This window comes from Dermacentor variabilis, chromosome 8 (genome assembly GCF_050947875.1).
Source record: "Dermacentor variabilis isolate Ectoservices chromosome 8, ASM5094787v1, whole genome shotgun sequence".
In the NCBI taxonomy this organism is placed as follows: Eukaryota; Metazoa; Arthropoda; class Arachnida; order Ixodida; family Ixodidae; genus Dermacentor; species Dermacentor variabilis.
The window spans coordinates 161,297,940-161,370,028 of NC_134575.1; the positions used below are offsets into that span (position 1 = coordinate 161,297,940).

The 72,089-nt window shown below is 46.1% G+C and overlaps 1 long non-coding RNA gene, 2 other non-coding genes and 1 pseudogene across 3 annotated transcripts; 3 read left to right on the top strand and 1 right to left on the bottom strand.

Annotated features, from left to right (window-relative positions):
- Nucleotides 1-3,885: 3,885 nt before the first annotated feature.
- LOC142590699 (uncharacterized) lies at nucleotides 3,886-11,272 on the bottom strand. Its single transcript, XR_012830225.1, has 3 exons — nucleotides 11,217-11,272; nucleotides 9,983-10,173; nucleotides 3,886-8,891 (listed from the first exon to the last, which is right to left on the bottom strand). It is a non-coding gene; the product is annotated as an uncharacterized LOC142590699 (long non-coding RNA).
- Nucleotides 11,273-26,585: 15,313 nt separating this feature from the next.
- On the top strand, nucleotides 26,586-28,747 carry LOC142591618 (uncharacterized; annotated as a pseudogene).
- A 1,450-nt stretch (nucleotides 28,748-30,197) lies between these two features.
- Nucleotides 30,198-30,270, top strand: TRNAW-CCA (transfer RNA tryptophan (anticodon CCA)). Its single transcript has one exon. It is a non-coding gene; the product is annotated as a tRNA-Trp (tRNA).
- A 390-nt stretch (nucleotides 30,271-30,660) lies between these two features.
- TRNAS-UGA (transfer RNA serine (anticodon UGA)) lies at nucleotides 30,661-30,733 on the top strand. Its single transcript has one exon. It is a non-coding gene; the product is annotated as a tRNA-Ser (tRNA).
- Nucleotides 30,734-72,089: the final 41,356 nt, after the last annotated feature.

Sequence of the window (72,089 nt, forward strand, 5' to 3'; positions counted from 1 at the left end):
CTTTCCGGATACACTCTTCGGCTACCGCCCTAACCTCTCTGCGCAAGACATTTTGCTGCAGCTTAAGGAGGACGTTGTGGATGGCCCCACTACGGCACAAACCAGAGCTATTCTGGCCCTGGACCCCAAAGGGGCTTTCGACAGCGTCTCCCACTATCTAATTCTCGACAATCTGGCTTCTTCCCAATGCGGCACACGTACCTATAACTATGTCAGAGCTGTCCTGTCGGACCGCACAGCCATTATTGGCATAGGAGAGCTCCGGTCCGACATCATCGCATTTACAGGTAGAGGAACATCACAGGGCTCGATCTTATCGCCCACCCTCTTCAAGGTGGCTATGGCTAAGCTGCCCCCCTTACTAGACCAGATACCCACCATCCGGCACGCTCTCTATGCCGACGACGTTAAGATCTGGGCAACCCAGGGATCCAACGGGGCCATCCAGGATGCTCTCCAGAAAGCTGTACGTGTCGTGCAGAACTATGCAGCCACGGGAGGCCTTTCCTGTGCAGCCGAAAAGTCCGAATTGCTCCTCGTGCACAGGCGGCGCCGCAGAACCGACGAATCCCCTAATATCTCCCTGTTCTTACACGGCAGCCCCATCCCTCAGGTAGCTAGACTCCGCATCTTGGGCCTCCACATTCAGTCGGATGGCAAAGCCTCACACACTACGCACCTTTTGGGTCAGCAGATAGCTCACATATCACCTTCCCTATCACAATCTCACCCTCACTCAAACTCAGAAGATGGACGCCCTTCTGCGGAAGGCAGTGAAAGCGGCTCTTGGGCTGCCTCCACATGCTTCCACAAAACGGCTGCTTCAGCTTGGAATCCACAACACCGTAGGCGAGCTTTTGGAGGCTCATCGCAATGGTCAGCTCAAACGTCTCAGACGCCGCCGTCAGGGCTGCGCTATACATTCTCGCCTTGGCTACCCTGTCCCTGAGATACCCACACACGTCCCACGATATCGCCTCGCTCCTGCTCTACGCGCTAGCATACAAGCAGCTCCAATTCCCCGCAATATGCATCCCGAGCTACACGCCGGCCGTAGACGCGCCCGAACTCAGGCCCTGGCACGCATTCTTGGAGACCACACCACAATTACACCGGTTTTGTACACGGACGCGGCCCGCTACCCAGAGAGGCGGGCCATTTGTTTAGCTGCAACTGACAATACAGACGCGCTTAGGGTGTGTGCCACAGTTCTAACAACGCACAGCTGCTCAGCAGAGGAAGGGGCAATAGCCCTGTCATTGTCCATGCCTCGACCCTCTCCGCACAAGACACCCCCATCACCATAGTGACAGACTCGCAGGCTGCCTGCCGGGCCTTCGCGCAAGGACTCGTGACTGCACACACACATCGAATTCTCTCCTCTGTCCCCCCTCCCACGTTACACAGGGTGCGTATCGTCTGGACTCCTGGACACGCCTCTCTCCATGGTAATGAACGCGTTAATTCGGTAGCCCGAGGTCTGACTGGCCGGGCACCATCGGAAGAGCTGTCCAACCCAGACGACGCACCGCCAGAGCCCCTACTGGGACGCCACTGAGACGCTCGAGTACTACCGACAAAGTCGCCATAACTATCCCCATCCTCCTCCTTCGCTTAATAGCGCAGATGCCGCTGTCTGGCGGCAACTGCAGACCAATTCATTTCCTTGTCTCCACATGCTACATATCTTTCATCCCACCCTGTACCCTTCCTATTGTCCCCACTGTGGTGCCAAACCCACGGTGTATCACTCCATATGGGAATGCCCTAACCCTTCAGGTGTTCCTCCTATACCCAACCCCAGTCTTTCCTCTTGGGAGTCTGCGCTGCTCAGCACAAGCCAGCAGGAACAGCAACGGCTGATCCAGCGGGCTCGCGAAGTCGCGCATGGCAATGGAGCCCTGGACTGAGGGCCCCACTCATCGAGGAAATTTTCTAGTCGCTTTACGAAATAAATGTTTATTCTCTCTCTCTCTCTCTTTTTAATAATAATCTCCTTCGGAACGCTAGCCCATGCCGGAGCGTGCCAGCCGCTCGAGCCTCGTGTAGACGCGAGCGTCTACGTCATCTCTCGTGCGACGCCGATGCTGCTGCCGGTACACCCTGCACCCTGTTCCTCCGCTTTCCGCCTCGCGCTCTATTTTCTATTGCCGTTTTTCATGTCCCACTGCGCTCCGTGTTCGCTTTTTCATCCTTCGCTGTGCTTGTTTACTCGGTTACGCCAATGGAGGAAGCGGATGCGATTGGCAAGAATGGGTGCTTAAGACCAGCGCTCTAATATGCCCGGCACCACCGGCCCCTAGAAGTATGATATACATAATGGAAGCGCCTTGCTGTTAAACTAAGTCGGCACTCGCGGTAGGTGGCGCTTGTTGCCTGAACAACAAATTTAACTTTTAAGAACGGCTCAGGAACATGTAGGAAAATATATGGGCAGCTAAGGTGCACGAGAGTCTGTACATGAAAAGCGTGGACACAGAATGGAGGAAGAGGTCAAGTAAGTTGGCAACCAAGTATAGGGTAATTCAAATTGTAAATACACAGCCAAGGATAAAATCTTATAAGGATTCGCAAAACGAACCGTTGACTTCACCGCTTACGTCACTAAATGTGCCACTCCCAAGCCGGAGGTGGAAGAAGGCGAGGACGTGACATATGGACGAGAAAGTGCTACACACTAAGAAAAAGAAGAGTATCTCTTACTCTTTTCGGAGAGTCTGGACTCACCACGTATACGACACACTTTGTGGGAGACACCCGAACTCTCTTTCGGCAGAGAGTCAAGAGCCTATCTGTGCTCGATACAAGGTGGTTACGTGACTCCACACACAATAGTCATGCACACTCTCTTGTAGTAGTCTCCTAACGCTCTCAAAAGGGTTACAGGACTAGTGCTGAGGGAGTCCGTTAACTGTTCTACATGAGTCAGACGACTCAAGATAAAGGGTCACATAACCACTGCTGAAGGGTTCGGGTAACTATTCGTGATGAGTCTGATGACTCCAGCAGTGTGTGTCAAGTTACCCTTAGTGCGTGGTGCAAGGCTCTTGCAAATAGAGTAAATTAACTAATCCATGCAAATTGTTTGACTCTCGGATGGCAGTGTCGAGCCGCTTTTCAACATGTGTCACCAACTTCTGCTGTAAGTACACACGACTACGGCTAGTTCTCAAGATGACTTCTGTGAAAAGACAACATATACGAAAGAATCCATAGCGAACTTGCCAAAAAGGACATGGCAGGTTAGCAACAAAAAGTTATTTCATCACCCTTTGTTATTGTCTTCTCAAAAATTCAAGTGTATCAGTCAGCCCAGAATCACTTTGAAAGCAAGACAGTTCTCATTACTATTAAACTGGAATAAATAGCCAACCAAGCAAAAGTCTTAAATAAACATCCCATATGTAGCCTGCAGGTGCATATGCATGACACTGCAATGCCACTCAGAACCATAATGAGACCCCAAAATATTACGTAACTCATGTCGAAGTTCAATTCACCACTGCAGAAGTCTCTTATAATATGTCAAAAGATTTAAAAGTTAAACCTATTTGACTGTTCTCCAAGACGTGTTTTTATTTAGAACTTACGATTTAATATCCTAAGCAAGTAAGCTACACATAACAAATAAAAAAGGCTGTACTTATGTAGAAAGGAGACCCAGATAATGATGTGCAATAAAAACAATATTCCAACTTAGATTATATAATCTATGCGTTATACTATGCTTGCTGAAAACAACTGGTTGGCAATTGATAATCCAATCTAACAGTAAAAACAGCTGTCTTACCTCATGGTACTCTTGTTGGCACTTTTCCCACACAACTTGTGCGTGTTAGCGTCAGTTGAAAATTGATCTGAAAAATACCACATTAAAAAGTTGTGCATCAATTTTATTCTGTCATACAACATGCAACAGTGCATAAAAACTTCATAACTGACAATATTGCAAAAATAAATACAACAACATTTATACTAATTGTTTATTTATGTTGACAAACATACTTTTCCAGGACGAAGTATAATAGCTGACACAGACAATTTCACAGATTGCAATAACCACTAATACAAAACTTGCCATAATGCAAATACGCTGACAAAATATGTAGCACAGGAAGCTGTATTTTGTTACAGCAAAGATAGCACATGAATGATGCGGACAAGGGAAGAAGCAGAACACATAAACAACCTATACCTAGCTGCATGCACGCAGCTGTAACAATACACATGGTGCACCAAGATCCAAAAGAAACTAAGAGGAAGATGTGAGGAAGGCTTCTTTTACTGATCACAAGTCCTCCTGTAAGAGCAGATTATGCACTGGCTGTAATCTATTCTCTGCACATACATAACTAAGTTACATTAGGTGTCACATTTACAAATCACTCATACAATGTTCTTGTGATTGTCCTTATTCCGATTTTTAACTTGGAAAGCATGACTGAGTTACGGAAAGCCTCCCTATAGCTTGGCACATATCCAGAAAGAAGTGTTTCTATAAACACTGGAGGTCACGGACGGATGACTGACACATACCTCTTTTAATTCTTTTGTCTTTGTCTTTATGATTATCTACCACAATAGCCTTTTGTAGGGTCAAACATATACAGATAATACACTGTGGGCAATACCTGTTCAATACCAAGTGTGAATACCTGTTCTTGATTTCTACCTTTCTCTGGTGTTCCCGCTAAGGTAAGATTGGTCCAAAAAATTGTTTTTCCAATGTATGCGTTCCCACAAAACAAAACAGGAGCTGATGATAAGCCACATTAGTGGTGCGTGAAATAAAACATCTGTTCTTAACTTACCACTGCCATTCCAATCTGGTGTGATTTTCTGCTTTGTTGTGTACTCTAGCACAGGTGCCACGCAGTTCACTTGGTGCCCAAAGCAACTCTCACACCATAGCAGGATGTCAATTTTTTTTTCAAATTCTAAGCGAAGCTATGGTTATGGGGAACAATTGAAAACATATAGTTTTGCTTTGTATCTTCATTATGTTGTAGAGCAAGGTAGAAAGCAAGAACAGATATTTATAATTTGGGTTCTCACTGTGCATTGCATGGATATGTTTCAATGAATGATATAACTTTTCGTAGAAAAACATATGAAAGATAAGAGAATTAAGCTCGAAGCCTGCCATATCAGGAACTGGGAATTTTATGTGTAAATGAAATTTTGCGATTCCCAGTGACGAAGAAACAGATTTGACAATATGTGGCAAGGCAACCAAGTCACTCATGCTCACAAAACAAACAAAATAAAAACAAGCAAGATTACAAGAAGTTCGAACTTGCAAACTAAAGTGAGACACCTCACATGACTGATTTATGGATTCACTGAGCATAAATTACATCTGGCCCATAATCTGCTTGTACAAGATGACGAACAATGAGTTACTGTTGCTTTCTCTCTGGAGCATTTGGCTCTTCTGACATGCACATAGTGTGGCACAGCTGTCATTCAGCGTCAATCTGTTTTTATGGTCCTGTACTATTATCGTTGTAATTTATAATTAGCAAATAGCCTAACTATTGGGTTGATCAGCTGCATTTTAAACAAAACATACTGACAGATTTCCCTGTTTATCGCTAACAAAGAGTTGGGTACATCATTTCAGATTTCAAGAAACAGCTGTGGAACAGAACAAATGCTGAAGACAGAAAATCGACAATAACCAGTACCTTTTTTATTAAAGGCCATGTACTAGCTCTTTCTGCAATGAATACCATTATTACCAAAAATTGTAGCCTGAAAAAATAATTGGAAAATATTTACAAAAGTGACAGAGGTTAGAACTGCATGATAATTGCAAATGTCTTCTTAAACAAGATCACAATAATTGATGTTTCATTAATTTCACCAAAATGCTGACATCCCATTATTGAAGCTAGTCAGTGTTGAAGGTATTGTTAGTTTGTAGGAGTCCTCAGACTGGCATCTCTGAAATATTTGTCACCATACTTGGTGGAACATGCTTTGCTCTTTCAGATATTACTTTGCCAAAAAGCCTTCTGTAAGCATTGTTGGACAATTCTGTGTGGCAGAGAAATCTATTTGATCGTTACTTTTTTGGGTATGTGCATCTCAGAACTGGTGCTAGTCTGAGTTCTTACAAAGTAGATGTTACTGAGTACTGTAATTTTAATGCCTGCAACTGCTACAAATTTGTTAGTGAAAATTGTCGCACTGTCATGAAGCAGTTATGTTCAATAATTAGTGGCAGTCACCGCTGAAACACTTACTACAAAACACAAAATAAATATAAGGAGCCAAAATGTAAATGTCAACCAAAGTTATAATCAAGTCTACATTTCACAGAACTGTCTTTTTTCCTGTTAGTGTGCCAATACCAATTCCACATTCACAAACATTTTAGTATTGCACTTCTGGCAAATGCAGGAAAATACACGGTCTCTAACAGAAGCCCCTGGGAAAACAGCCCAGATTCGCTTCGACAAAAGGACTTGCCTTAAACTTTGCGTCGCTATGTTGGAGGTCACTGTAGCAAGGGGAACATTTTGCTGATTCAATATTGCTCTAAATATTTTTATTTGTACTAGAGGTTTGAAAAGAGAGCCAATTGTATAGTTCTTCATGCAGTTTTCATATATTCCATTAGTTTTTGTTTAGCTGCTTATTGAGTTATGTCCTACACAACGACAAAATACATAGTGATATTTGCGGGCACTTTCTTGTGTATTAAATTGTCACAAAAAGCAGTGTGCTGTAGCTAACTAGCTCCCTGTAGACTGCAAGGTGCCGATATCTATTCAAACAGCATGTAAAGTTACTATAAGTACGCAAGATTAGTAGGCAGGCAGGCAGGCCTGCCTACTAATCTTGTATACTTCTCATGTACTGTGAAAAAAAAATTATTGAGAATACTTCAATAATTTTTTCTCATAATAGCATGAGAATGACCTTGTGCACTTCTAATTGTCCTATACAAATGAAATTTGGCATACATACTCTTCAAGATAAGCAGAATACTGATATCTAATTGAAATTGCAATCTGTAAAAATTATTTAAAGTGGCCTAATATTTCTTGCATAGTTCCAGTAATTGTACAAGCTGTTTGGATAGGTATCGCCACTTTGCGGTATGCAACTAGCTAAATAAGATACGGCATGAAACTATTTGCGAAACTTTTATAGACAAAAAGTGCCCATCAAAATATTTTGTCACTATGTAGGATATAACTAAAAAGACACCAGCTACACAAAAACCTATGACAATTCAAATCTACATAAACTCCCTATGAATGATAGTATATTCAAATCTCGAGTACAAATAATTAAAAAAAGTTGTTTTGAGGAGCATTTCCCCTTAATAAGTGGGTGTCAGTGTTTCTACAAAAGAGTTAGAAAATGCCTTCAGGCATACCATAGGGAGTTTTATAGATAGCACACGCACGCATCTGCCTAAAAAGCCCCACGCCCTGCTTGTATTCCTTAGTCATTTTTCTGCATTCTGTTGTATGTCACCGTTTCGATCCCTTAACGCTGAGTGCGCAAAAAAAACAGCCTATTAGTACACTGAATTTTTAGCCTGTAAAGGGGTTGTATACGAATGGGGGTAGCCAACTCTAGTGTGAGAATAAACAAATATTTGTTCTCGCTTTAGTGAAACCAGCCAAAATATAATCTCACAAATTTGGAAATGAATGCACAAAGAACCTCGCTGATTGTCGCATTAGTGTGCCGAACAAGATCTTTTGATGTTTATATTTCCTAGTTTAATTAACTTTCCTCTAGTAAATGGGCTCTGACCTAGAATACTCAGTGTTGGAGACTAACCCAGACCTGGAAGCCAATATTTAAATCTGAAATAAAGACATTCATCCCCCGACCACATGGCACATCAGAAGCATGCATCCATGGACATATAGTCTGTAAAATTATTTTACATGATCTGTAGTGTTAATCTTGCATTAACAAATTCTGAAAATTAGGAAATACATCTGCTATTTAAAGTACTGCTGTAAACCTGTGTGTTTGAGAAATGTAATACTCAAAAGGTGTAACACAACCAATGTGTGCATGAAACCTATGCTGCCTTTGACATTCGTCAGTGTGTTAAATAAGCACTGAGAGAAGCCAAGGGTATCATAGCTTTTATGTCTCAAACCTTGTATGTGAGTACCACTGGTATCTTTGCAGTGAAAGGAAGTCACATTATTACCAGACTTATGAGGGGAACCCATGTCTCTCTAGTTTAATGTTTTCTTTGTGCTCCTATATCCTGGAGTTCTTCAAAAATAATGGGTGCTTGAAATAAGTACTCTACATTGCTCTTAAATTTATCCTGCACCGGAGCCTGTGCGATGTTACATTTCTTGAACACATGGCAGTGCTGTAGGTTATCAAAGGAAGAAAAAATACCGTAAGTTTGCATTTTAGCCTTCTGTAAAACAAGAATTAAGAACCTATCAATTACATCCACAAGTACAAAAGAACTATGAGAAACGGGGCATAAAGACAGGTATACATTATAATAGCAGGAGTTGATGGTGAGAACTGTAAGAGAAAGGAACTATCAAAAACTAGGTAGCAAAGAAACATATGAATTATAATAACAGAAGTATTTGCAAAGAATTTGAAGAGACAAATAGCATGTCTGTTCAAATCACTCCACCCCAACATTCATCCATGGTTCGATAAGTGACCACAGCTGGTAATGCTGCTTGGATAGATGGAAGCTGAGGTGTAGCTGTGAAATAGATGGAACACGTAGAGGGGTCACCAAGTGTTGCACGCTGGTTGCACAGCAGGTTTCCTTGATCTCCGGACTCACTCGGCACTGATGCGTTGAGCCTGGTTATACATTGTTCGCAAGAGGCCTGGAATGAGTGTGTGGCCTGGCTTGGGTAAAATTTCGAGGCAACCTGAAAAACAGAGATCCAAATAAATAAGCACCAAAATATTCTGCACCATAAGGCAACTCTGAAGTTTGCCATCTGCACATAGCAGATGATGAAAACAGACACAAGTCGCCAGACTCAAGTTATATAAATGTGCAAAAGTGTAAATGAATGTGAAGAGCTGATTATAGGATGGAATCCTTCATATTGTCTTTTGTGGATCAATAATAGTATCTTAACATAAAGTCAAGTGTAAATGACCCTCCCTATTTGTGTAAGTAGGCTATTCCATGCCAGCTGTTCCAACCTGGCACATGACTACTTGGAATTTCTTTTTGAAAACTGGGGGCCCTTCAATATAGAACAAATCTCAATTTCACGCAATACTTAAAGCAAAAGAAAAATTTTACTGGCCTAAACACTACATCAAATTTTGTTTAACACGCCAAACTATGCATCATAAAATGGCATATCCAAAGAATTGGTTCCTCCATTAAGAGGGCCAAATTTTTAATGACAATGAAGAGAGGCCTTACACCAAAAACTTAACTGCTTATTAGCCACCGCTCAGTTTATTACGGCTGATTAAAAGTGGACAAAATGGCTTATTAACTTTATTTTCACGCAAGTGACCAACAGCGAAAGCTGCAAATTTATGTAATCGACGTGTTTAGGACTTGTGCTGTGTGCAAGAACTGGTTTCAGAAAGATACATGATGCAGCAGTGCAGAAAGAGGAGGATGAACTTGGAAAAGGAGTCAGTTTTGGTGTATGTTTATCAGCCTAGTTACCACTGAGGCAGCCGTAGCGAATTTATGTCGAATATCATGTATGAGAGTACATTGTATTGTTTTTAAATTGGTAAAGCTTTATCAAAGTAGTTTTTGTGTTAAGCAAGGAAAAAAATTGTACAAGTGGTCTCTTGTAGTTTCAAAATTTGCATCGCGTTTTGTCTAATACACATAGGCTCTTGGCAGCTAAGATAAAATGCATGGACTTGAGCATCCCTGCATACATAGCAGGGAGTCTAAACTGCTTCGAAGTTACTTCTTTCATTGCTGAGTGGCTACAAGCCACTTCACTCAAAAAGACGCCGCTTAATTACAGGTATTTACCTGAATCTTTGTGTCGGCTGTCAGCCTGCTTGGCATTATCACTTAGGCTGCCAACTCCCTAGTGGACGTAGTTGGGACATTGTCGTAGCAGGATGCAGTGGCAGAAGCCGCCAAAGGCTCCCAACTCCGCAGTGGACGAAGTCAGGACAGGGTGGTGGCAGGACGCAGGGGCAGGAGCCACCAGGGTGTAACTGCAACAAATTTTCACAAATGTTCTGTCACGATTTACAATAAAAATTGAGCTGTCTGTGTAACTTGGCTACCAATACAAATAAAGGCAAACAGTTAGGTCCTACGACACAACTAGAACCCCAACAAAAAAGAAACGGTACTTATGTTTATGAAAATCCAAGCAATGAAAAAAAGAATGTGCAACCAATTTGTGCATGGAAGCACGGTTGAAACCTGAGCACATACCATCAAGTGATGTGCTAGTCAAGCGCAAGCCTGCGACCTTAAAATGTCATTGTAAATGTCCTTACATGCATTATTTAAGCTGGATTAATACAAGTTAAAATTCTCTTAACATAAGTAAATCACCAAGCTAATTCAATTAACGAATTCCAGTGGCTGTTAATGCAACAAAGTGCAAGCGCGGAATGACGCTGGCCAAACTGGGCAGTGAAATATAACAATGTGGTTGTCTACATCTTGTTTTTCTGGCTTTCGCTCTAGCACTGGAATATACAAGAATTTTCACATTCCTGATATTTCACCCTGCTAATTTTTATTCCATAATGCATAATACTTGAACAAGAGCAATACTGCTTTCTTTTAACCGTAAATATTGATACAACAAGAAAATTCACTGGAGCCAACGTTTTGAGAAAAATCTTTTTCTCGAAACATTCGCTCCAGCGATGCTCCTTGTTCTACGGCTCTTCATCATGTCAAGTCTCTGTCTTCCTGTGTACCTCTGTACTTTCAATGTTGTGTCAATGAAACTGTAATAACGGATCATTAGTAAACGTAGCTGATGAGGAACTTGGGCTTGTTGGTAGATAACGGCAGAGTAACTGCGCAACATAGAGATACGGACAAAGGAGGCTTGTGTGTGTTGTCTCCTCCAGCCATGTCTCCCTTTTGGGTGATTACTCTGTCTCAATGTAAAACTATTACCCATTGCACAATAATACTAAAATGCATAAACACAGGAAAGTGGACACCAAAATTACAACAGATAGTATCATATGCTAATGAGATATGCAAAAGTGCCTGCTACAATTTGCCTCACCCATAACGTGCTGGATAAGATGGCGACTTCTGGCTGTTGCCCTTTCTTGAATACCTAAAATAAAACACATTTCAAAATTAGAAAAATACACACACTCGCGCTGTCATCACACAAGCATGCTGAAAAAACCACAGCCGCACTGTCAGTACGCGCACCGCAGGCCGCCATTCTGCCTTCTGCTCCCTGCCGCTACAGTGCGCAGTGCATTCTGGTCTAGCGGCAGCCGCGTGAAATAGAACACGCTCTATGTCCGCGCCGGCGGCGTTGTGTTCTCCAAGCGCACAAGCGCACCTGGGCACGCCGGCTACGCCGTGAGGCCGGACTGTAGACTGCGCGCTTTTCACCGACGTCGCTTAACCGCGCGCGCGTTACGTCGGAGTATATCTTGCGCTTTAAGAAACGTCTGTGAACTGCCAAGAGAAACGTGGCGCAAAATGTAGCCATACCGGAAGGGCCGAGTACGCGCCGTTTGTAAACGCGGAACAAAAGCTTATATGCTTACCTGAGACGTTAAGAGAAATATGGCACAGGTCATTCCCCGCTGGCAGTCGTTCGTATGCATCTGGTCGTCTCTGTCCGTTGAGATCTCCCATATCACAATGAAAGATGCAGTGCAAACCGCAACACTTCGGGCGCTTGTGACGGGCCGGCGAGCTGCACTTGCTCGATGTCGGCAAAGACGAAATCGGCGACACGCTGCTGCTGGCGGCGGTCCCCTTCGTCGCAATCACACAGCACGGACAGAAGTTCCCACCGTAACTTGCCGCATCGCCTGGTTGCAGCCGCCCCTAACGCAGCGATTTCAGAACCACTCAACGACAACGTACTCACGCGTGATGCAGCGCAACCAATCGACCTTTGCGCAACTACCAAAGGGCGTCATGCTATTGACGGCTTCGGCTTTGGATCATTTTGGATCTGCACAACTGAGCAAAACAGTTGCGCTAGTTTCGGTTTTGTTTCCTCGCGTTGAAGTAAAAACTGTTTTGCTCACTGATAATTTTACGTCACTTAAGTAATGTTCACGAATGAAACCGCCATGAATTTTACACGCGTCTTGAAATACCCGCTACGTTTACTTGGCAGAAGCAAAATTTGCTCGTTCGAGTGTGGTTGCGTCTGAAATATCTATCGTTGGGCTGTCGGAGCGTGCTCTAAGTGTGAAGAAGCGGCCCAATTGTCCTTAATTTGTTTAGCTATAACGGTGCTGCTGCCCTTGATTTCTGTCGAGTGCAGTTTGCTCTGATGTAAGGTAGAACTACAAAGCCACCCGTGTTACTGAATGATCTGGTGCACCTGAAGCTGCCAGAACTCCGGTATTTCCTCCACAAGTTCTTGCGACTGTGTGCCTCTGTCACCAAATGCGGGCGTAGTCATTTGGCGGAGATTTAGCAACACATTTTCTAGAACTATCGTTCACCGCTCAATCACGACATGGAGAAGCAGCGTGGTTGGTCCTTAGCAAAATTTTCTATTTATTGCGAATTTTGCGATAGCAATTCTATGGACCCAATCGCCGAAATATATCTGTCGGTGTTGCCGTGAGCTTACGTATAAAGTCAAGTGCGATAAGATCCTATCCTGCGCCGTTGGCTGTGCGCGTTAGAGGAAGTGTACGAGGGTGAGCCGAGATGTATAGTGCCTGGATGGGTGCCCCAATTATCTATAGGTGGTCACGGGATAAAACGCGCGCAGGCCGGGGAAAGGAGACGCTGGTTTAGCACGCTTCTCCTCTGGCCGTTGCGACAGCCCGGTCTGGCGCCACTCTCGCTCTGTCTTTCAGATAATTTCCGATGGGTGCAAAGCCGAGGGGGGAGGGGGGAGGGGGGCATTCTTATAGCGCCATTTCAAGTTTCGGAGACGCTTTAAAGGACGAGGCCGCAGAAGCGTTCTGTCCGCTCTGTTCGCGCCCTTCATCACGCCGACGCTGTGACAGCGAGTGTTCGCGGTCATTGAGTGAGATCTGGTTATGCTTGCACCTGCGCGCGTGACCCCCTGCTTGCTAATTTACGGAGTAAGCGATTGTTTACTACAGTTTATTCAGGCGATGAAACTACGAACCTTGGTTCATGCAGTTGTTCGTGCAGTGGTTCATGCAGCATTGCGGGGAAACTGCTACATTTTTGTTTTTACATATCTAGGGGCTTCAAAAGCAGTGCTGCGTACGCTAATATTTGTTTCTGGTCGCGGAACGCAACGCACTGCGGTAGCCCAGCGGCTTTGGTGTTGCGCTGCTGAGCTCGAGGTCACGGGTCCAATCACAACCGCAGCAGTCGCATTCCAATGGAGGCAGAATGCGAAAACGCGCGTATACTGTGCATTCCGTGCACGTTAAATAACTCGAGCTGCTGAAAATAAATCTGCAGTTTTCCATTACCGTGCTCCTCATAACAAGATCTTGATTTTGGAACCTGAATCCTCAACATTTAATTTTACGCAGCGCAATTACACTTACAATGGACCCTGTTGAGTGCGCCTACTGAACTCATCTCGTTGCTGTGCTCTCTTTAGCAGCCAATGCTTTTTTTTTTTAAGATTTACTTATGGTCAGAATCCAGTGTGACAAATCCGGGTCTTCCTTAGCATAGGAAGCCAGCTATCGCTTAAGCGTGTGAGGTATTAACAAACATGTTCAAGGAAAATCGATATTTAGAGTTCGATGTAATTGCAGAACATGACAAGGACGAAAGAATGATACACCGCATTACAACCAGGACAGGAACCCGACGGCCTGCCTAAAACAGAAGACGTTATCTGGTATTTCTTCTCCAGCATTTTAATCTTTCTCTCGCCAGACTCATCTCGAATATCAGAGGAGTCGCGATCTTCCACGATGACTCTTCGCCTGCTATTAAGAGTCAAACGACCCATACACAAATGTTGACTCTTGTTTTGTAACTCTACCCGCGCGAAAATGGGTCTTCGTAAGAAAAAAGAGAGTCAAGTTGCCGTGACTCACTTTTTACTCTTTTTTCTTAGAGTGTACCTCTCCAATGTAGGTAATATTAGGACGAGCTAATCGAAAAACTGCAGAATGTTTCCGCTCGCTACCTAAATATAAATTGAATATTATACGGCAATTTCTGAAGAATAAAAGCGTGTTGCCGAACGTTTCATCAACGCAGAAGTAATTTATTAATTGTTTCATTCTCAGCCTACAGGTGGCATCGCAAGCGTAAATGAGTTAACAGAGCGCAGCGCTACGTCGTCTGCTACCAGGAGCTTGCATGATGCACGCAACAGGAATGTGCTGCCAGCACTTCCTAACTAGCGAGCGGGAAAAAAACCGTGAACCGGTTTTACGGCCACCATTACTAGCCGGCTATATGAATTTTCCTTCTTATTTCGCCTTTGGTCATCAGCTCCCAGTGCCGCTATCACTGCGATCTGCCCCACGGCGCGTCGCGCGATAGTCGTAATGGAACTTGACATTGAACATCACAATATACAAGCGCTGCATTGCATGCGCGAAGTAAAACCGATGAGCATGGTGCTGGTGGTGCGCGCTGCGCCGTGAAATTGAGGATTAAAGTGCGGCACTACCGAACTAGAGAAGAAAGGGCAGCGAAAGAAGGGCAGCTCCACAATATCATCCCGTCCTGACTGTACAATTTTATCAGCCGAACGAAGGTAGCGCTGGACCAGCCTAGGTTAAACCTGTCTAATTGCTGAATGGTAATCTGAGAGCTGTTCACGCTGGAGACAGCAGTGGGAATTTGATCTCGGCATGCAAATATCTCCTTGACACTGGCTTTGAAGAGGATATCACGGGAAAGCTGACCCAGCCCTTCTACCGGCCAACACAGTAACATCGTGAGCAACTTTGCAGACAGTGTCTGCAGCAGAGATCTAGGCTTTTGTCATAAATTCTTCGCTTCTGACCAACCTCTGGGAACTGCAGGCGGCTGGCGACGAACCGTAGCGCGTAATTCCTTGCACCAGGGTCTCTTCGAGTTGATAGCGTATCCTGCAAAGGGTCTACTTAGAAAGCCGACAGGTGTGGCGCAAATCATTATCCCTCATTTCTTCGAACGCGTATCGCACTTCCAGCCGCGGTCGGCACTGAAAGAGCAACCACAAGCAGACGACATAGTAATAGCCTCCGAAACAACCAACGCCTACGCGCGCGACGCCCGCGTGTCTGTCGGGTCCCGCGACCGGCGCGCGCGGCCAGGGTCGCAAACCAACAGCCAAGCCACAGCAACGGGACGAAAAGCGGGCTACCCTTTCGCTGGTTACGCTCTTAGCCAAAGATGAGTTCGCTTTGGAAATGATTGACAGATGCGTGACGTGATCATTACTTGTGGTGCCGCCCCGCTGCCTTTGATGACCTCTGACGCAAGAAAAATTTTGACCAATCAGATGAGGCCAAGTGAACCGCTCCCCTTCCCAACAGTTATAAGATTCGGCCCGAGGAGTCATAAGAAAGAACGTGAGTGAAAGAGACAGGTAATTGGATACAAAGAATGGAAACAAAAAGGACCATGGAGATTTACAAGAATTAGAAAAAATTATAAGGGAAAATCTGTACGACAACACAAATGACAGTGCTTTGCTTTTTGAGGCGCGAGGCAGTTTTCTAAGGACAAAAACATATTGGAGCAAATATGCAGAAGTAGATGAGACATGTGTTTGCTGCATCGAAAATTTCGGAGACCACTCAGCACATCCTAATGGAGTGCTAAAGGATTCGCCCTATCAGAGCAGTAGGTAACGTCGTACACCATCAAGAAGCGCTGGGGTCTAAACTGGACGAAAGCGTAAATCGGTCAGCAGCCCAGATGAGAAGAGACCTTTAGAGTATTGGTGGGAACAAAAGCAGAGAAGAGATTAATACGACCGGACCAGCATTACAAGGTAGACATTGAAGGAAAATGAAAAGATTAAGGGGATGTGTACAAAAATGCTAGATAAAAACATCTATAGCATACCTGAATAAATCAAACAGGCTAGACGACTATTTGTCACTGGCCCTTACAAAAGGGGCACCACTAAATCAACAATTTTATTTATTGATTTATTTTCTAATATAAATACAGCACATGAGCAGCAGGCAGCGTGTCTCGACCAGAGCACCTCAGGCTATCTCGAGCTCGCGCCTCCCGGGCGACTGGCAATGTGGCTGCGGCGCCGGGCATTCCTCTCCTCTACAATCACCCCCCACAGGAAAAAGAGCCATCCTGGCGACTGATGGTTAACATAGAATTTTGGGGTCGTAATACGGCTTCAGGCGTTGCACGTGGACGGTTTCACGACCACAACAGCGTTGGTCCGTAGGTGGCGTTACAATATAGTTCACCGGCGATGTCCGCGCGACAACACTGTAGGGTCCTTGATATTTCGCCAGAAGCTTGGAAGAGAGTCCAGCAGGAACGGCGGGAACCCAAAGCCACACAAGCAAGTCCGGAAGAAAGTGACAACGCACGTGATCGGCGTCAAGTCTAGATTTTTGTTTGCATTGGTCGACGGCTCTAAAGGAACGGGTGAGCTGACGGCATTCCTCTGCGTGGCGGGCAGCTTCAGAGATGGATGTACATTCGGATGAGTCGGGTCTGTAGGGAAGAATGGTATCGAGGGTAGTCGAAGGTTCGCAGCCACACAAGAGGAAGAATGGCGAGAAGGTTGTGATTACCTGTGGTGCAGTGTTGTAGGCGAACGTGAAAAATGGGGAAATGAGGTCCCAATCAGTGTGATCCGACGAGGCAACGTATTTGGAGAGCATTTTGCCAAGGGTGCGGTTATATCTTTGCGTCAGACCATTAGTTTGAGGATGGTAGGCGGTGGTGGTGCGATGAACGATGCTACATTCAGCAAGGAGCGCGTTTACAACTTCCGCGAGGTCCTCTATCACATAAAGTTCGCGAGGTGCACCGTGACGGAGAATAAATTTTTCAGGAGGAAGAATGCTATATCGCGAGCGGTGGCAGCAGGCAGAGCGGCTGTTTCTACGTATCGCGTCAAATGGTCGATGGTGACGACTATCCAGTGGTTCCCGGAGGCCGTGCTCGGAAGGGATCCATACAGGCCAATGCCAATGCGACCGAAGGGCCTGGCAGGCCACGGGATTGGTTGGAGTGGCCCAGACCTTGCGGCGTTGGCACCGAGGGCTCGACCGTATGTACTTGCACACAAAGGTGCACATGCCACGCCAATAAAACGTGTAGTGAAGCCGGGTGTGCGTCTTGAAGACACCGACATGTGCACACTGCGGGTCAGTGTGGAAGGCAGAACATATTTCACCACGAAGATGTCGAGGTATGACCAGCAGCCACTTGCGGACGTCAGAGACGTAATTCCGGCCATAGAGAAGTCCATCCCGAATTTCGAAGTGAGATGCTTGACGGCGCAAACCTCGCGAAGGTGAAGGAACAGTCGACTGGTTTGAAAGGAAGCGCATAAAAGCACTAATCCAGGCATCCTTGCGTTGCTCCGCAGCCATGTCGCAGCCTGCTGGGAACGAAAGTACAGCAGAGAGGCATGCATTGCTTTCAGTTGACACCGGCGAACGGGAGAGCGCGTCGCCATTGGTCTGGCGGCAGCCAGACCTGTACACAACGCGCACGTTGAAATCTTGCAACCGCAAAGCCCAGCGAGCTAATCGACCTGAGGGGTCCTTCAACGTGGACAGCCAACAAAGTGCATGGTGTTCGGTAATCACGTCGAAGGGGCGGCCATAGAAGTAGGGCCGAAATTTACCAAGTGCCCAGATTATGGCCAAACATTCCTTCTCGGTAAAGGAATAATTATCGGCTTTGGTGAGGGTGCGGCTTGCGTATGCAAAGACGTACTCATCGAATCTAGATTTGCGCTGCGCGAGCACAGCACCGAGTCCAACACCACTGGCGTCTGTGTGTACTTCGGTCGGAGCTGTTGGGTCGAAGTGACGAAGAATGGGAGGCGAGGTCAGTAGACGACAGAACTCTTGGAAGGCATCGTCACAAGCGGACGACCAGGCGTAGTCATTCAAGTCGCTCCGTAGAAGCTGATTCAAAGGAGCTGTGATGGACGCAAAATTCCGAATGAAGTGGCGAAAATAAGAACACAGGCCAAGGAAGCTGCGCAGTTCTCTTACGGAGGAAGGTTTGGGAAAATCAGCAACTGCACGGAGCTTGGCATCGTCAGGAAGAATACCGTGTTTAGATACTACATGGCCAAGGATGATGAGCTGACTTGCGGCAGTCGCATTTCTTCAGGTTGACCTGAAGGCCGGCGGCAGTTTGGCACTGAAACACTTCCTCCAGCCTACAGAGATGGGTGGGAAAATCGGGCGAGAAAATGACATCATCTAAGTTGCACAGGCACGTTTTCCACTTGAGACCACGCAATAGGTTGTCCATCATACGCTCAAATCTTGCAGGTGCGTTGCAAAGCCTGAAAGGCATGACACGAAATTTATATATGCCATCTGGAGTCACAAAGGCTGTTTTAGGTTGGTCTTCGGGTGCTATGGGGACTTGCCAATAGCCGCTGCGTAAGTCGATAGAAAAGAAGAACTCCGCGCTTTGGAGACAGTCAAGGGCGTCGTCAACTCTCGGAAGAGGGTAAAGATCTTTACAGGTTATTTTGTTAAGGCGACGGTAATCGACACAGAATCGAATCATGGATCCATCCTTCTTCTTAACAAGAACAACGGGAGATGCCCAGGGGCTGTCCGAAGGCTGAATGACGCCGCGCTTGAGCATGTCAGCTACTTGGTCGTTGATAACACCGCGCTCTGTTGCGGATACACGATATGGTGTTTGTCGCAGTGGCGGACTGGTACCCGTGTCGATTCGATGACAAACAGTTGACTTGCGGCCCAAGGGAACATGCTGGCAGTCGAAAGACGAACGGAACTTGACGAGAAGGCGTAGAAGCTTGGCGTGTTGAGAAACAGTCAACGTGTCGGCGATGGAGCTATGTAAAAGATCGGGCGATGTCGGCGCCTGCGCGGGGTTACAGGTCACTCCGGCGACCTCATGAGAGGCGATGGGACCAGTTGGCATGTCAATGACGGTAGCAGGCTCGATACACTGGGCACGGCCAACGGACTCGCTACAAAGAAAAGTGAGAAGACAGGATAATAGGTTGGCAACGAGCAGTCTGCTGACGCCAGCATGATTGTCCAAAATAGAGAAAGGCAGCGGGGAACGTTTGCGACGAGCGAAAATTGCAGATGGCATAAAAAGTGCGCTGGCATCAGCAACAAGGTTGCGTAACACTGTGGCAAGGGCAGATGAGTGCGGTGGAATCGTAACGCCTTCGACAAAAAATACTTTATCTTGAAGTTCACGAGCGTCAAGGAGTGGGGCATTACACAGCATTTGAAATTCCACTTCAGCACGAGAACAGTCGATGACGGCCTTATTAGCGGAAAGGAAGTCCCAGCCCAACATAAGATTGTGGGAACAAGAACACAACACCGAAAATTCGACGATGTAGAGGAGGCCATTGATCACAACGCGAGCGGTACACGTAGCTGCAGGAGTGATGCGGTCTGCGCTGGCAGTACGAAGTGACACGTTGGACAGTGGCGTCATGACCTTTCTGAGCGAACGGCAAAGTTTGGCACTAATAACGGAAACTGCGGCACGAGTGTCAACGAGGGCGAGTGCAGTGACGCCGTCGACATATACACCGATAACATTAGTCGGAGAAGGGAGAGGCCTTGGTCTGTTCGTGGGTGACGCAGTTCTTGCCTCTGGAACTGCGACAATTAGTTTTCCCGTTCCGGCGAAGAAGGACGATGGTGTATCGGCGAAAGCGAGCGGCGTCGAGGCCATGGCGAACGGCGGTCTACAACAGGGCGGTGGTCTGAGTAGGCAGACATCTGGCCCGGGGTCTGAGTCGCGGAGGGTGACGGGTATGGGGAAACGTATGGTGTGGCGTCGAAGCTACGGTGGTAGGACGTTGCGCGGCGACGACAAAATCGCGCAACATGGCCAGGTACACTACACGCAAAACATATTGGCCGGTTGTAAGGAGTGCGCCATTGTCCCCTGCTCTACCGCGGCTGAACCAAGTGAGGAGGTGGACGCAGTGGCACGACCGATGGCGATGGCGCAAAGGTCGGAGGTGGTGGCCGCGCGAGAGCCTCGGCATAGCTGAGAGGTGCAGTCACCTCAGGGAAAGCAACGGGAGTCGGCACAGGTGGAGTCTCCCGGGAAAAAAGGAGAGCTGCGCCCAATTGCTTGTGGATGACCTGGCGAAGCTTGGCCGGCAAAAGCGAAGGTGGTGGCGTGGCTGAGGACAGCAGCGAAAGCTGACGAGCGTCCTCAGCACGGACGAACTCTTTTATCTGGCCAAGCAGGGAGTCCATCTCAGGAGCCGCGGTCTTGCGCACGAGGGTTTCGTCGGACGCAGGGGTGCGCCGCGTGAGAAGGCGCTGTCTGCAGAGCTCGTCGAAACTCTGGCAAAGCTCAATGACCTGAGAGACAGTGCTTGGGTTTTTGGAGAGAAGCATATGGAAGGCATCATCGGAAATGCCCTTCATGATGTGACGTACCTTGTCCGCCTCCGCCATCGTCGGCTTGACACGCTGGCAGAGGTGGACGATGTCCTCTATGTAGCTGGTGAACGTCTCATCAGTTTGCTGGGATTGGCTTCGTAGGCGTTGTTCAGCGTGAAGTTTGCGCACGCCAGGGCGACCAAAAACTTCTGCGATGCCGGTTTTGAAGCTAGCCCACGTGCGGAGACCGGCTTCGTGGTTTTCGAACCACAGCTTGGTGACGCCCGATAAATAGAAGATCGCGTTGCCGAGCTTTAGCGGATCGTTCCATTTGTTGGAGTTGCTGGTGCGTTCATACGATTCCAGCCAATCTTCAACGTCTTTCTCATCGGTGCCGCTGAAGATATCAGGATCCCGCTGACGCTAAGCACCGGCACCTACGATGGCTGGAGTAACCGGTGGGGATATCGGGCGTGGGTCGTCAGGCATGGCGGATGGGAGGGTTCGGGTGCGTATTTCCAGGTTGGGGAAAACCGTAGCACCTACACCAGAATCTAATATAAATAAAGCACAATAGAGCAGCAGGCAGCGTGTCTCGACCAGAGCAGCTCAGGTAATCTCGAGTTCACGCCTCCCGGGCGACTGGCGATTTGGCTGTGGCGACGGGCATTCCTCTTCTCTAGGATTAATTTATTTATTTATTTACACATCAGCATTATGCGCGCTGCTGGACATAAGGGACGTTAGTAGTGCCCACTTTGGCAAGAAAGAAAGCGTATTTCAGATTCTTCCCGATCCAGCGGCAGAGAAGCATGAGAGATCAAAACAGCTGGAAACATTTAGAGGAAAAAAAACTGTAGAAAATTCCTGGATTAAACTGGCACCAGACTCGTATAAAATCACAATACAGCAAATCAAAAATCTGGATCCGAAGAGCAAGGTATCGAATGCCAGTGCCGTAGAACATTTGCATAAAACGAAGAAAATACTCCCTGGATGGCCCGACACCAAAATGACTCATATCCACAAGGTAACGTTGATAAGCACAGGGCAAGCTCACGCAGGCAACACCAATGAGCGGTATAACATATCAATGTAAGCCACAAAAAAAGTTCTCAAAGTGGGTGTAAAGAAAAATATTTGGAGAAATTGAAGATTGGCTCAGGCCATGCTGACGCTTAGAGTACAGTATTGTCTTGCGTAGTGATTGTCAAGAAACACACCAACAAAACTGTCCATAGGTTGACGAACTTTTTATTGGGTGACCGTGCGCCAGCAAAAGCAAGTTACACTCAAGGCACAACGATAGCGGCCAGCACAGTCAGCGATCATCAAAAAATTGGAACTGCTGGTGAAGCGCGTCAGCTTTTATACATGTCACCGAAGTTTCTTGGGTAGTCGTTGGTATCCGGGCGTCTTCCAGAAAGTACTACACAATTCGTGTCGCGCATAAAACCAGATTACACAAGCTTCGGTGACAACATACAGAGCATAGAACTATCGACAACATTCCAGTAAGTTCCAATTATGCAGGCGTGTCTTGCGCTCAGCGATCACTTTAAGTTGTTGGCGGGTGAAATGCAGTCCCGGAGGAAAGGATAAGTATACGTGCCAATACATTTGTACTAGCGGAGCACCCAGTGATTTCAAAAGCTCAGAATAGTTCTTTATGGATAGCATTTCTCCATAGTAATAAAACTTTGAACAGGGAAAGGAAATAGCTATGGGATATTCGCATGCACGAAGATACAGTAGAAGATATTTTGAAGCTGCTGAGGGAGAAATGTAGCATCCACCGAGTGCAAATTACATGCAAATAATTTCATCGATGAATGAAGCAAGAATTTTCTTTGTGTACCATGTTGTTTAGGCATTATGTCAAAGGCGTAGAATGACGACTGCAATATAGTCAGTGAAGTTTCGATGTGTAGTGGGCAAGATGCAAGAAAAGATCCGTTTTCTGCTGTAACCGGACAACATTGTACTACGAGTGTGCAATGTAGAACATTTACGCAGGCCTTCGAATATGTATAGAAGTTCAATGACAAATCTGGAATTGAAATTTACTGCAGAGAAATTGTGAGTTATGATATTTAATAAAAAGATGAGCAATGACACTATAGATTGAACAGCAAGTCACAGCCATATTAGAGCAAAATAAATAACTTGGTATATACATAACGTATGGAAAGACGTACTAAAGCATCCCCAAAGATATGGCAAGAATGAAAGGGAAACGGAAAGCAACAATTATGAAACATCTATAAATACCATTCAGTGGATTAAGAAAAAATCTTGCTGCGCAAGCTGATATTGATTCATTACTCGTATATATTTTATACTTCGGTTGGCAGCAGCGGCTGTAGCAACAAGTTTCTGCCGCTAAGCCCACGCTTTTCACTACGCAGGTGCCGAGGAAGTGCTTTCAGCGGTAACCATTCCAAACCGTCGGTATCATTCCTTGAGTACGACAGATCGACAAGTGCATCTGCTTGCAGTGACGAGTGGAAGTGGGCCCTGACATGGCGCTGCCATCGACGCTACTTAAGCGGGACCGCACTCATAGCTCTGCACTTCGGTTGGCAGCAGCGGCTGTGGCAACAAGTTTCTGCCTCTAAGCCCAGGCTTTTCACTACGCAGGTTAGTTTTCATTCAATTGAATATCTGCACCCAATTCGTATTGCCACAGCTGCCGCTGCCAACCTGGTGTATCTTTGTCAACGATGGTTATGAATGCAGAATTGTCTCGCGAGGTTGACGTACTTCTACGAGAAGTGGGTGAAATGCGCCAAAGCCTAGAGATGTTTAACTCCCTGTATGAAAAAATGAAACAAGGTCGGGAAGCCCTAGCTTTGGACCACAAAGCTTTAAAGCAAGAAAACGAGCACTTTGCCAAAAGGCTTGCTGATTCGGAGTAGTACTCTCGAATCAACAACGTCGAGTATATGGGAATACCGTGCACGCAAGGGGAGGACTGCAGTGCCATTTTTCAAACAATCGGAGGCAAGGTTGGGTGTTCAGTGACTTCTGCAGATATTGACGTCATTCACCGGATATCTGCCAAGAAAGACAAAAACATAATAGCCCGATTTTGCCTGAGAACAAAGAAGGCTGATTTTATCAGCGAAGCTAGAAAGGCTAGATTAACTACGACAGGCATTGATCTCTCTCAGACCCCAGCCACTGCAGTCTATATCAATGAACGCTTGACAGCCGACAATAAGTGTCTTTTTGCCCAGGCATTGGCTCTGAAGAGAGAGAGAGAAAAAAGTTTCTTTGGATCAATGGTTGCCGCGTCAAGGCGAGGGAAACGGAAGTTAGTCGGGTGTGTGTCACTGGAAGCGCAAGGGACCTGTCTAAAATTTGCTAATTGGGACTAACCATGAATCACTCGGCTTGATAATGGGCTATGTTCCATCCGAAATAAAACCATTAGTGTCAGTTAAAAAGCCGGAACTGTCGTGTTTTCGTAAAAATGTTCGATCACTTGCAAAGAAAATAGACGACTTGACTTTGCTAATCGACACTTTCGGAGTGCCGTTTACAGCAATACTGTTACATGAAACTTGGTTGACGCCTATATCGCACATGTTTCAGCCTCCTGTTTATCAATCGTTTTTCCAAAGTCGTGAGGTTAAGCATGGGGGCGGCGTCGCGCTTTTGCTCAGGGACAATATTGTGGCTAAACCCGTAAATGAATTTACTGATATAACTTCCGACTACGAGGTGTTAACAATGCAGAGTCATAGCAATATGTTTTCCGTTGTGTACAGACCACCATCAGGTGACGCAACCCGATTTCTTGTGCTTCTTGAAAAACTTTTCAGTTATACATTAGAAGAGAAGATCAATCTGATCTTAGGCGGTGACGTCAATATAAACATGCTTCGTCTTCCCCAATACAAAAGGATTTTCAATCTCTTATCACTACTTACGGTTCTTCAAACACAATATCTACTGCAATGCGCGTGACTATTGAAGGTGCATCCCTATTAAATGTATTCATTTCAAACAATAATATTGATTCATTAGAGGCCGAAGTTGTCTACACTGATATAGGTGATCATCTGGGTATTATATTACTAGCAAACAGAATTCACTGCATTGCTAGTAAAACCAAAAAACCTGTCTTTCTTCAATACATTACTTCATCAAATCTTGAAGCATTTCGCCAAGCTATTACTCAAGTAGCTTGGAACAGCGCCTATCGAGCAGTAGATAGTGACACGGCGTATACTGCTTTTATTAGCACTTTCAAAACTGTTTACCATGAACACTTCTCCATAAAAAAAAAATAACACGGCCATCCAAAGCACGAAAACCTTGGCTAACACCTGAGCTTCTTGGTATGGTTAAACACAAACACGCCATGTATGCTCGATTTGTGAAATCTAACGATCCTGCCTTGCTCAGAGAGCTTAAGAAAAACAAAAATTATCTCATAACTCAGCTTAGGGCTGCTAAGGATGCTTATTACGTGGAAATTTTTAGTGACCCAGCCAATCAAAAAAGTGATGTTCTCTAGCGCAAATTGAATTCTTTGCTAAAACCCAATCCAATTTCAGCTATTCCAGATGCTTTGTGTCATAACGGCCAGAAACTTTCCCGAAATGCTGCACCAAACGCGTTTAATGAAATCTTCACATTAAAACCAGTTAAATGACGTTGATGGCCTCAACAACTGTACTCAGTTCCTGCCTGTAAACGGATTTAGTAACACTCTATTTCTTGCCCCAACTTGCCCCTCAGAAGACTCTTCTTGCATCAGTGATGCACGTAATAGCCGGTCCCTGGACGCTGATGGCATCCAGATTCGCCCCATAAAGTATGCGCTTGACATTATATGCCCTGCTCTTACCCATATTTATAACTTATTATTATCTATATGCATATTTCCAAAACAAATGCAGACTTCACGCGTTGTTCCAGTTTTGAAGCATGGTGATAAGGGGGCACTAAACAACTATCGACCCATTTCGATAATTCCGGTGTTTTCAAAAGGTATTGATAAATTAATGCACATCAGATTGCTATCATTTTTTCACCACAATTTGTTAAAAGACTTTCAAATGGGTTTAGAAGCATCGCTCTGCCAAAACAGCCCTTTTGACTCAAAAATAAATATTTATAGATGCCTTCAGTCGCAGTCAAATGGCATTAGGCATATACGTCGATTTTTACAAGGCATTTCACTTATATGATCATACCATCCTTAGTAAATTTGAAAACTATGGTGTGTGTGGAACACCTCATGCGCTTTTCGAATCCTATATTTCAAACAGGACACAATTCGTAGACACAAACAATGACATATGTGCAAGGAAGCTGGTCGTTGTTGGTGTGCCACAGGGAAACATTCTAGGGCAACTCTTATTTTTGATTTACATAAATGATTTTGTACACTGCACAGACAACGCAACATTCGTCTCGTATGCTGATGACACTGCAGTTTTTATTACAAGAAACTTGGAAAGAGATATAGACGATTGCTAACAAAACGCTGTCTAACCTAGATGCCTGGGCCACGGTGAATTGTTTAGGAACAAACCCTTCAAATACACAAGTTATTTTGTACACGCCTAAAAGAAAAGCGCTGACAAAGAAATTGCATTTATTTTTGGGCTCTCAGCAGTTAGAGATGGTGGATTCTGTTTAAACCCTTGGAATATTTTTCAAAGCCACTTGCATGGAATGTACATGTTGAAAGTGTTGTATCGTCATGGCACCGCACGTGCCTATGAAGCTGGGCACACCTGCCGTAATCACTTTCTTCCCTTACTCTCTATTTGTCCCTTACCCTCTTTCTTGCTGTGTGCTATATATTGCACGCGATACCCATATAAACGTTCTTTGCTCGGTTGATCTTCTTGGGAGTACGTGGTTACTTCAGTGGCGACGAGGATGGGATGAGCCTGCCGCCCACCAGCAACACCCCTGTAGCCATGGCCGGATACGCAAGCCCACCACAGTTCGAGGAAGCTTCGGACCACTGGCCGGCATATCTAGTGCGGCTTGAAGCTTTCTTCGAAGGCAATGGCATCACGGAAGAAAAGAAGAAGCGAGCATTGCTCGTAGCAGGGTTGAGCACTCACACGGTGGCCGTCGTTAGTGGACGCTGCGCGCCTAAAAAGGTGAACGAGCTGTCGTACAATGAAGCACTCGACATACTGCAGAAGCATTTTTCGCCCAGCCCGAATGAAATAGCCCAATCCTACAAATTTTTCTCCCGCAACCAGGCGGGCCAGTCAGAGATTTTCTTGTAGCCATTCGGCAATTGGAGGATACCTGAAACTTCGGCACTTCACTTGACAGGATGCTCCGGGACCGTATAGTTTGTTGCTTGCAAGACAACTCGGTACGTCGTCAACTGCTTTCGAAGGCATCCTTAACAAGAAGCGAAGCAGAGGAAATCGCCTTAGCAGTGGAAATGGCGGAAGAAAACGTGAAAACGTTGAAGACTGCACCTGAAGACGAAGGCGTACACATGTTGCACGACGTGTAAGAAAGAAACATGTAAGCGTGTAAGAAACATGTATGCACGACGTGAAAGTCGGCCACCATGCTTCAGGTGTGGAAAAACAGGGCACGACCCCAGAACCTGCCGGTTCCACTCGGCGAAGTGCTACCGGTGCCAGCAGCGCGGTCATGTTCGCAAGATGTGTCCCGGACAAGCAGACAGCAGAACAAGGGAACCTTTGACGTGGCCACACCGATGAATTAATGCCGTGCATCCGTCACCAGGAAACTGCAACGATTCGGGATCAGAAGCTCTGATCCTCGTTGAAACGGCAGATAATTTCGTTGGAAACATTCACATCATAAACGCAATAATGTGCACTCTACTTTGGAATGCAATAGCGATAGACATGCAGCTAGACACAGGGTCCCGGTTTCTATCATCACTTGGCCCACTTACGTACAGCATCAAGATGCCTGGCCGAAACTGCAAGAATTGCCGCTCAAGTTGTCATGCTTCCTTGGACCACTGCCTGTGCGTGGCCAGTTACAGCTCGACGTGTCCTTGGGTTCGAAGACTACGAAAGCCACATTAGCGGTACTGAGTTGTTCCAGGCCGAACCTGTATGGCTGGGACGTCATGACAGTGCTGGAGCTTCTTGGGGAGCCGGTGCTCAGCGCAACGCAGGAAGGTGAGAGTGCAGCCATTCGTGAAGTCGACAATGGCGTTTAAGTCTTGTTAGAAGAATTTTCGGACGTGTTTCGACCCGAGTTAGGGCTCATAAAGGGACCGCCCGCCCGTTTGCCATTGCGGGATGATGCTGTTCCTCGGTTCTGTAAGGCGCGGCCAGTGCTGTAAGCGTTGCGCTGAAAAGTGGAGGCCGAAATTGATCGGTTAGCTGAAAATGGAATTCCTTCCCCGGTCGCACACTCGGAGTGGGCGGCACCCGTGGTGGTGGCGGTAAAGCGTAACAGAAACATTCACTTATGCGGCGATTTCAAAACTACTGTCAACCAAGCCTGCCATACGATCCAGTATCCTCTCCCGCGCATAGAGGACATCATGGCGACGTTAAACGGCGGTGAAGTTTTTACAACTATCGATCTCTGGGACACCTACAATCAAATTGCGTTAGACGAAGAAGCGCAACTGCTCACGACGGTGAATACACAGAAGGGCCTTTTTTGCTTCACACGCCTTCCGTTCGGAGTAGCCTCTGCGCCAGCGCTATTTCAGCAACGCATGGAAACAATCTTGCAAGGACTGCCCGGAGAACAGGTCTATTTGAACGACGTAATCATTGCAGAAAAGCGGAATGACGCCGCCACCTTACGCCGAGTTCTGGGAAGGTTCCGCGAGTTCGGGGTGCGGCTGAATCTGGAGAAGTCAAGATTTCGTGAGAATGAGGTTGAATTTTTGGGTTACAAAATCAACGATAAGGGCGTGCATGCCAAAAGGGAAAATATTGAGGCTATTCTGGACGTCGGCACACCCACGGGAGTGTCCGAGTTAAGGTCATTTTTGGGTCTCGTCACCTATTACCAAAAGTTTCTACCGCAGGCAGCCACGATCCTTGCACCTTTGTACGAACTATTGCGCGCCAGGACGGAGTGGAAGTGGGGCATTGCTCAGCAGCAGGCGTTCTAAGAGGTCAAAGCACTTATAAGTAAAGCAGAATTTCTTGGCCATTACGACCCGGACAAACCGTTGGTACTAGAATGCGACGCTTCATCAGTCGGCAGTGGAGCCGTCCTTTCTCACGGCACAGCTGAGGGGATGAGGCAACCCATTGGCTTCCGCTCCCGCATACTCACAGAGGCAGAGCGGAAGTATGTTATAAAGCTTTTGTTAAGTATGCTACCAATACCATAATTAATCTTGCTAAGTTAAAAGCAAACGCAAATGTTCGTTCTACCAGGCACAAAGGAATGTGGACTGTACCCACCCCTAAAACTTCTTATGATGAACAATCTTTGTCCTATAAGCTACGTTGCCTTCAGAACCTATTAAACCGTGGAGATTTTTACGCTTCGTGTAATCAAAATTCTCTTATTAAGCGTTTCGCCCAGTCCATTTAACTTCAGGAATAGTACACCCTTTCGAATTTCTTTTCCTCTACTTGTCGATCGCTTTTTTTTACGTTGATGCCATTTCAAGCCTATGCAATTGGGTTGTATTGTTCCTGCGCTTTGTTACAAAACTTTTTTTGTTGCTCGATGTTATGTAATATTCGTTGACTTATTTGCACTCTTTGTGCATGACTGATCATCATCCTGCTGTTTTGCCAACTGTAAAGGGGTTGGGCTCTCGTCGAGCTGCTCAAGCATTCAGTCCCGTACTCCTATTCCAAGAGAAATAAAGCTGATTGATTGATTGATTGATTGATTGATATTAAATGAGCCAAAAAACAATACACAGCAGACAAGATAGAACAATGGGACGGAGAGTGGAGTTGCGCTCCGTCCCGTTGTCCTCTCTTGTGTGCTGTGTGTTTTTTTTTGGAGCCTTAAATATTGGTTTAATAAACGTCCAGGGGAGTTCATAACCCCTTTCTCAAGATTGACACATTGGAAATCGTGGGAACAGAGAGTATACAAAATATATAGTAATAAAACGATATGATGAACGTTGCACCCATTGCCTAACAATCATACTTAGTATGTCGCTTGAGTTTTTGATAATTTCCGGCGTATCGAAAACAGCTTGTTTTTTTCTGTAAAAAATTCAGACAGCAAACTACTACTTACACAGTATTGCTACGAGGTGTTGTAGGAGCGAACGGGGATGAGAGGACTGACAAAAACGACGATCGCCGATAGTTATGCGCACACGTTCCATCGTGTATGCCTGTCTTCTGCCCTTTGTATATATCTTGTAAATATATTTTCAAGCGTCTTTTCTCCCCATAACATTTTGTTGGAGAGCGCAGCTCTTTCAAGTTTCAAGACGGATCCAAAAAGATCACGTTCTCGTGACGCCTCCAGCAAAAAGGACGTTCCACTTCTGCCGTCAAGGTCTGTGAGTGGTGGCGCTGGCTAACACCCCCAGGGTTCTACTAGGACACATAAGCACCCAAGAAAGTGGATGGCAAAACGGCGCCGCGGTAGCTCAATTGGTAGAGCATCGCACGCCAAATGCGAGAGTTGTGGGTTCGGATCCCACCTGCGGTAAGTTGTTTTTTCATCCACTTTAATTGCCATTCATTTATCGTTTCTTTATTTCATTATTAAGCACAAGAAATTTCCCACATGTTGTCCTTGGTGTCAGCGTTTGTTGGGTTCTTATGATATGACTAATAAAAATCGGGCCTCTCGGTTCCCCCCTTTCTTCTCGTTTATTACATAACGAGGGACCCGACTCCGGCAACATTGATGCATTCAGAGCATATGTGGGTTTATTGATCAGTTGCCTTCACCCAAAAAGATCACGTTCTCGTGACGGCTGCGACAAAAAGAACGTTCCACGTCCGCCGCCAAGGTCTGTGAGTGGTGGCGCGGGCTAACACTCCCAGGGTTCTGCTAGGACACATAAATACCCAAGAAAGTGGATGGGAAAACGGCGCCGCAGTAGCACAATTGGTAGAGCATCGCACGTGAAATGCGAAAGCTGTGGGTTCGGTTCCCACCTGCGGCAAGTTGTTTTTTCATCCACTTTAATTACCATTATTTATCGTTGATTTATTTCATTTATTGCGCACAAGTAATTTCCCCTATGTTGTCCTTGGTGTCAGTGTTTGTTGGGTTCTTATGATTCAAGTATTCATGCATTTTACCTAAGACAGCAAAACATTCGCTCTCAAATAGCTGAACGAGTGAACTTGGTGAACCTTTCAAAAGCAGTGAGTTATGCAGTAGAATCGAACATCTTTTCCGCCGCAAAGACACATAAAGTAAACTGCGCGCTCCGAGCGATAGTGACCCACGATAAATCATGGGAGAAGGTACACGGGCAATACCTCCAGAGCAAGCTGAACTTTATCGACGCACATGATCCGTTCGAAACTCGAAGCTATATGGACTTTGTTGCAGTTCTACAAAAAGGACTGCCGGGGGCAACCAGTGCTCAGTCAATTGACATTAAAACCTATACGATTCGGTGCACCACAATGAAGTGTTCATTTCCCTTCGAGAACTGATTTTTGAAACAAGTTTGGTCACATTTGGTGCAGCGCTGGCGTAGACGTAGAACACCCGCCTCGCGTGCAAGAGGTCCGTGGTTCGAATCCCGGTGCCGGCAATTTTCCACCGGATAAAAAAAAGAAAAAAACCCGCGTGTTGATAAATTGCACAAACTGGCCTGGAGTGTGGCCTGATCCCGGTGACCAGAACCGGTAACGCACTCCCTCACCAGAGCAGGATTGGCCACCCTGGTGCAGTACTTGGCCACAACCTCCTATATGAACACAACAATCAAACTCCGGCCCTCAGTCCCCAGCAGCTGCGAAGCAACTGACCACGGCGGCGGTCAGACCTGCGACGCAGCAGAGGGTGCTAAGAATCACTGGCTCCGGACAGGCCGCCATTGGAATATGAACCTGGCAACGTTTAACGTTTGAACGTTTTCTAGTGAGGCGAGTCTAGCAGTGTTATTGGAGGAATTAGATGGTAGTAAATGGGATATAATAGGGCTCAGTGAGGTTAGGAGGACAAAAGAAGCATATACAGTGCTAAAAACGGGCACGTACTGTGCTACCGGGGCTTAGCGGAGAGACGAGAACTAGGAGTAGGATTCCTGATTAATAAGGAAATAGCTGGTAACATACAGGAATTCTATAGCATTAACGAGAGGGTGGCTTGTCTTGTGAACCTTAATAAGAGGTACAAATTGAAGGTGGTACAAGTCTATGCCCCTACATGCAGTCATGATGACCAGGGAGTCGAAAGCTTTTATGAAGACGTGGAATCGGCGATGGGTAAAGTCAAAACAAAATGCACTATACTGATGGGCGACTTTAACACCAAGGGAGGCAAGAAGCAGGCTGGAGACAAGGAAGTGGGGGAATATGGCTTACGCACTAGGAATAGCAGGGGAGAGTTATTAGTAGAGTTTGCGGAACAGAATAATATGAGGATAATGAATACATTCTTCCGCAAGCGGGATTGCCGAAAGTGGACGTGGAGGAGCCCGAACGGCGAGACTAGAAATGAAATAGACTTCATACTCTGCGCTAACCCTGGCATCATACAAGATGTGGACGTGCTTGGCAAGGTGCGCTGCAGTGACCACAGGATGGTAAGAACTCGAATTAGCCTAGACCTGAGGAGGGAAGGGAAGAAACTGGTACATAAGAAGCCGATTAATGAGTTAGCGGTAAGAGGGAAAATAGAGGAATTCCAGATCAAGCTACAGAACAGGTATTCGGCTTTAACTCCGGAAGAGGACCTTAGTGTTGAAGCAATGAACGACAATCTTGTGGGCATCATTAAGGAGTGTGCAATGGAAGTCTGTGGTAACTCCGTTAGGCAGGATACCAGCAAACTATCGCAGGAGACGAAAGATCTGATCAAGAAACGCCAATGTATGAAAGTATCTAACCCTACAGCTAGAATAGAACTGGCAGAACTTTCGATATGAATCAACAAGCGTAAGACAGCTGACACAAGGAAGTATAATATGGATAGAATTGAACATGCTCTCAGGAACGGAGGAAGCCTAGAAACAGTGAAGAAGAAACTGGGAATTGGCAGGAATCAGATGTATGCGTTAGGAGACAAATCCGGCAATATCATTACCAATATGGATGAGATAGTTTAAGTGGCTGAGGAGTTCTATAGAGATTTATACAGTACCAGTGGCACCCACGACGATAATGGAAGAGAAAATAGTCTAGAGGAATTCGAAATCCCAAAGGTAACGCCGGAAGAAGTAAAGAAAGCCTTGGGAGATATGCAAAGGGGGAAGGCAGCTGGGGAGGATCAGGTAACAACAGATATGTTGAAGGATGGTGGACAGATTGTTCTAGAGAAACTGGCCACCCTGTATACGCAATGCCTCATGACCTCGAGCGTACCGGAGTGTTGGAAGAACGCTAACGTAATCCTAATCCATAAGAAAGGGGACGCCAAAGACTTGAAAAATTAAAGACCGATCAGCTTACTGCCCGTTGCTTACAAACTATTTACTAAGGTAATCGCAAATAGAATCAGGAACACCTTACACTTATGTCAAGCAAAGGCCCAGGCAGGATTCCGTAAAGGCTACTCAACAATAGATCTTATTGACACTATCAATCAGGTGATACAGAAATGTGCGGAATATAACCAACCCTTACATATAGCTTTCATTGATTACTAGAAAGCGTTTGATTCTGTCGAAACCTCAGCAGTCATGGAGGCATTGCGGTATCAGGGTGTAGACGAGCCGTATGTAAAAATACTGAAAGATATCTATAGCGGCTCCACAGCCACCCTAGTCCTCCATAAAGCAAGCAACAAAATCCCAATAAAGAAAGGCGTCAGGAAGGGAGATACGATATCTCCGATGCTATTCCCAGCGTGTTTTCAGGAGGTATTCAGAGACCTGGATTGGGAAGAATTGGGGATAAAAGTTAATGGAGAATACATTAGTAACTTGCGATTCGCTGATGATATTGCCTTGCTTAGTAACTCAGGGGACCAATTGCAATGCATGCTTACTGACCTGGAGAGGCAAAGCAGAAGAGTGGGTCTAAAAATTAATCTGCAGAAAACTAAAGTAATGCTTAATAGTCTCGGAAGAGAACAGCAATTTACAATAGGCAGCGAGGCACCGGAAGTCGTAAGAGAATACATCTACTTAGGGCAGGTAGTGACGGCGGATCCGGATCATGAGACGGAAATAATGAGAAGAATAAGAATGGGCTGGGGTGCGTTTGGCAGGCATTCTCAGATCATGAACAGCAGGTTGCCATTACCCCTCAAGAGAAAAGTATATAATAGCTGTGTCTTACCAGTACTCACCTACGGGGCAGAAACCTGGAGGCTTACGAGAAGGGTTCTACTCAAATTGAGGACGACGCAACGAGCTATGGGAAGAAGAATGATAGGTGTAACGTTAAGGGATAAGAAAAGAGCAGATTGGTTGAGGGAACAAACGCGAGTTAATGACATCTTAGTTTAAATCAAGAAAAAGAAATGGACATGGGCAGGACATGTAATGAGGAGGGAAGATAACCGATTGTCATTAAGGGTTACGGACTGGATCCCAAGGGAAGGGAAGCGAAGCAGGGGGCGGCAGAAAGTTAGGTGGGCGGATGAGATTAAGAAATTTGCAGGCATGACATGGCCACAATTAGCACATGACCGGGGTTGTTGGAGAAATATGGGAGAGGCCTTTGCCCTGCAGTGGGCGTAACCAGGCTGATGATGATGATGATGATGATGATGATGACATTTCAGAATGAGTGCGGTGTCAAGGCCGGAGCGTATGTTGAGGTACTAACTACGTATTTATCGTCGACTGTAGTTCTTTCAATAGATTAGGCGCCAAAAGTGACAGCACTATGAGGAGAGAGCGAAAAAAGAGGGACACTGAATATGTGAATGCGCACGTGCGAGAACACTGAAGATAAGGGAATCACGCTTAATCTAAATATAAAACTTATCTAAAAACATGCTTTCATTCGTGTATAGATTCAAAGTCAGGGTACTGGCACAGTTGTCCCCTCTTTCCTTAATCTCGTTGGCCTCCAACAATTCACGCGCAACAGAATCTTTACTTTTGCACGTGATTGTCGTATCATGAAGCCTCGCTTGTCATACCCGTTCATCCTCATTTCCGCAGGCCTTGCAATGAAGCGGCAAGTTAGAACCATATCCATTTTTCAATGAAAGCTTATGCTCCCGCAGGCATTCATTAGTACATCGGCCAGTTTGGCCGATATACTCTTTTCCACACTTCAGTGGAATGTGGTATACTACCCCTTCTTCACACTTAACAAAAGGGTTCGTATGTTTAATAGAACACCCTATTTTTTAGAGTCATCCGGACCAATCAGGCGGCACAAAGTAGCAAGCTTTCGGGGCGCGGAAAAAAAACACAGGAATTTTGTATTTCACGGCGACGTGTTTCAGATTATGCGCCACTTTATGAGAATATGGAATCACCACCGCTTTAGCATTCTTTTCGACTGTTTGACCTTCTTTACTTCTTTTTCTTTCTGTTTTCAGTTTCTTCAATAACGCCTCCGAAACTGCGCCTAAAACCAAGCAAGGAAAGCCAGCCTTCCTCAACTTCGAAATCTGGTCGTCAAAGCTTGCTTGTGCCTTATGACAGAACGATTTTTTCAGCGCGGATTCGAGGCACATAGTGGTAATTGCTCGTTTAACAGTCTTGGAGTGTGTGGACTCATACGGCAACACCTCCTTGCGGGCACGGGATCGGTACATAAAGTAAGTAAAGTAAGTCGGTACGGTAAAGCAAAATCTAAGCCTTTTCCTTGCTGTTTAATATCAGTTAATATGCCCTGCACAGTATGCGAGTAAGTCATGGGAGTAAGTCATGGGAGTAAGTCATGGGAGTAAGTCGTGGGAGTCATGGGAGATTACTTTCGAACTAGCCAAGGATAACAGCTTGCAGTTTTTAGATCTTGACATAACCCTTACTGACGAAGGGCTGGATGTACTGACCCCGTGCCCGCAAGGAGGTGTTGCCGTATGAGTCCACACACTCGAAGACTGTTAAACGAGCAATTGTCACTATGTGCCTCGAATACGCGCTGAAAAAATCGTGCTGTCGTAAGGCACAAGCAAGCTTTGACGACCAGATTTTGAAGTTGAGGAAGGCAGGCTTTCCTTGCTTAGTTTTGAGCGCAGTTTCGGAGGCGTTATTGAAAAAACTGAAAACAGAAAGAAAAAGAAGTGAAGAAGCTCAAACAGTCGAAAAGAAAGCTAAAGTGGTGGTGATTCCATATTCTCATAAAGTGGCGCATAATCTGAAACACGTCGCCGTGAAATACAATATTCCTGTGGTTTTTGCGTGCCGCGAAAGCTTGCTACTTTGTGCCGCCTGATTGGTCCGGATGACTAAAAACATAGGGTGTTCTATTAAACATATGAACCCTTTTGTTAAGTGTGAAGAAGGGGTAGTATACCACATTCCACTGAAGTGTGGAAAAGAGTATATCGGCCAATTTGGCCGATATATTAATGAACGCCTGCGGGAGCATAAGCTTTCATTGAAAAATGGATATGGTTCTAACTTGCCGCTTCATTGCAAGGGCTGCGGAAATGAGGATGAACGGGTATGTGAAGCGAGCCTTCATGATATGACAATCATGTATAAATGTAAAGATTCTGTTGCGCGTGAATTGTTGGAGGCCAACGAGATTAAGAAAAGAGGGGACAACTGTGTCAGTACCCCGTCTTTGAATATATACACAAATGAAGGCATGTTTTTAGATAAGTTTTATATTTAGATTAAGCGTGATTCCCTTTATCTTCAGTGTTCTCGCACGTGCGCATTCATATATCCAGTGTCCCTCTTTTTTCGCTCTCTCCTCATAGCTATATAATCAGCCACCTGTCATTTCAATAAACAGTTGCAAGTAGCGCCTTGTCCTGTCTGTATTTCTTCTTGTGTGCTGTCACTTTTGGCGCCTAATCTATTGAAAGCTATGCACCAACTAGCCCCACAACGTGTTTTACTGCAGGACTATAGTTTTATTTCGAGATTACCACTTTATTCAGAAACAAAGCATCTGTATAGGTTCCCCTGTGGCACCTGTGATGTCTAAAAGCTTTCGGTCCAAGTTCGACAAAAGGTTAGTGGAGGTCACAGCTGATGACGATAGAGTGCTTCTTCCGTCCTGATACGCAGACAATTTTTTTATCATTTCAAGCTTGGTGCCCTCTGATTCTTTGAAAGCTGTGGCTGAAGACATTTTAACACAATTCAAAGCGCGTTTTGAAAATTTCAATTTTACCTTTGAACTTCCCAACGAAAAAAAATAATAGGTTTTTAGACATAACACTAACTTTTCGAGACAACAGCTACGTTTGCTGGATTTATTTACCTAGAACTAAGAAGGCTTTGGTTCCGTTTGAATTGAGCCCTTCTAATCTGGTAAACAGAAGTATAGCCACTTTGTTTCCTTGTGCGCTACAGAAAAGCTTTAGTCACTTCCTCCAGGACAGCTTTGACCGTCAAGCTCAGAGGGTAACTGCAGTGGGATTTTCAATGCTTAAGGCGGTAGCTGAGAAATTAGGTGTCAAGCTTAACAGACAAAACAAATGTGACCTGAAATATGACAGAAACAAAGAAACAAGAAAAGTTCACGTGATGCCTTACATTCATAAAGTATCGCACAATGCCTGACTGCCTGCGATCTCATCCCTTCGCCCTCTAGTTCTTCTTGTAAATAAATCCATCTCATCCTTAATAACTGCAGTAGACCGTGCGGGGCTATCGCTCTTGACAGCCTTCTTCAACGCACCCTCCGACGAAGCAGGCGCTTGCTCGGACTACCGCCTGAAGACACAGACATGAACAGACCACAAGCGGCTGGCGGCAGCCATGACGCAAGCACGCAAGGTGGCAGTGAGCGCCCAAGGCAAGTCATCTGTTGGATCGCTCACAAGGAACCGCGCACATTTTCCCGCAAAGCTGATGAGGATATTGACGACTGCCTGTAGTATTATAAAAGGGTAAGTGGTCACAATGAGTGGAACGCAACAGCGCCGACTTGCTAACGTATTTTCTTTCTTACCCAGTTCAATAATAACGAAAGCACGATAAGAACGTGGGAAAGGTTTGTTGACGAAATCACGAGCTGCTTCGGAGGCTCACTTTCGAAAAGGAAGAAGGCTGAGCATACGCGTTCGCGTAGAGCACAGTTGCGCTGAGAAACATGCACAACTTACATTGAAAGAGTATTGAAACTGTGCAGGATTGTGAATATGGGCATGCCGGATGAGCATAACCTTGGAAATCTTCTGAAGGGCATCCCTGAAGATGTCTACAATTTTCGTATATGAAAGCAACACTTGCGGACTCCATGTGATCTAAGAGGTAAGTGCCGCGCTTTTGAGGCCCAGAATGCGCGTCACGTGTTGCCAACTTTTGTTAGACTTGACAACGTGACCGCGGTCGCAAGTGTGGACGTCTCCTCCTCCCACGACATCGCCTTGTTAGTACGTCAAGTCAATCCTTGCAGACAAATCTGTAGCTTGTCACCACGTATCCTTATAGACACCCCTTGAGGCAGTGTCAGTTAGAGTTTTTTAGTAAGTCGGTAACTGTCTGTTCAATATACTTACCCGCAAACTATCACCTCCAAAAACAGATTTCCATAACCTCATAAATCAGCTCCCAAAACCCTACATACTTGTGGGTGATTTTAATGCCCACCACATGTTTTGGGGAGACGCGCGACGCGACGCAAGAAGTCGATTCAATGAAAAGTTTGTTCTTACATGTGGTGCCTGCCTGTTTAATTAGAAGGAACCAACATATTACTGCATTCAACACAACTCATATTCATTCATATACCTAGCAATAGGCTCTGCTTCTCTTCTGCCTCATCTGGCATGGAATGTGATGAATAATCCTTTTGGAAGACACCTCCCTATAACTTCTAAATCATAACGCGGTATGACAACCCTCTCCGTCTTCCCATTTGTAAATTAGCATCGGCTGACTTGGAGCATTCTAAAGAATCAATAATTTATCAACCGATTTTACAAATAATTTTAGTATAGATGATGCTGTCACATATTTTACTGCTTTTATTATTTATACTGCTGAAATGTTTCTCCCGCAAACGAATGGTGGTTCAAGACGAGCTCCATGGTGGAACGAAAAGTGTAGAGATGCGCGCAAGAGGCAGAACAAGGCATGGAGCGTATTGCGCAGATCCCCAAATGCCGAAAATCTAGTTCAATTTAAACAAATCTACTCGCGGGGAAGGCGCACATGACGTCAGGCAAAGAGAGAAAGCTGGGTGAGGATCGTCTCCGGCCTTAATTCATACATGCAGGAGGCAGAAGTGTGGAATGGCTTAGGGAAGCTAGAAGGGCAATAAATCTATCCGTTGCCTCTGGTGAACTACCAAGGGAAGACATTGCAAGAGCAGGCACTCTCTTGGGGAACCCTTTGAGCATGTGTCGAGCTCAATTTATTTTTTAAATATTTCCTTAAATACAAAGGAATAGAACAACTTCGTGCGTAAATGTAGACGCGACGAAGCGTATTACCGGCCATTCACTATTGCCGAGTTGAGAGCTGCCTTGACGTCATGCAAGAGCACTGCACCGGGGCCTGACCAAGTCTTGTATGACATGATCAAAAACTTGCACACTCACACACAAATTACAGTACTCGTACTCTTCAACACCATTTGGGCAGCAGAATACCTTCCTCACAAATGGAAACAAGCGATTGTTTTGAAGCAGGGGAAAGACCTTTCCAAGGAGGCAACTTATCGCCCGATAGCCCTTACAAGTTGCCTGTGTAAACTGTTTGAAAGAAATGGTTAATCGCTGAAATGAGTACTTATAATTGATTGATATATTCAGATAAATGAAATTATTTTTCGTAAAAATGAATAATTGAAGGATATATCCGCGATGCATATGTACATAAACATTTTTTTCGATATTCCTTGATATATACAAGGCGCATGACACACCAAGTGTTATGGGATCTGGCGAGACTTGTCAGTAATGGGCATCTGTGGAAATATGTTGAACATAGTTGAAAGCTATTTGTTGATTCCAATATTCCGCATGAAAATCGGCAACGTATTGTCGCGGCATTTTGCACCCGAAACTGATGTACCCCAAGGAGGCGTGCTTAGTTGCATGATCATTATCGTGAAGACGAACACGCTTCGTGCTTCATTACAATCTGGCATTTTTTATTCAGTCTACGTAGACAAAATTCAAATCGGCTTCAAATCCTGTAACCCCGCAGTATGGGAGAGACAGGTACAGCAGAGCGTGAACAAGATGTCCAAGCTGGCCGACAAAAACGGATTTAGAATCAACCCGCAGAAAGTTCTTGTGTTCTTTTTACATGAAAGAGAGGCCTGGTTCCAGATCCTTGTGTTCAATTGTATGGAAAAGAAATACCTGTACACAAAAGCAATAATTTATACGTATTGTACATCACTCCAGGCTTACTTTCATTCCTCACATTTAATATCTCAAATAAAAATGTTTCAGGACAATATACTTACATAAAATGCTATCCCACACAACATGGCGTAGCGACAGGAAGTGTCTGATGAATGTTTATCAGAGCCTACTTTGATCACGATTGGACGATGGCGCTGTCGTATATAACTTTGGCGCTCCGAGCGCGCTTAAGATGCCAGAGCCTGTCCACAACCTAGGTATCCGCGTAGCCACTGGCACTTTTAGGGCAAGCCCTATTCAAAGCCTATATGCAGAAGAAACCTCAGCAGTCATGCAGGCATTACGGACTCAGAGTGTAGACGAGCCATGTGTAAAAATACTGAAAGATATCTATAGCGGCTCCACAGCCACCGTAGTCCTCCATAAAGGAAGCAACAAAATTGCAATAAAGAAAGGCGGGAGGCACGTGGATACGACCTCTCCAATGCTATTCACCGCGTGTTTACAGGAGGTATTCAGAAACCTGGATTGGGAGGAATTGCGGATATTAGTTAATGGAGAATACCTCATCATCATCATCATCAGCCTAGTTACGCCCACTGCAGGGCAAAGGCCTCTCCCATACTTCTCCAACTACCCCGGTCATGTACTAATTGTGGCCATGCTGTCCCTGCAAACGTCTTAATGTCATCCGCCCACCTAACTTTCTGCCGCCCCCTGCGACGCTTCCCTTCCCTTGAAATCCAGTGCGTAAACCTTAATGACCATCGGTTATCTTCCCTCCTCATTACATGTCCGGCCCATACTCATTTCTTTTTCTTGATTTCAACTAAGATGTCATTTACCCGCGTTTGTTGTCTCACCCAATCTGCTCTTTTCTTATCCCTTAACGTTACACCCATCATTCTTCTTTCCATAGCTCGTTGCGTCGTCCTCAATTTAAGCAGAACCCTTTTCGCAAGCCTCCAGGTTTCTACCCCATATGTGAGTACTATTAACACACAGCTGTTATACACTTTCCTTTTGAGGTATAGTGGCAACCTGCTGTTCATGATTTGAGAATGCCTGCCAAACGCACCCCAGCCCATTCTTATTCTTCTGGTTATTTCAGTCTCATGATCCGGATCCGTGGTCACTACCTGCCCTACGTAGATGTATTCCCTTACCACTTCCAGTGCCTCGCTACCTATCGTAAACTGCTGTTCTCTTCTGAGACTGTTAAACATTACTTTAGTTTTCTGCAGATTAATTTTCAGACCCACCCTTCTGCTTTGCCTCTCCAGGTCAGTGAGCATGCATTGCAATAGGTCTCCTGAGTTACTAAGCAAGGCAATATCATCAGCGAATCGCAAGTAGCTAAGGTATTCTCCATCAACTTTTATCCCCAATTCTTCCCACTCCAGGTCTCTGAATACCTCCTGTAAACATGCTGTGAATAGCATTGGAGAGATCGCGTCTCCCTGTCTGACGCCTTTCTTTATTGGGATTTTGTTGCTTTCCTTGTGGAGGACTACGGTGGCTGTGGAGCCGCTATAGATATCTTCCAGTATTTTTACATATGGCTCATCTTCACCCTGATTCTCTAATGCCTCCATGACAGCAGAGGTTTCGACTGAATCAAACGCTTTCTCGTAATCAATGAAAGCTATATATAAGGGTTGGTTATATTCTGCACATTTCTCTATCACTTTATTCATAGTCGACTATGGTCTATTGTTGAGTAGCCTTTACGGAATCCTGCCTGGTCCTTTGGTTGACGGAAGTCTAAGGTGTTCCTGATTGTATTTGCGATTACCTTAGTAAATACTTTGTAGGCAACGAACAGTAAGCTGATCGGTCTATAATTTTTCAAGTCTTTGGCGTCCCCTTTCTTAAGGATTAGGATTATGTTAGCGTTCTTCCACGATTCCGGTACGCTCGAGGTTATGAGGCATTGCGTATACAGGGTGGCCAGTTTCTTTAGCACAATCTGACCACCATCCTTCAACAAATCTGCTGTTACATGATCCTCCCCAGCTGCCTTCCCCCTTTGCATCGCTCCTAAGGCTTTCTGTACTTCTTCTGGCGTTACCTGTGGGATTTTGAATTCCTCTCGGCTATTCTCTCTTCCACTATCGTCGCGGGTGCCACTGGTACTGTATAAATCTCTATAGAACTCCTCAGCCACTTCAACTATCTCATCCATATTAGTAACAATATTGCCGGCTTAGCCTCTTAACGCACACATCTGATTCTTGCCTATTCCTAGTTTCTTCTTCACTGTATTTAGGCTTCCTTCGTTCCTTAGAGCCTGTTCAATGCCATCCATATTATAGTTCCTGATGTCCGCAGTCTTATGCTTTTTGATTACCTTAGAAAGTTCTGCCACTTCTATTCTAGCTGTAGGGTTAGAGGCTTTCTTATATTGGCGTTTCTTGATCAGATCTTTCGTCTCCTGCGATAGCTTACTGGTTTCCTGTCTAACGGCGTTACCACCGACTTCTATTGCGCACTCCTTAATGATGCCCAAGAGATTGTCGTTCATTGCTTCAACGCTAAGGTCCTCTTCCTGAGTTGAAGCCGAATACCTGTTCTGTAGCTTGATCCGGAATTCCTCTAGTTTCCCTCTTACCGCTAACTCATTGATTGGCTTCTTGTGCACCAGTTTATTCCGTTCCCTCCTCAAGTCTAGGCTAATTAGAGTTCTTACCATCCTATGGTCACTGCAGCGTACCTTGCCCAGCACGTCTACATCTTTTATGATGAAAGGGTTCGCACAGAGTATGAAGTAAATTTCATTTCCAGTCTCACCATTCGGGCTCCTGCGCGTCCACCTTCGGCTAACCCGCTTGCGGAAAAAGATATTCATTATTCGCATATAATTCTGTTTTGCGAACTCTACTAATAACTCTCCTCTGCTATTCCTAGAGCCTATGCCATATTCCCTCACTGACTTGTCTCCAGCCTGCTTCTTGCCTACCCTGACATTGAAGTCGCCCATCAGTATAGTGTATTTTGTTTTGACTTTACCCATCGCCTATTCCACGTCTTCATAAAAGCTTTCGATTTCCTGGTCATCATGACTGCATGTAGGGGCATAGACTTGTACCACCTTCAATTTGTACCTCTTAGTAGGTTCACAACAAGACCTGCCACTCTCTCGTTAATGCTATAGAATTCCTGTATGTTACCAGCTATTTCCTTATTATTCAGGAATCCTACTCCTAGTTCTCGTCTCTCCGCTAAGCCCCGGTAGCACAGTACGTGCCCGTTTTTAGCACTGTATATGCTTCTTTTGTCCTCCTAACCTCACTGAGCCCTATTATATCCCATTTACTACCATCTAATTCCTCCAATAACACTGCTAGACTCGCCTCACTAGAAAACGTTCAAACGTTAAACGTTGCCAGGTTCAGATTCCTATGGCGGCCTGTCCGGAGCCAGGTATTCTTAGCACCCTCTGCAGCGTCACAGATCTGACCGCCGCCGTGGTCATTTGCTTCGCGGCTGCTGGGGACTGAGGGCCGGGGTTTGATTTTTGTATTCATATAGGAGGTTGTGGCCAAGTACTGCACCAGGGTGGCCAATCCTGCTCTGGTAAAAGAGTGCGTTACCGGTTCTGGTCACCGGGATCAGGCCGCACTCCAGGCCTATTTGTGCAATTTTCTCAACACACGGTTTTTTTTGTATTTTCCGGTGGAGAATACGCGGCACCGGGATTTGAACCACGGTCCTCTTGCACGGGAGGCGGATACTCTACCGTCCCCGCAGGAGTTAAATTAAAAAATAAATTATGGGGTTTTAAGTGACAAAACCACTTTCTGATTATGAGGCCCGCCGTAGTGGAGGACTCCGGAAATTTCGACCAACTGGGGTTCTTTAACGTGCACCTAATTCTAAGTACACGGGTGTTTTCGCATTTCGCCCCCATCGAAATGCGGCCGCCGTGGCCGGGATTCAATCCCGCGACCTCGTGCTCAGCAGTCTAACACCATAGCCACTGAGCAACCACGGCGGGTCCCGCAGGAGTTGTGCCCCTCATTTCACCTACAGTGGTGCCCTATTTGATCAGTCAAGGTGGACCAATCTGAGCTCGGTTATACCGCACGGATGGCACTCGGCTAGAGAACATGGTGTTTATGACCTGCACATGTGTGGCCATATATAATTGACCATATATATATTTTTTTTTTGAAGGAGGGTTCCCGTACCGTGATAAAATAAAGGAAAAGACATTAAAAAGAAAAAAAAATTTGGGGGGAAAAATGAACATATTAGGTGATTTGAACTCGTGACCCTTGGATGCTGCCCGGAAAGATAGCTCAGTCGGTTGGTTCGTCAGGCCCCAGGTTACTTTCAAGCGCCATAGCTCCTGCTCCAAGCCTCATACTTACGTGGTAAGGGACTGATGTTGTCCGCGACAGTCGCATCCAACCGAGTGGTTGGAAGGCATACTTTCTTGGAAAAATGGCCGCCCGAGGAGAAGAGCGAACTTGAGCGGCTTTAGAGACTAGGAAAACTGCCTTAAAATATTTAGACTTGAGGGGAAGCTTCGTTAACAAACTATAACACGGCAATCAGCACTCGTATACGACGAGAGAAATTATTGAGACGTGGAAAATTCCCTTGAAATATATCTGGTTTGCGAGACAAATGCTTGTATGTATTGAATCTCTTAAAAGATGAGGGGGGAAATATGAGCTCACCGAGAGGGCATCTTCAGCACGAGACCACCACCAGGCACCTTACTGAGATGTAGAGAGCTTCGCGGCCGGAACAAAGTCTACCCTCTCCGCCGTCCCAGGGTGGAAAACGCGCTTTCCGATCGCTCAAGGTTGCGCGGACATTGTATAGCTCTAGCGTCTAGGAAAAAGCTTAAACAGGTGCGGGGGCGGCACGCATAGCGTGGGAAGCTAGCCGCCGGAATAGCTATCTCAAGTACTGCTGCTGGCGAGGGCGAAATACCTTCGTGTAATTATAATAAGCCTAATAGGACTTCTGTCAAAGAAAAAAAAAGAGAAGAAAAAGAAAAGGGAGACGGCTCAGAAGGTTATACTACGAGAGCTTTGACTGATACTTTTCTATATATATGTATTCATCTCATCTATGGGATCGCATGCGCGCGCTGTTGGTTTTAAAGCGCAACCGTGGTAGGGAAACGGAAGGCGATATAAGCATGCGTGTCCATGATACGCACACGACAAACTGCCTTACAATATTTAGAATTGATATATATATACACACACAAAAGCCAATATAGGCTGCTCGACACTATCTCGCGCGTTTTTATAGCGACGTACATCAGAACCGACTCGTCGTTCCACAACAACCATTTCCTGAGTGATCGCCAGATATATGCCGAGTAACTTCCTGTCACTCAATAAGAATGTCTCTCTTTCATGCAGCCTACCAATTCGCGCTGTTTCGGTTTAGACAAAACAATTTATCTTTCGAGGCGCACTTGCCAAGTTTGCCTCCAATTAAAACTGCCTGCGATGCCTATAGTGCAGCTCTTATCTCACTCAACATACACAGCTCTATATACGTGCATCCGGTGCAATGCTTTCCGTTGTATCAGCAATTTCAATGTCATGGCCGATCATGTAAGCAAAAGTAGCTGTTTACTATTTACAATATCCATATTGATCAAACGTGAAGTTGTCACCGGCATTCTGAGTGGTTGGAAGGCATAATTTCTTGGAAAAATGGCCGCCAGAGGAGCAGCGTGAACTCGAGCGGCTTTATAGACTAGGAAAACTGCCTTAAAATATTTAGACTTGAGGGGAAGCTTCGTTAACAAACTATAACACGGCAATCAGCACTCGTATACGACGAGAGAAATTATTGAGACGTGGAAAATTCCCTTGAAATAAATTTGGTTTGCGAGACAAATGCTTGTATGTATTGAATCTCTTAAAAGATGAGGGGGGAAATATGCGCTCACCGAGAGGGCATCGTCAGCACGAGACCACCTCCAGGCACCTTACTGAGGTGTAGAGAGCTTCGCGGCCGGAACAAAGTCTCCCCTCTCCGCCGGCCCAGGGTGGAAAACGCGCTTTCCGATCGCTCAAGGTTGCGCGGACATTGTATAGCTCTAGCGTCTAGGAAAAAGCTTAAACAGGTGCGGGGGCGGCACGCATAATGTGGGAAGCTAGCCGCCGGAATAGCTATCTCAAGTACTGCTGCTGGCGAGGGCGAAATACCTTCGTGTAATTATAATAACCCTAATAAGACTTCTTTCAAAGAAAAAAAAAGAGAAGAAAAAGAAAAGGGAAACGGCTCAGAAGGCTACACTACGAGAGCTATGACTGATATTTTCTATACATATGTACTCATCTCATCTATGGGATCGCATGGGCGCGCTCTTGGTTTTAAAGCGCAACCGTGGTAGGGAAACGGAAGGCGATATAAGCATGCGTGTCCATCATACGCACACGACATACTGCCTTACAATATTTAGAATTGATATATATATACACACACAAAAGCCAGTATAGGCTGCTGGACACTATCTCGCATGTTTTTATAGCGACGTACATCAGAACCGACTCGTCGTTCCACAACAACCATTTCCTGAGTGATCGCCAGATATATGCCGAATAACTTCCTGTCATTCAATAAGAATGTGTCTGTTTCATGCAGCCTACCAATTCGCACTGTTTCGGTTTAGACAAAACAATTTATCATTCGAGGCGCACTTGCCAAGTTTGCCTCCAATTAAAACTGCCTGCGATGCCTATAGTGTAGCTCTTATCTCACTCAACATACACAGCTCTATATACGTGCATCCGGTGCAATGCTTTCCGTTGTATCAGCAATTTCAATGTCATGGCCGATCATGTAAGCAAAAGTAGCTGTTTACTATTTACAATATCCAGAATTGATCAAACGTGAAGATGTCACCGGCATTCTGAGTGGTTGGAAGGCATAACTTCTTGGAAAAATGGCCGCCAGAGGAGCAGCGTGAACTCGAGCGGCTTTATAGACTAGGAAAACTGCCTTAAAATATTTAGACTTGAGGGGAAGCTTCGTTAACAAACTATAACACGGCAATCAGCACTCGTATACGACGAGAGAAATTATTGAGACGTGGAAAATCCCCTTGAAATATATCTGGTTCGCGAGACAAATGCTTGTATATATTGAATCTCTTAAAAGATGAGGGGGGAAATATGCGCTCACCGAGAGGGCATCGTCAGCACGAGACCACCACCAGGCACCTTACTGAGATGTAGAGAGCTTCGCGGCCGGAACAAAGTCTCCCCTCTCCGCCGGCCCAGGGTGGAAAACGCGCTTTCCGATCGCTCAAGGTTGCGCGGACATTGTATAGCTCTAGCGTCTAGGAAAAAGCTTAAACAGGTGCGGGGGCGGCACGCATAGCGTGGGAAGCTATCCGCCGGAATAGCTATCTCAAGTACTGCTGCTGGCGAGGGCGAAATACCTTCGTGTAATTATAATAAGCCTAATAGGACTTCTGTCAAAGAAAAAAAAGAGAAGAAAAAGAAAAGGGAGACGGCTCAGAAGGCTATACTACGAGAGCTATGACTGATACTTTTCTATACATATGTATTCATCTCATCTATGGGATCGCATGCGCGCGCTGTTGGTTTTAAAGCGCAACCGTGGTAGGGAAACGGAAGGCGATATAACCATGCGTGTCCATGATACGCACACGACAAACTGCCTTACAATATTTAGAATTGATATATATATACACACACAAAAGCCAATATAGGCTGCTCGACACTATCTCGCGCGTTTTTATAGCGACGTACATCAGAACCGACTCGTCGTTCCACAACAACCATTTCCTGAGTGATCGCCAGATATATGCCGAATAACTTCCTGTCATTCAATAAGAATGTCTCTCTTTCATGCAGCCTACCAATTCGCGCTGTTTCGATTTAGACAAAACAATTTATCATTCGAGGCGCACTTGCCAAGTTTGCCTCCAATTAAAGCTGCCTGCGATGCCTATAGTGCAGCTCTTGTCTCACTCAACATACACAGCTCTATATACGTGCATCCAGTGCAATGCTTGCCGTTGTATCAGCAATTTCAATGTCATGGCCGATCATATAAGCAAAAGTAGCTGTTTACTATTTACAATATCCAGAATTGATCAAACGTGCAGTTGTTTCCGGCATTCTGAGTGGTTGGAAGGCATAATTTCTTGGAAAAATGGCCGCCAGAGGAGCAGCGTGAACTCGAGCGGCTTTATAGACTAGGAAAACTGCCTTAAAATATTTAGACTTGAGGGGAAGCTTCGTTAACAAACTATAACACGGCAATCAGCACTCGTATACGACGAGAGAAATTATTGAGACGTGGATAATTCCCTTGAAATAAATGTGGTTTGCGAGACAAATGCTTGTATGTATTGAATCTCTTAAAAGATGAGGGAGGAAATATGCGCTCACCGAGAGAGCATCGTCAGCACGAGACCACCACCAGGCACCTTACTGAGATGTAGAAAGCTTCGCGGCCGGAACAAGGTCTCCCCTCTCCGCTGGCCCAGGGTGGAAAACGCGCTATCCGATCGCTCAAGGTTGCGCGGACATTGTATAGCTCTAGCGTCTAGGAAAAAGCTTAAACAGGTGCGGGGGCGGCACGCATAGCGTGGGAAGCTAGCCGCCGGAATAGCTATCTCATGTACTGCTGCTGGCGAGGGCGAAATACCTTCGTGTAATTATAATAACCCTAATAGGACTTCTTTCAAAGAAAAAAAAGAGAAGAAAAAGAAAAGGGAAACGGCTTAGAAGGCTATACTACGAGAGCTATGACTGATACCTTTCTATACATATGTATTCATCTCATCTATGAGATCACATGCGCGCGCTGTTGCTTTTAAAGCGCAACCGTGGTAGGGAAACGGAAGGCGATATAAGCATGCGTGTCCATGATACGCACACGACAAACTGCCTTACAATATTTAGAATTGATATATCTATACACACACAAAAGCCAATATAGGCTGCTCGACACTATCTCGCGCGTTTTTATAGCGACGTACATCAGAACCGACTCGTCGTTCCACAACAACCATTTCCTGAGTGATCGCCAGATATATGCCGAATAACTTCCTGTCATTCAATAAGAATGTCTCTCTTTCATGCAGCGTACCAATTCGCGCTGTTTCGGTTTAGACAAAACAATTTGTCTTTCGAGGCGCACTTGCCAAGTTTGCCTCCAATTAAAGCTGCCTGCGATGCCTATAGTGCAGCTCTTATCTCACTCAACATACACAGCTCTATATACGTGCATCCGGTGCAATGCTTTCCGTTGTATCAGCAATTTCAATGTCATGGCCGATCATGTAAGCAAAAGTAGCTGTTTACTATTTACAATATCCATAATTGATCAAACGTGAAGTTGTCACCGGCATTCTGAGTGGTTGGAAGGCATAATTTCTTGGAAAAATGGCCGCCAGAGGAGCAGCGTGAACTCGAGCGGCTTTATAGACTAGGAAAACTGCCTTAAAATATTTAGACTTGAGGGGAAGCTTCGTTAACAAACTATAACACGGCAATCAGCACTCGTATACGACGAGAGAAATTATTGAGACGTGGAAAATTCCCTTGAAATAAATCTGGTTTGCGAGACAAATGCTTGTATGTATTGAATCTCTTAAAAGATGAGGGGGGAAATATGCGCTCACCGAGAGGGCATCGTCAGCACGAGACCACCTCCAGGCACCTTACTGAGGTGTAGAGAGCTTCGCAGCCGGAACAAAGTCTCCCCTCTCCGCCGGCCCAGGGTGGAAAACGCGCTTTCCGATCGCTCAAGGTTGCGCGGACATTGTATAGCTCTAGCGTCTAGGAAAAAGCTTAAACAGGTGCGGGGGCGGCACGCATAGCGTGGGCAGCTAGCCGCCGGAATAGCTATCTCAAGTACTGCTGCTGGCGAGGGCGAAATACCTTCGTGTAATTATAATAACCCTAATAGGACTTCTTTCAAAGAAAAAAAAAGAGAAGAAAAAGAAAAGGGAAACGGCTCAGAAGGCTATACTACGAGAGCTATGATTGATATTTTCTATACATATGTATTCATCTCATCTATGGGATCGCATGCGCGCGCTGTTGGTTTAAAAGCGCAACCGTGGTAGGGAAACGGAAGGCGATATAAGCATGCGTGTCCATGATACGCACACGACAAACTGCCTTACAATATTTGGAATTGATATATATATATACACACAAAAGCCAGTATAGGCTGCTGGACACTGTCTCGCGCGTTTTTATAGCTACGTACATCAGAACCGATTCGTCGTTCCACAACAACCATTTCCTGAGTGATCGCCAGATATATGCCGAGTAACTTCCTGTCACTCAATAAGAATGTCTCTCTTTCATGCAGCCTACCAATTCGCGTTGTTTCGGTTTAGACAAAACAATTTATCTTTCGAGGCGCACTTGCCAAGTTTGCCTCCAATTAAAACTGCCTGCGATGCCTATAGTGCAGCTCTTATCTCACTCAACATACACAGCTCTATATACGTGCATCCGGTGCAATGCTTGCCGTTGTATCAGCAATTTCAATGTCATGGCCGATCATATAAGCAAAAGTAGCTGTTTGCTATTTACAATATCCAGAATTGATCAAACGTGAAGTTGTCATCGGCATTCTGAGTGGTTGGAAGGCACAATTTCTTGGAAAAATGGCCGCCAGAGGAGCAGCGTGAACTCGAGCGGCTTTATAGACTAGGAAAACTGCCTTAAAATATTTAGACTTGAGGGGAAGCTTCGTTAACAAACTATAACACGGCAATCAGCACTCGTATACGACGAGAGAAATTATTGAGACGTGGATAATTCCCTTGAAATAAATGTGGTTTGCGAGACAAATGCTTGTATGTATTGAATCTCTTAAAAGATGAGGGAGGAAATATGCGCTCACCGAGAGGGCATCGTCAGCACGAGACCACCACCAGGCACCTTACTGAGATGTAGAAAGCTTCGCGGCCGGAACAAGGTCTCCCCTCTCCGCTGGCCCAGGGTGGAAAACGCGCTTTCCGATCGCTCAAGGTTGCGCGGACATTGTATAGCTCTAGCGTCTAGGAAAAAGCTTAAACAGGTGCGGGGGCGGCACGCATAGCGTGGGAAGCTAGCCGCCGGAATAGCTATCTCAAGTACTGCTGCTGGCGAGGGCGAAATACCTTCGTGTAATTATAATAACCCTAATAGGACTTCTTTCAAAGAAAAAAAAGAGAAGAAAAAGAAAAGGGAAACGGCTCAGAAGGCTATACTACGAGAGCTATGATTGATACTTTTCTATACATATGTATTCATCTGATCTATGGGATCACATGCGCGCGCTGTTGGTTTTAAAGCGCAACCGTGGTAGGGAAACGGAAGGCGATATAAGCATGCGTGTCCATGATACGCACACGACAAACTGCCTTACAATATTTAGAATTGATATATATATACACACACAAAAGCCAGTATAGGCTGCTGGACACTATCTCGCGCGTTTTTATAGCTACGTACATCAGAACCGATTCGTCGTTCCACAACAACCATTTCCTGAGTGATCGCCAGATATATGCCGAGTAACTTCCTGTCACTCAATAAGAATGTCTCTCTTTCATGCAGCCTACCAATTCGCGCTGTTTCGGTTTAGACAAAACAATTTATCATTCGAGGCGCACTTGCCAAGTTTGCCTCCAATTAAAACTGCCTGCGATGCCTATAGTGCAGCTCTTATCTCACTCAACATACACAGCTCTATATACGTGCATCCGGTGCAATGCTTTCCGTTGTATCAGCAATTTCAATGTCATGGCCGATCATGTAAGCAAAAGTAGCTGTTTACTATTTACAATATCCAGAATTGATCAAACGTGAAGTTGTCACCGGCATTCTGAGTGGTTGGAAGGCACAATTTCTTGGAAAAATGGCCGCCAGAGGAGCAGCGTGAACTCGAGCGGCTTTATAGACTAGGAAAACTGCCTTAAAATATTTAGACTTGAGGGGAAGCTTCGTTAACAAACTATAACACGGCAATCAGCACTCGTATACGACGAGAGAAATTATTGAGACGTGGATAATTCCCTTGAAATAAATGTGGTTTGCGAGACAAATGCTTGTATGTATTGAATCTCTTAAAAGATGAGGGAGGAAATATGCGCTCACCGAGAGGGCATCGTCAGCACGAGACCACCACCAGGCACCTTACTGAGATGTAGAAAGCTTCGCGGCCGGAACAAGGTCTCCCCTCTCCGCTGGCCCAGGGTGGAAAACGCGCTATCCGATCGCTCAAGGTTGCGCGGACATTGTATAGCTCTAGCGTCTAGGAAAAAGCTTAAACAGGTGCGGGGGCGGCACGCATAGCGTGGGAAGCTAGCCGCCGGAATAGCTATCTCATGTACTGCTGCTGGCGAGGGCGAAATACCTTCGTGTAATTATAATAACCCTAATAGGACTTCTTTCAAAGAAAAAAAAGAGAAGAAAAAGAAAAGGGAAACGGCTTAGAAGGCTATACTACGAGAGCTATGACTGATACCTTTCTATACATATGTATTCATCTCATCTATGGGATCACATGCGCGCGCTGTTGCTTTTAAAGCGCAACCGTGGTAGGGAAACGGAAGGCGATATAAGCATGCGTGTCCATGATACGCACACGACAAACTGCCTTACAATATTTAGAATTGATATATCTATACACACACAAAAGCCAATATAGGCTGCTCGACACTATCTCGCGCGTTTTTATAGCGACGTACATCAGAACCGACTCGTCGTTCCACAACAACCATTTCCTGAGTGATCGCCAGATATATGCCGAATAACTTCCTGTCATTCAATAAGAATGTCTCTCTTTCATGCAGCCTACCAATTCGCGCTGTTTCGATTTAGACAAAACAATTTATCATTCGAGGCGCACTTGCCAAGTTTGCCTCCAATTAAAACTGCCTGCGATGCCTATAGTGCAGCTCTTATCTCACTCAACATACACAGCTCTATATACGTGCATCCGGTGCAATGCTTTCCGTTGTATCAGCAATTTCAATGTCATGGCCGATCATGTAAGCAAAAGTAGCTGTTTACTATTTACAATATCCATAATTGATCAAACGTGAAGTGGTCACCGGCATTCTGAGTGGTTGGAAGGCATAATTTCTTGGAAAAATGGCCGCCAGAGGAGCAGCGTGAACTCGAGCGGCTTTATAGACTAGGAAAACTGCCTTAAAATATTAAGACTTGAGGGGAAGCTTCGTTAACACACTATAACACGGCAATCAGCACTCGTATACGACGAGAGAAATTATTGAGACGTGGAAAATTCCCTTGAAATAAATCTGGTTTGCCAGACAAATGCTTTTTGTATTGAATCTCTTAAAAGATGAGGGGGGAAATATGCGCTCACCGAGAGGGCATCGTCAGCACGAGACCACCACCAGGCACCTTACTGAGATGTAGAAAGCTTCGCGGCCGGAACAAGGTCTCCCCTCTCCGCTGGCCCAGGGTGGAAAACGCGCTTTCCAATCGCTCAAGGTTGCGCGGACATTGTATAGCTCTAGCGTCTAGGAAAAAGCTTAAACAGGTGCGGGGGCGGCACGCATAGCGTGGGAAGCTAGCCGCCGGAATAGCTATCTCAAGTACTGCTGCTGGCGAGGGCGAAATACCTTCGTGTAATTATAATAACCCTAATAGGACTTCTTTCAAAGAAAAAAAAGAGAAGAAAAAGAAAAGGGAAACGGCTCAGAAGGCTATACTACGAGAGCTATGATTGATACTTTTCTATACATATGTATTCATCTCATCTATGGGATCACATGCGCGCGCTGTTGGTTTTAAAGCGCAACCGTGGTAGGGAAACGGAAGGCGATATAAGCATGCGTGTCCATGATACGCACACGACAAACTGCCTTACAATATTTAGAATTGATATATATATACACACACAAAACCCAGTATAGGCTGCTGGACACTATCTCGCGCGTTTTTATAGCTACGTACATCAGAACCGATTCGTCGTTCCACAACAACCATTTCCTGAGTGATCGCCAGATATATGCCGAGTAACTTCCTGTCACTCAATAAGAATGTCTCTCTTTCATGCAGCCTACCAATTCGCGCTGTTTCGGTTTAGACAAAACAATTTATCTTTCGAGGCGCACTTGCCAAGTTTGCCTCCAATTAAAACTGCCTGCGATGCCTATAGTGCAGCTCTTATCTCACTCAACATACACAGCTCTATATACGTGCATCCGGTGCAATGCTTTCCGTTGTATCAGCAATTTCAATGTCATGGCCGATCATGTAAGCAAAAGTAGCTGTTTACTATTTACAATATCCATAATTGATCAAACGTGAAGTGGTCACCGGCATTCTGAGTGGTTGGAAGGCATAATTTCTTGGAAAAATGGCCGCCAGAGGAGCAGCGTGAACTCGAGCGGCTTTATAGACTAGGAAAACTGCCTTAAAATATTTAGACTTGAGGGGAAGCTTCGTTAACACACTATAACACGGCAATCAGCACTCGCATACGACGAGAGAAATTATTGAGACGTGGAAAATTCCCTTGAAATAAATCTGGTTTGCCAGACAAATGCTTTTTGTATTGAATCTCTTAAAAGATGAGGGGGGAAATATGCGCTCACCGAGAGGGCATCGTCAGCACGAGACCACCACCAGGCACCTTACTGAGTTGTAGAAAGCTTCGCGGCCGGAACAAGGTCTCCCCTCTCCGCTGGCCCAGGGTGGAAAACGCGCTTTCCGATCGCTCAAGGATGCGCGGACATTGTATAGCTCTAGCGTCTAGGAAAAAGCTTAAACAGGTGCGGGGGCGGCACGCATAGCGTGGGAAGCTAGCCGCCGGAATAGCTATCTCAAGAACTGCTGCTGGCGAGGGCGAAATAGCTTCGTGTAATTATAATAACCCTAATAGGACTTCTTTCAAAGAAAAAAAAGAGAAGGAAAAGAAAAGGGAAACGGCTCAGAAGGCTATACTACGAGAGCTATGACTGATACCTTTCTATACATATGTATTCATCTCATCTATGGGATCACATGCGCGCGCTGTTGGTTTTAAAGCGCAACCGTGGTAGGGAAACGGAAGGCAATATAAGCATGCGTGTCCATGATACGCACACGACAAACTGCCTTACAATATTTAGAATTGATATATATATACACACACAAAAGCCAATATAGGCTGCTCGACACTATCTCGCGCGTTTTTATAGCGACGTACATCAGAACCGACTCGTCGTTCCACAACAACCATTTCCTGAGTGATCGCCAGATATATGCCGAATAACTTCCTGTCATTCAATAAGAATGTCTCTCTTTCATGCAGCCTACCAATTCGCGCTGTTTCGATTTAGACAAAACAATTTATCATTCGAGGCGCACTTGCCAAGTTTGCCTCCAATTAAAACTGCCTGCGATGCCTATAGTGCAGCTCTTGTCTCACTCAACATACACAGCTCTATATACGTGCATCCGGTGCAATGCTTTCCGTTGTATCAGCAATTTCAATGTCATGGCCGATCATGTAAGCAAAAGTAGCTGTTTACTATTTACAATATCCAGAATTGATCAAACGTGAAGTTGTCACCGGCATTCTGAGTGGTTGGAAGGCACAATTTCTTGGAAAAATGGCCGCCAGAGGAGCAGCTTGAACTCGAGCGGCTTTATAGACTAGGAAAACTGCCTTAAAATATTTAGACTTGAGGGGAAGCTTCGTTAACAAACTATAACACGGCAATCAGCACTCGTATACGACGAGAGAAATTATTGAGACGTGGAAAATCCCCTTGAAATAAATCTGGTTTGCGAGACAAATGCTTGTATGTATTGAATCTCTTAAAAGATGAGGGGGGAAATATGCGCTCACCGAGAGGGCATCGTCAGCACGAGACCGCCACCAGGCACCTTACTGAGGTGTAGAGAGCTTCGCGGCCGGAACAAAGTCTCCCCTCTCCGCCGGCCCAGGGTGGAAAACGCGCTTTCCGATCGCTCAAGGTTGCGCGGACATTGTATAGCTCTAGAGTCTAGGAAAAACCTTAAACAGGTGCGGGGGCCGCACGCATAGCGTGGGAAGCTAGCCGCCGGAATAGCTATCTCAAGTACTGCTGCTGGCGAGGGCGAAATACCTTCGTGTAATTATAATAACCCTAATAGGACTTCTTTCAAAGAAAAAAAAAAAGAGAAGAAAAAGAAAAGGGAAACGGCTCAGAAGGCTATACTACGAGAGCTATGACTGATACTTTTCTATATATATGTATTCATCTCATCTATGGGATCGCATGCGCGCGCTGTTGGTTTTAAAGCGCAACCGTGGTAGGGAAACGGAAGGCGATATAAGCATGCGTGTTGTTTGGGATCGCACCGCTGGTACGATCTGTTGGGAACTCGGCGCTGACGCCCGTGGTTGTACCTGGGTCGCAAGCCCCAAGGGTAGCGTTGGCCTGGCGGCCTGGGGTACCACTGGAAGCATCCGAAGGTCCCGGCAAAGCATGAGTCGACTGGTAACAACGAAACAACTTTGTTTATTTTAACATCGCAAAGAGTTGGCGGTCAGGTTGACCGAACTAGAGAGACGGGAGAGCACTTTACTCAACAGAAGAAATCGGAGCCCTCCTTTTGGAGTCCGGGGCAGCTGTTTTTATACTCTCGCAGTTGAGGGCAAGAAGGAACCCCTCAAAAGACGAGCACGTGAATGTACAATGGGCTAATGGTGACGCACACTGTCGTAGCGCTGCCGTAGCACCATGTCGAGCACGATCTCGTAGCACCCTGTTGTAGCGATGCCGTAGCACCATGTCGAGCACGATCTCGTAGCACCCTGTTGTAACGATGCCGTAGCACCATGTCGAGCACGATCTCGTAGCACCCTGTTGTAGCGCTGCCGGTCGGGCACAATGACTGTAATGAGAGGATGATCCCTGCTTTCGCAGCGCCTGGTTCTGGCACAATGACTGGAATGCGAGGGTGATCCTTTGCGGTCGCATCGCCGCAGTCGCGCCTGGAAACACCTGCCGATGAGCGTTGCGGCGACGACGATCGGGCCAAAATGTCTGCCGCCCCGCCGCAGTCGCGCCGGCAAAACCACGTGTCGCAGGCGAAACGCAACAGACCGCCCCGCCGGGGGAAGGAGATCCCGATGGACAGGGGACTGCATCCGCTGTCCGGAGGGATGTCGCTCGATGATGCTCATAACCGAAGTCGGGCGTCCCTCGACGTTTCTTGAGCGCAGCGCACAGAGAAGGCCTCGTTCTCTAGTTCAGGTTCGCACGGGACACTGCAAAGTGACTTCGGGAGAGTTCACATTTTTGTTCTCGTTCGCGGCAAGCGTTAGAACTACGCTGAAACTCAACCGCTCAGTCAGCAAGCACGGCACAACCCTCACTAAGCCCTGCCAGGCTCTTCCCCCTTTTTATACCACTGCCTAGTTCCTTACAGTAGTCTAGCATCACTCAGAACGCGTCCACAAATTGAAAAATTGCACTAGAAAGCATATCATCACTTTGAAACACTAAACAAAAGCAATATGTTAAAAAAAAATCCTGCCTCAGGAAGAAAAACATCAGTAACAAACAATTTTGAGGCTGATTCCTACGTTAGGGGCTTCGACTTAAGCCATCGGCGTTACCGTTGAGACTCCCCTTTTTGTAACGCACCTCAAAGGAATATTGTTGTAAAGCGAGGCTCCAGCGCAGGAGGCGGCCATTTTTGGGAGAGATGGTCTGCAGCCATTGGAGAGGGCAGTGATCCGTCTCAATGATAAACCTCGAGCCGGCTAGATAGCATGACAATTTCTGAACGGCCCACACGAGACACGCACACTCTTTCTCGGTGGCGCTATACGCCTGCTCACGACTGGTCAGCTTACGACTAGCATACAGGACGGGGTGTTCTACTTCTCCATTTTCCCGTTGGCACAGTACAACGCCCATGCCTCGCTCACTAGCATCGCACTGAACAATGAACCCTTTTGTATAGTCTGGCGATCGTAGCACAGGCTGGTTTGTTAGGGCACTCTTTAGGGCGCTAAAAGCTCTTTCCTTTGTCTCGTCCCAGACGACTGTTTGAGGCTCTGTTTTTCTTAGAGCATCCGTCAGGGGAGCCGCGATATCAGAGTACCTAGGGATGTACCTCTGATAGTAGCCGGCGACACCCAAGAACGACCGAATATCGGTCTTGGTGCGCGGTTGCGGAAAGTCTCGCACAGCGGCCACTTTTATTTCAGAGGGGCGGCGACGACCCTGACCAATCACGTGACCGAGGTAGACAACCTCGGCCTGTGCTAACTGGCACTTAGGAGCCTTTACTGTCAAGCCTGCTTCGCGCAGGCGGGTTAGCACTGCCCGCAAGTGTGTCATATGCTCAGACCAGGATGCGGAGAATATCGCTACGTCGTCTAGATACGGTAAAGCGAATTCTTGCTGTCCCCGCAACACTTTATCCATGAGACTTGAAAAACAGTATGGCGCGTTCTTCAAACCAAAACTCAACACTTTAGGACGGAATGTTCCCATTGGTGAAATGAACGCCGCATACCTACTAGCCTCTTCTGTAAGTGGAACCTGCCAATAACCCCTGACAAGATCTAGGGTGGAAATAAACTGAGCGCTACTAACTTTCTCAAGGCGCTCCTCGATGTTAGGGATCGGATAAATTTGATCCTTAGTGATGGAATTAAGCCTGCGGTAGTCGACGCAAGGACGAGGTTCCTTGCCCGGTACCTCAACTAAAATCAAAGGGGAGGTATAATCACTCTCACCTGCCTCAATAACACCGAGCTGTAGCATTTTCTTTACCTCAGCCTCCATAATATCGCTCTGGCGGGGTGACACCCGATACGCCTTGGATCGTACTGGCTCTGGGGAGGTAAGTTCTATATCATGAGTAAGTACCGAAGTCCTACCAGGCCTCTCAGAGAACAGACCTTGAAACTCTCGTAATAGCTGGTGTAGTTCGGTTTTCTGCTCAGGCGACAGCGGTGCTTTACTGATAAGGTCACTAATGACTTGACCGGTGTCTTCCCTGTTCGTCACTGAGCCTAGTCCCGGAAGCTCGACCGGAAGCTCTTCAGGAACGTTTACCACCATGCACACCACTGCTTCCCTTTGTCTATAAGGTTTGAGCAGATTACAGTGGTAAACTTGCTGTGCTTTCCGCTTTCCTGGCAGACTTACCACGTAGTTAACGTCCGACAGTTTCTGAACAATTCGTGCTGGGCCCTCCCACTGCACGTCTAGTTTGTTGTTTAGCGATGTGCGCAATATCATGACCTCATCGCCAACCTCAAAACGACGGGCCCTGGCTGTCCGATCATAATAAACCTTGGCCCTCTGCTGGGCCTTTGTCATTGCTTCACCTGACAACTCCTGTGCCCTTCTTAAGCGTTCGAGGAGTTTAAGTACGTACTCCACCACGACTGGGTCGTCGCCCCTGCCTTCCCACGATTCTCGAAGCATGCGAAGCGGAGACCGAAGCGAGCGACCGTACACCAGTTCAGCTGGCGAAAACCCCGTAGCTGCATGCGGCGCGGTCCTTAAAGCAAACATCACCCCAGGCAGACACAGCTCCCAGTCAGTTTGATGTTCAAAACACAAGGCTCTCAACACGCGCTTCATGACGGAGTGGAGCTTCTCAACGGAATTCGACTGTGGGTGGTACACTGAGCGGTGTAACAGCTTTACCCCACACCTTTCGAGAAAAGTTGTCGTCAAAGCGCTAGTAAACACTGTGCCCTGATCTGATTGGATTTCCGCAGGAAAACCAACTCGCGCAAATATGGACAGTAGTGCATTAACTATCTCAACTGAGCTAAGTTCTTTAAGCGGCACTGCTTCAGGGAACTTTGTCGCTGGGCAGATCACAGTCAAAATGTGTCTGTACCCCATGGCTGTTACCGGCAGAGGTCCCACAGTATCAATAACGAGCCGTCTAAAAGGCTCCGTAATGATAGGTACCAATTTCAACGGCGCCCTCGATTTGTCCCCTGGTTTGCCCACCCGCTGACAAGTGTCACATGTCCTCACGAAATGGTCTGCGTCCCGAAAACACCCTGGCCAATAGTACTCTTGCAAGAGACGGTCCTTAGTTTTCTTAACTCCTAGGTGTCCGGACCACGAACCCCCATGCGACAAGCGCAACAGATCCTGACGATAGCATTGAGGAACGATCAGCTGATCGAACTCCACTCCTCTGCGGTCTAGATACTTCCGGTACAGGACTCCACCTCTTTCCACAAAACGCGCAGTTTTCCTGGCGATACCTTCTTTGACATTGCAGCGCACGTTTTCCAGGCTGCCATCCTTTTTTTGCTCGGCTATCAAAGCCGACCGGCTGACTTTTAGCAACCTATCAAGTCCGTCTGACGTAGGCGCGATGAGCAAATAAGTAGATAGCTCTTCTAACTTTCCCGAATCGGGATTTTCCTCTCCAGTATCTGGCGCCTTCAACGCTACAGACTCAATTTTATTCTGTTCGGGCGTGCTCTGAATATCAGCTTGCTGCGCCTCTGACCCTTTTTCGTTGTTTGATAACGTCGGCCCCGCAACTACCGCCTGTGCAGCGAGCTCCCGAACCTTCGACCTGGTTAAGGCCTGAACACTAGCTTCACCAAACAAAAGCCCCTTCTCGCGCAGGAGGTGATCGGACCTGTTTGAAAATAGGTACGGGTACTGGGGTGGCAGCATAGATGACACTGCCGCCTCCGTCTCAAGCGCTCCGAAAGGTCCTTCAATAAGCACTTTTGCTACCGGCAGACACACGCTATGAGCTTCCACGGCTTGCTTGATCCATGCGCACTCGCCCGTGAACATATGGGGTTCTACATAAGACGGGTGAACTACATCCATCGTAGCTGCGGAATCGCGAAGCACTCGGCACTCTTTCCCGTTCACGAGGAGGTCTCGCATGTAAGGCTCGAGAAGCTTCATGTTCTCGTCAGTGCTGCCTATTGAAAAAAACACAACTTTTGGTGTTGTTTCCGGACACTGCGCCGAAAAGTGACCCGGCTTCTGGCACGTATAACAAACGCCCGCTCGCCTCATCTCGAACCGCTTTCTGCGTTTGGCTGCCGCCGTCTCTTTACGTCTGGTCGGACTGCTTTCACTCGTATCCGCACTACGCGTGTCCCCCTTTGCTCTCATGGGTGTGAACTTTGGCCTCTCAAACTTCGAGCCAAATTCACCCTTTTGACCGTCCTTAGCTCCGCGAGCCCGACGCGTCACAAACTCCTCGGCTAGCTCAGCGGCTTTAGCCACCGTACAAACGTCTGGCCTATCCAAGACCCAGTATCGCACGTTCTCCGGTAACCGACTATAAAACTGTTCTAGCCCGAAACACTGCAGAACTTTATCGTGGTCACCAAACGCTTTCTCTTCTTTGAGCCACTCCTGCATGTTCGACATAAGCCTATACGCAAACTCTGTATATGACTCACTTCTGCCTTTCTCATTTTCCCGAAACTTCCGACGGAACGCCTCCGCAGACAGCCGGTACTTTTTTAGCAGACTCGATTTTACTTTGTCGAAATCCTCTGCCTCCTCTCTATCCAAGCGAGCGACTACGTCGGCCGCCTCGCCGGGTAACAAAGTGAGCAAGCGCTGTGGCCACGTTTCCCGAGAGAACCCCTGCTTCTCGCACGTTCGCTCAAAGTTAACCAGGAACAAACCAATGTCCTCTCCAAGCTTAAACGGCCGCATCAGGTCAGTCATTTTGAACAATACGCGTTCTCCTGCACCGTGTGCCTGACTTCCATTACGAGCGCGTTCCATCTCTACCTCAAGACGCTTCATTTCCAAAGCGTGTTGACGGTCACGCTCTTGTTTTTCTTTCTGTTCTTTAAGTTCGCGCTCTTCTTTTTCTTTTTGCTCTTTAAGTTCGCGCTCCTGTCTTTTTGCAGTCTCCCTCTCTTCAATGGTCTCAAGGCATTCCGACAGCTCGTCATCCTCAGCCTCTAACTCAAGAATAGCCTTTAGCAGTTCAGGTTTTCTTAGTTTGTCTGAGACATCCAGACCCAACTCTCTTGCAAGCTCCAACAATTTCGGTTTGCGCAACGACTTCAAATCCATGGCTGCTCTGAATGCTGCTTTCTCTACTGCTTACTATTGTCTTGCCGCAAACTAACCCGGCAGCAACGACAACCACAATTACCAGCTCTGTTTCTGACACTAACAAAAGCCTGGCAAAGCTCAGAAGAAGAAAGTCCCGCACTCACCAAACCTCGCAGGCAGGAATTCCGCGCAGTCGTTCCGCTGCAGGCAACCAGTCATCACACAGGGCTCGTTGCACTGCTCCCGGATCGTTGTTGAGCTGCTCAGCATACAGTCAACTTCATCTCTTTGCTGCTGGCCTCCGTTGTCGCGATCTCACCGCTGGCAGACAGTTGTTTGAAGTCGGAGGCGATCTCACCGCTGCCAACCAGATGTTTGGATTCGCACCGCTGGTACGATCTGTTGGGAACTCGGCGCTGACGCCCGTGGTTGTACCTGGGTCGCAAGCCCCAAGGGTAGCGTTGGCCTGGCGGCCTGGGGTACCACTGGAAGCATCCGAAGGTCCCGGCAAAGCATGAGTCGACTGGTAACAACGAAACAACTTTGTTTATTTTAACATCGCAAAGAGTTGGCGGTCAGGTTGACCGAAGTAGAGAGACGGGAGAGCACTTTACTCAACAGAAGAAATAGGAGCCCTCCTTTTGGCGTCCGGGGCAGCTGTTTTTATACTCTCGCAGTTGAGGGCAAGAAGGAACCCCTCAAAAGACGAGCACGTGAATGTACAATGGGCTAATGGTGACGCACACTGTCGTAGCGCTGCCGTAGCACCATGTCGAGCACGATCTCGTAGCACCCTGTTGTAGCGATGCCGTAGCACCATGTCGAGCACGATCTCGTAGCACCCTGTTGTAACGATGCCGTAGCACCATGTCGAGCACGATCTCGTAGCACCCTGTTGTAGCGCTGCCGGTCGGGCACAATGACTGTAATGAGAGGATGATCCCTGCTTTCGCAGCGCCTGGTTCTGGCACAATGACTGGAATGCGAGGGTGATCCTTTGCGGTCGCATCGCCGCAGTCGCGCCTGGAAACACCTGCCGATGAGCGTTGCGGCGACGACGATCGGGCCAAAATGTCTGCCGCCCCGCCGCAGTCGCGCCGGCAAAACCACGTGTCGCAGGCGAAACGCAACAGTGTCCATGATACGCACACGACAAACTGCCTTACAATATTTAGAATTGATATATATATACACACACAAAAGCTAATATAGGCTGCTCGACACTATCTCGCGCGTTTTTATAGCGACGTACATCAGAACCGACTCGTCGTTCCACAACAACCATTTCCTGAGTGATCGCCAGATATATGCCGAATAACTTCCTGTCATTCAATAAGAATGTCTCTCTTTCAGGCAGCCTACCAATTCGCGCTGTTTCGGTTTAGACAAAACAATTTATCATTCGAGGCGCACTTGCCAAGTTTGCTTCCAATTAAAACTGCCTGCGATGCCTATAGTGCGGCTCTTATCTCACTCAACATACACAGCTCTATATACGTGCATCCGGTGCAATGCTTTCCGTTGTATCAGCAATTTCAATGTCATGGCCGATCATGTAAGCAAAAGTAGCTGTTTACTATTTACAATATCCAGAATTGATCAAACGTGAAGTTGTCACCGGCATTCTGAGTGGTTGGAAGGCATAATTTCTTGGAAAAATGGCGGCCAGAGGAGCAGTGTGAACTCGAGCGGCTTTATAGACTAGGAAAACTGCCTTAAAATATTTAGACTTGAGGGGAAGCTTCGTTAACAAACTATAACACGGCAATCAGCACACGTATACGACGAGAGAAATTATTGAGACGTGGAAAATTCCCTTGAAATAAATCTGGTTTGCGAGACAAATGCTTGTATGTATTGAATCTCTTAAAAGATGAGGGGAGAAATATGCGCTCACCGAGAGGGCATCGTCAGCACGAGACCACCACCAGGCACCTTACTGAGATGTAGAGAGCTTCGCGGCCGGAACAAAGTCTCCCCTCTCCGCCGGCCCAGGGTGGAAAACGCGCTTTCCGATCGCTCAAGGTTGCGCGGACATTGTATAGCTCTAGCGTCTAGGAAAAAGCTTAAACAGGTGCGGGGGCGGCACGCATAGCGTGGGAAGCTAGCCGCCGCAATAGCTATCTCAAGTACGGCTGCTGGCGAGGGCGAAATACCTTCGTGTAATTATAATACGCCTAATAGGACTTCTTTCAAAGAAAAAAAAAGAGAAGAAAAAGAAAAGGGAGACGGCTCAGAATGCTATACTACGAGAGCTATGACTGATACTTTTCTATATATATGTATTCATCTCATCTATGGGATCGCATGCGAGCGCTGTTGGTTTTAAAGCGCAACCGTGGTAGGGAAACGGAAGGCGATATAAGCATGCGTGTCCATGATACGCACACGACAAACTGCCTTACAATATTTAGAATTGATATATATATACACACACAAAGGCCAGTATAGGCTGCTGGACACTATCTCGCGCGTTTTTATAGCGACGTACATCAGAACCGACTCGTCGTTCCACAACAACCATTTCCTGAGTGATCGCCAGATATATGCCGAATAACTTCCTGTCATTCAATAAGAATGTCTCTCTTTCATGCAGCCTACCAATTCGCGCTGTTTCGGTTTAGACAAAACAATTTATCTTTCGAGGCGCCTTGCCAAGTTTGCCTGCAATTAAAACTGCCTGCGATGCCTATAGTGCAGCTCTTATCTCACTCAACATACACAGCTCTATATACGTGCATCCGGTGCAATGCTTTCCGTTGTATCAGCAATTTCAATGTCATGGCCGATCATGTAAGCAAAAGTAGCTGTTTACTATTTACAATATCAATAATTGATCAAACGTGAAGTTGTCACCGGCATTCTGAGTGGTTGGAAGGCATAATTTCTTGGAAAAATGGCCGCCAGAGGAGCAGCGTGAACTCGAGCGGCTTTATAGACTAGGAAAACTGCCTTAAAATATTTAGACTTGAGGGGAAGCTTCGTTAACAAACTATAACACGGCAATCAGCACTCGTATACGACGAGAGAAATTATTGAGACGTGGAAAATTCCCTTGAAATAAATCTGGTTTGCGAGACAAATGCTTGTATGTATTGAATCTCTTAATAGATGAGGGGGGAAATATGCGCTCACCGAGAGGGCATCGTCAGCACGAGACCACCACCAGGCACCTTACTGAGGTGTAGAGAGCTTCGCGGCCGGAACAAAGTCTCCCCTCTCCGCCGGCCCAGGGTGGAAAACGCGCTTTCCGATCGCTCAAGGTTGCGCGGACATTGTATAGCTCTAGCGTCTAGGAAAAAGCTTAAACAGGTGCGGGGGCGGCACGCATAGCGTGGGAAGCTAGCCGCCGCAATAGCTATCTCAAGTACGGCTGCTGGCGAGGGCGAAATACCTTCGTGTAATTATAATAAGCCTAATAGGACTTCTTTCAAAGAAAAAAAAAGAGAAGAAAAAGAAAAGGGAGACGGCTCAGAAGGCTATACTACGAGAGCTATGACTGATACTTTTCTATATATATGTATTCATCTCATCTATGGGATCGCATGCGCGCGCTGTTGGTTTTAAAGCGCAACCGGTGTAGGGAAACGGAAGGCGATATAAGCATGCGTGTCCATGATACGCACAGGACAAACTGCCTTACAATATTTAGAATTGATATATATATACACACACAAAAGCCAATATAGGCTGCTCGACACTATCTCGCGCGTTTTTATAGCGACGTACATCAGAACCGACTCGTCGTTCCACAACAACCATTTCCTGAGTGATCGCCAGATATATGCCGAAGAACTTCCTGTCATTCAATAAGAATGTCTCTCTTTCATGCAGCCTACCAATTCGCGCTGTTTCGATTTAGACAAAACAATTTATCATTCGAGGCGCACTTGCCAAGTTTGCCTCCAATTAAAACTGCCTGCGATGCCTATAGTGCAGCTCTTGTCTCACTCAACATACACAGCTCTATATACGTGCATCCGGTGCAATGCTTTCCGTTGTATCAGCAATTTCAATGTCATGGCCGATCATGTAAGCAAAAGTAGCTGTTTACTATTTACAATATCCAGAATTGATCAAACGTGAAGTTGTCACCGGCATTCTGAGTGGTTGGAAGGCACAATTTCTTGGAAAAATGGCCGCCAGAGGAGCAGCTTGAACTCGAGCGGCTTTTTAGACTAGGAAAACTGCCTTAAAATATTTAGACTTGAGGGGAAGCTTCGTTAACAAACTATAACACGGCAATCAGCACTGGTATACTACGAGAGAAATTATTGAGACGTGGAAAATTCCCTTGATATAAATCTGGTTTGCGAGACAAATGCTTGTATGTATTGAATCTCTTAAAAGATGAGGGGGGAAATATGCGCTCACCGAGAGGGCATCGTCAGCACGAGACCACCACCAGGCACCTTACTGAGGTGTAGAGAGCTTCGCGGCAGGAACAAAGTCTCCCCTCTCCGCCGGCCCAGGGTGGAAAACGCGCTTTCCGATCGCTCAAGGTTGCGCGGACATTGTATAGCTCTAGCGTCTAGGAAAAAGCTTAAACAAGTGCGGGGGCGGCACGCATAGTGTGGGAAGCTAGCCGCCGGAATAGCTATCTCAAGTACTGCTGCTGGCGAGGGCGAAATACCTTCGTGTGATTATAATAACCCTAATAGGACTTCTCTTAAAGAAAAAAAAGAGAAGAAAAAGAAAAGGGAAACGGCTCAGAAGGCTATACTACGAGAGCTATGACTGATACTTTTCTATATATATGTATTCATCTCATCTATGGGATCGCATGCGCGCGCTGTTGGTTTTAAAGCGCAACCGTGGTAGGGAAACGGAAGGCGATATAAGCATGCGTGTCCATGATACGCACAGGACAAACTGCCTTACAATATTTAGAATTGATATATATATACACACAAAAGCCAATATAGGCTGGTCGACACTATCTCGCGCGTTTTTATAGCGACGTACATCAGAACCGACTCGTCGTTCCACAACAACCATTTCCTGAGTGATCGCCAGATATATGCCGAATAACTTCCTGTCATTCAATAAGAATGTCTCTCTTTCATGCAGCCTACCAATTCGCGCTGTTTCGGTTTAGACAAAACAATTTATCTTTCGAGGTGCCTTGCCAAGTTTGCCTGCAATTAAAACTGCCTGCGATGCCTATAGTGCAGCTCTTATCTCACTCAACATACACAGCTCTATATACGTGTATCCGGTGCAATGCTTTCCGTTGTATCAGCAATTTCAATGTCATGGCCGATCATGTAAGCAAAAGTAGCTGTTTACTATTTACAATATCCAGAATTGATCAAACGTGAAGTTGTCACCGGCATTCTGAGTGGTTGGAAGGCACAATTTCTTGGAAAAATGGCCGCCAGAGGAGCAGCTTGAACTCGAGCGGCTTTTTAGACTAGGAAAACTGCCTTAAAATATTTAGACTTGAGGGGAAGCTTCGTTAACAAACTATAACACGGCAATCAGCACTCGTATACGACGAGAGAAATTATTGAGACGTGGAAAATTCCCTTGAAATAAATCTGGTTTGCAAGACAAATGCTTGTATGTATTGAATCTCTTAAAAGATGAGGGGGGAAATATGCGCTCACCGAGAGGGCATCGTCAGCACGAGACCACCACCAGGCACCTTACTGACATGTAGAGAGCTTCGCGGCCGGAACAAAGTCTCCCCTCTCCGCCGGCCCAGGGTGGAAAACGCGCTTTCCGATCGCTCAAGGTTGCGCGGACATTGTATAGCTCTAGCGTCTAGGAAAAAGCTTAAACAGGTGCGGGGGCGGCACGCATAGTGTGGGAAGCTAGCCGCCGGAATAGCTATCTCAAGTACTGCTGCTGGCGAGGGCGAAATACCTTCGTGTAATTATAATAAGCCTAATAGGACTTCCTTCAAAGAAAAAAAAGAGAAGAAAAAGAAAAGGAAAACGGCTCAGAAGGCTATACAACGAGAGCTATGACTGATACTTTTCTATATATATGTATTCATCTCATCTATGGGATCGCATGCGCGCGCTGTTGGTTTTAAAGCGCAACCGTGGTAGGGAAACGGAAGGCGATATAAGCATGCGTGTCCATGATACGCACACGACAAACTGCCTTACAATATTTAGAATTGATATATATATACACACACAAAAGCCAATATAGGCTGCTCGACACTATCTCGCCCGTTTTTATAGCGACGTACATCAGAACCGACTCGTCGTTCCACAACAACCATTTCCTGAGTGATCGCCAGATATATGCCGAATAACTTCCTGTCATTCAATAAGAGTGTCTCTCTTTCATGCAGCCTACCAATTCGCGCTGTTTCGGTTTAGACAAAACAATTTATCATTCGAGGCGCACTTGCCAAGTTTGCCTCCAATTAAAACTGCCTGCGATGCCTATAGTGCAGCTCTTATCTCACTCAACATACACAGCTCTATATACGTGCATCCGGTGCAATGCTTTCCGTTGTATCAGCAATTTCAATGTCATGGCCGATCATGTAAGCAAAAGTAGCTGTTTACTATTTACAATATCCAGAATTGATCAAACGTGAAGTTGTCACCGGCATTCTGAGTGGTTGGAAGGCATAATTTCTTGGAAAAATTGCAGCCAGAGGAGCAGCGTGAACTCAAGCGGCTTTATAGACTAGGAAAACTGCCTTAAAATATTTAGACTTGAGGGGAAGCTTCGTTAACAAACTATAACACGGCAATCAGCACTCGTATACGACGAGAGAAATTATTGAGACGTGGAAAATTCCCTTGAAATAAATCTGGTTTGCGAGACAAATGCTTGTATGTATTGAATCTCTTAAAAGATGAGGGGAGAAATATGCGCTCACCGAGAGGGCATCGTCAGCACGAGACCACCACCAGGCACCTTACTGAGATGTAGAGAGCTTCGCGGCCGGAACAAAGTCTCCCCTCTCCGCCGGCCCAGGGTGGAAAACGCGCTTTCCGATCGCTCAAGGTTGCGTGGACATTGTATAGCTCTAGCGTCTAGGAAAAAGCTTAAACAGGTGCGGGGGCGGCACGCATAGCGTGGGAAGCTAGCCGCCGCAATAGCTGTCTCAAGTACGGCTGCTGGCGAGGGCGAAATACCTTCGTGTAATTATAATAAGGCTAATAGGACTTCTTTCAAAGAAAAAAAAAGAGAAGAAAAAGAAAAGGGAGACGGCTCAGAAGGCTATACTACGAGAGCTATGACTGATACTTTTCTATATATATGTATTCATCTCATCTATGGGATCGCATGCGCGCGCTGTTGGTTTTAAAGCGCAACCGTGGTAGGGAAACGGAAGGCGATATAAGCATGCGTGTCCATGATACGCACACGACAAACTGCCTTACAATATTTAGAATTGATATATATATACACACACAAAGGCCAGTATAGGCTGCTGGACACTATCTCGCGCGTTTTTATAGCGACGTACATCAGAACCGACTCGTCGTTCCACAACAACCATTTCCTGAGTGATCGCCAGATATATGCCGAATAACTTCCTGTCATTCAATAAGAGTGTCTCTCTTTCATGCAGCCTACCAATTCGCGCTGTTTCGGTTTAGACAAAACAATTTATCATTCGAGGCGCACTTGCCAAGTTTGCCTCCAATTAAAACTGCCTGCGATGCCTATAGTGCAGCTCTTATCTCACTCAACATACACAGCTCTATATACGTGCATCCGGTGAAATGCTTTCCGTTGTATCAGCAATTTCAATGTCATGGCCGATCATGTAAGCAAAAGTAGCTGTTTACTATTTACAATATCCAGAATTGATCAAACGTGAAGTTGTCACCGGCATTCTGAGTGGTTGGAAGGCATAATTTCTTGGAAAAATGGCGGCCAGAGGAGCAGCGTGAACTCAAGCGGCTTTATAGACTAGGAAAACTGCCTTAAAATATTTAGACTTGAGGGGAAGCTTCGTTAACAAACTATAACACGGCAATCAGCACTCGTATACGACGAGAGAAATTATTGAGACGTGGAAAATTCCCTTGAAATAAATCTGGTTTGCGAGACAAATGCTTGTATGTATTGAATCTCTTAAAAGATGAGGGGGGAAATATGCGCTCACCGAGAGGGCATCGTCAGCACGAGACCACCACCAGGCACCTTACTGAGGTGTAGAGAGCTCCGCGGCCGGAACAAAGTCTCCCCTCTCCGCCGGCCCAGGGTGGAAAACGCGCTTTCCGATCGCTCAAGGTTGCGCGGACATTGTATAGCTCTAGCGTCTAGGAAAAAGCTTAAACAAGTGCGGGGGCGGCACGCATAGTGTGGGAAGCTAGCCGCCGGAATAGCTATCTCAAGTACTGCTGCTGGCGAGGGCGAAATACCTTCGTGTAATTATAATAACCCTAATAGGACTTCTCTTAAAGAAAAAAAAAAGAGAAGAAAAAGAAAAGGGAAACGGCTCAGAAGGCTATACTACGAGAGCTATGACTGATACTTTTCTATATATATGTATTCATCTCATCTATGGGATCGCATGCGCGCGCTGTTGGTTTTAAAGCGCAACCGTGGTAGGGAAACGGAAGGCGATATAAGCATGCGTGTCCATGATACGCACAGGACAAACTGCCTTACAATATTTAGAATTGATATATATATACACACAAAAGCCAATATAGGCTGGTCGACACTATCTCGCGCGTTTTTATAGCGACGTACATCAGAACCGACTCGTCGTTCCACAACAACCATTTCCTGAGTGATCGCCAGATATATGCCGAATAACTTCCTGTCATTCAATAAGAATGTCTCTCTTTCATGCAGCCTACCAATTCGCGCTGTTTCGGTTTAGACAAAACAATTTATCTTTCGAGGTGCCTTGCCAAGTTTGCCTGCAATTAAAACTGCCTGCGATGCCTATAGTGCAGCTCTTATCTCACTCAACATACACAGCTCTATATACGTGTATCCGGTGCAATGCTTTCCGTTGTAACAGCAATTTCAATGTCATGGCCGATCATGTAAGCAAAAGTAGCTGTTTACTATTTACAATATCCATAATTGATCAAACGTGAAGTTGTCACCGGCATTCTGAGTGGTTGGAAGGCATAATTTCTTGGAAAAATGGCCGCCAGAGGAGCAGCGTGAACTCGAGCGGCTTTATAGACTAGGAAAACTGCCTTAAAATATTTAGACTTGAGGGGAAGCTTCGTTAACAAACTATAACACGGCAATCAGCACTCGTATACGACGAGAGAAATTATTGAGACGTGGAAAATTCCCTTGAAATAAATCTGGTTTGCGAGACAAATGCTTGTATGTATTGAATCTCTTAAAAGATGAGGGGGGAAATATGCGCTCACCGAGAGGGCATCGTCAGCACGAGACCACCACCAGGCACCTTACTGAGATGTAGAGAGCTTCGCGGCCGGAACAAAGTCTCCCCTCTCCGCCGGCCCAGGGTGGAAAACGCGCTTTCCGATCGCTCAAGGTTGCGCGGACATTGTATAGCTCTAGCGTCGAGGAAAAAGCTTAAACAGGTGCGCGGGCGGCACGCATAGCGTGGGAAGCTAGCCGCCGGAATAGCTATCTCAAGTACTGCTGTTGGCGAAGGCGAAATACCTTCGGGTAATTATAACAACCCTAATAGGACTTCTTTCAAAGAAAAAAAAGAGAAGAAAAAGAAAAGGGAAACGGCTAAGAAGGCTATACTACGAGAGCTATGACTGATACTTTTCTATATATATGTATTCATCTCATCTATGGGATCGCATGCGCGCGCTGTTGGTTTTAAAGCGCAACTGTGGTAGGGAAACGGAAGGCGATATAAGCATGCGTGTCCATGATACGCACACGACAAACTGCCTTACAATATTTAGAATTGATATATATATACACACACAAAAGCCAATATAGGCTGCTCGACACTATCTCGCGCGTTTTTATAGCGACGTACATCAGAACCGGCTCGTCGTTC